The 66857-nt window shown below is 44.6% G+C and overlaps 3 protein-coding genes across 9 annotated transcripts; 2 read left to right on the forward strand and 1 right to left on the reverse strand.

Moving 5' to 3' along the window:
* Nucleotides 1-35771: 35771 nt before the first annotated feature.
* LOC105190838 (elongation of very long chain fatty acids protein 1-like) lies at nt 35772-43991 on the forward strand. Of its 4 annotated transcripts, none has more exons than XM_011153798.3 (6): nt 35772-36197; nt 36813-36951; nt 39272-39331; nt 39475-39746; nt 40148-40450; nt 43669-43991. In XM_011153798.3, exons 3-6 carry the CDS (start codon nt 39286-39288, stop codon nt 43837-43839), a joined length of 792 nt encoding a protein of 263 aa, XP_011152100.1. In that variant the 5' UTR covers nt 35772-36197; nt 36813-36951; nt 39272-39285; the 3' UTR covers nt 43840-43991. The 4 variants fall into 4 exon arrangements, with proteins under 4 accessions (XP_011152100.1, XP_011152097.1, XP_011152099.1 ...); XM_011153795.3 differs by having other exon boundaries at nt 35774-36197; nt 39113-39331; XM_011153797.3 differs by having other exon boundaries at nt 35774-36197; nt 39231-39331.
* A 4374-nt stretch (nt 43992-48365) lies between these two features.
* On the forward strand, nt 48366-50486 carry LOC105190837 (elongation of very long chain fatty acids protein AAEL008004-like). The gene is made up of 4 exons (XM_011153794.3): nt 48366-48787; nt 48985-49256; nt 49701-50003; nt 50154-50486. The coding sequence occupies exons 1-4, from the start codon at nt 48742-48744 to the stop codon at nt 50310-50312; spliced, it is 780 nt and encodes a 259-aa protein (XP_011152096.1). The 5' UTR covers nt 48366-48741; the 3' UTR covers nt 50313-50486.
* Nucleotides 50487-55202: 4716 nt separating this feature from the next.
* On the reverse strand, nt 55203-58940 carry LOC105190836 (elongation of very long chain fatty acids protein AAEL008004). Of its 4 annotated transcripts, XM_019844936.2 has the most exons (6): nt 58682-58940; nt 58422-58615; nt 58245-58304; nt 56635-56900; nt 56218-56520; nt 55203-56078 (listed from the first exon to the last, which is right to left on the reverse strand). In XM_019844936.2, exons 3-6 carry the CDS (start codon nt 58288-58290, stop codon nt 55905-55907), a joined length of 789 nt encoding a protein of 262 aa, XP_019700495.1. In that variant the 5' UTR covers nt 58291-58304; nt 58422-58615; nt 58682-58940; the 3' UTR covers nt 55203-55904. The 4 variants fall into 4 exon arrangements, with proteins under 4 accessions (XP_019700495.1, XP_025153760.1, XP_011152095.1 ...); XM_025297975.1 differs by having other exon boundaries at nt 58422-58940; XM_011153793.3 differs by lacking the exon at nt 58245-58304 and having other exon boundaries at nt 55204-56078; nt 58422-58940.
* Nucleotides 58941-66857: the final 7917 nt, after the last annotated feature.

Genomic DNA, 66857 nt, shown 5'->3' on the forward strand with positions numbered 1-66857 from the left:
AAAGTGGACCTCGAAAGACGACAGCGCGCCGCTATTACGAGAGAGAAGCGTGGCGTTCGTTCCGCAGTCTCGCAGCGAGACAGCACGCGCGCAAAGAGAAAGAGACATTTCTTGCGCGGCGCGCAAGAAAGAAATGTCAAGACGACTATAACGACGTGGCGACGCGACGATACATACTTTCCTTTGCCTCAAAGTTAGCAAAACGTTGCGTCGCGCGTCACATATTCGCATTACATTCGGATTTAATCGACGAGACCGCGCTCGCTCGATAAAATGCAGCCGTCTGCGCGAAATCGCGGGTGGCGGGAGGCGCGCGCACACACAAAGCCGGAAAAGAAAATCTCGTGCGAGGCACGACGATATTCCCTCGTTCGCCCTCTTTCTCCGTCACCTTTCCCCCCCCCTCCTCCTGCTCCACCTCCTTCCTCTCCGATACGGAGAACGTAGAAATATCCGGATCACGGTCTTACCGGCTCGCGCCGGTGGAATATTTTATTCGGCGGAATTCTCCCCGGTGTACGCGCAGCGACGTGAAAACAGCGAGCGCGCGGAAAAGAGGCCGCACGAGGACAACCCCCCGCGCAGAGGTGTGGGCTTCCTCGCGCACGCTCTTGTCGTCGCACGATTTCGCGCGATCGAGTGACTCTCCGTCGCCGTGCGGACAATCGCTTGCTCTCGTTAATTCTCTCCGTCGGATTAACGAGAAAATTAACGAGAAAGCAATAAGGGGTCGACCTGGACTCGCGTCGTTCCCCAGGATGTAACGTCGCCGCTCGAGACCCCCTTTTTGCGCGCGCAAACTCGCCTGAAAAGATTCAATTTGCATCATTGACAATATCCTATCACGGCGGACGAGGCTCCCTACATCCGAGGGAATCCCAGCGGCGCGCTCGCGAGTACATCGTTCGCCGCGAGTCGTTTATCCCTCGAAATCCCGCGGGAATCCGCATAAAAGCAGCCGCCACCGTCGACGCGCCGCCGCCGTCGTCGGCAAAAGAGCGCGGAGTAAGATTCGCGGACGCGGCGTTCACTCCTTTGATGCGGATAGTGTATCGTTGGCGATGCTCCAAGCGGAGGCAACGACCGCCCGCGGCCTGATAATCGGGTCGTTGCGGAATTGATATACACGCGCTCGCGGATCGTAAATCACGAATTTGATTCACGGCCAAGATTCCAGCGGATAAAGGAGCGCGCGGCCGTTCGAGTGCGGCGATAAATTCGACGGTTACATCGCGTACGAATGTCCTGTGCCTCTTTTTTCCTCCCTTTTTCCATCCCCTCTTTCACTCTCTCTCTCTCTCTCTCTCTCTCTCTCTCTCTCTCTCTCTCTCTCTCTCTCTCTCTCTCTCTCTCTCTCTCTCTCGCGCCTCCTGGCCCTTTCTCTCTATATATCTCCTCGCCTGCAACTACGCGGGTTTTCTCAGGATGCTTTCTCGCTTTCTTTCCGCTACGCCGGAGACGCTTGCCTTTTATGGCCGATCGAGTTACATTCCACCCCCGCGGCTCTTATATTAATCTCCGGAGAGGCAAGCTCGCGGGTTAATTTGGCGGTTTGATGTACGTACCGCGCGGCACGGAGGCATCGCGCGTCCTCGGCAGCGATGTGTTTTCTGACGAGGGTGCTGCGCGACGAGAGAGAGAGAGAGAGAGAGAGAGAGAAAGAGAGACGAGTTGTACGTTTAAATTGCTGCCAGTATTACGGACAATAAGCTTAATTTCGCCTCGGTAAATTAACATCGTGCTTGAACTCGTCTCGAATTTTACTCGCCGCATTTGCCGCGAGGGCATTATCATATCTATATTATCATTACCATATCTAGATACCCCGATAATTTTGCAACGAAAATGCAATTGAATGTTATTTATTTTAATGCAATTGAATGTTATTTATTTTGTCGGGTACGTAAAAAATTAGAAATATTATTTTCAAGTATATATATATATATATATATATATATATATACATACATACATACATATATATATATATGTACATATATGCATAACATAAAAAATGCAGAGTGAAAATGAAATAGAGAATATTCCTGCCGCGCATTTTATTTATCTCCGTGAGTTTATCGCGATATACGAGCGGCAGCAGCAAATATTAATCATGAGCCAGTGACAAAATAAAATATTTCATAAAGCTGATCATATATTACCGCAGTTTATCGTTGATCATATGTCACCCATATATATATCGCGTATTATTTGGCCGCTATCATCTCGGCGATACGTTGCGGCGAATCTCGAATCGTCCGGGCAAGGTAACAACTGCGGGCGAAAAATCGCAGCGACAGCCAAGATGCGTCGGAAGACGCGGATTTTCGAGGGGTCGTGCGACCGACTTTTCGAACAACGACAAATGTTCGCGTTAATGACGAAGGGATTACCGCCTTACGGCGCCCTTAGACTTCGCGAAAACCTCGAGCTCCACGAGAGGCGAGAGCTTGCTGAAAGAGTAATCGAGTAGCGCTTCTCGGCTCTCGTTTCCCGCGAATCTTTCGCGAACTCCTCGCAAGCGCGACCACCGCGGCGGTATGGAATCTGAGAGCAAAGTTCTCGCGCGAGCTCTGGATCGTTTAATCATGCATCGTGCAGTTCTACGTTAAAATGTATTATTTATACCGAATAATATGTATCGACAGGTCCGCATTGTGCGCGACGCATTTTGATTTATCGATGACGCCTTCTCGCGAACGCTACTTCCGCGCGGTTGCAAGTTTTCATTTGCGCAATTCGTCGCATTGAGCATTCATTTCTCCGCGAAGAAGGAAAGAGAGAGAGAGAGAGGAGAGAGAGAGAGAGAGAGAGCGGAAAGGAAGGGGGAGAAGAAAAAGAAAGAGAAACGGCGTCGATAAATTTATTTGTTGTACCGGCACAATATTTTGCGACGGCAAGACCGTAACAACGGTCGCGCGGGGCACGCTGTAACACCGTTAATGAGTGCACCGAATTTTACCATTCGTCCCAACGCAGCCACGGCAATTTCGTTAGCCCCGCATTGCACGCCGTTGCTTCGCGTTCTGCTCCGCACGTTCTCCGACCGTAACGAGAATAAATAATACAGCGAACGCGCAGCGCGAGCAGGAGTGACGGCGCCATTATGTTCGTCGTAACGTGTTCATATTTCCAACGTGAAATATTATGAATGATAAGGCTACGCGTTCCGCGGCGCGGAAGGAGAGAACTCGAGATTTATGGGCCCGAGATACGCGTTCACCTTTCATTTAAATAATATTTTTACGTTTCTCGCCCTTCTCGTGGCGTGCCCGGCGCGCGCAGCACCTGAGATTGTTCTTTACCCACTTTACTCGTCGCGCGGCTACGTGATATTGCGGATACGTGTAATATCCTCTCGCTACGCACATTCGACAACGCGACGCGAATTGTCGACCCGACGGAGGAAGCGCGACAAATCTGCGAATTTCGATGCGCTGAGAGCGGGAATGTCAGGCGAATGCACAAGTTTGGTGGATTTCGTCACAGAGGAATGGACTAAGTGATTTTTATTAAAAACGGTTTACTGAAAGCAATTTACTCACTCCACTGAATAATTGACATTTATTGTTCAACGGTAAATCATACATCTACATATTTGCAAGTGTTGCCATCAAACTAGATCGGTTATATCCTTGAGAAATCCATCGTAATTTTTGCACCCATCCGATAATTTTCATCTCCCTCTCCCCTTCTGCCCCCTTTTCTCTCTCATTGAGAGAACGAGTGCGTCGGCTGCGGTAGTCGTATGCACGCCGCTTAATAAACCGATACGAGCCGCATCCACTACCCTAAATACACGGGTAGACAGCGGTAAAGGTAAATGGGTCGACCAACGGCGCGCGGCACCATTCTCTCTCTCTCTCTCTCTCTCTCTCCATACTTTCCCTGGTTCGCACGCAGTTTACCGGCACGAGAGGTGGTGGGCGGGGAGTCGAGTAAACGCGCGTCGACTTCGGAATTTCTCAGAGGCCAAGTGACCGAGAAGTGCGCGGCCTAAATGGAGAAAAAAGAACGCTTCCGAGGACGGGCCGGACAATGCGGGGAGAATGAAGGGGAGAAGAGGAAGGGGGCGGGAGAAAAGTGGAAAAGAGAGGAAAAAAGACGCGCGCCGCGGCCGCTATGTAACGCCGGTTAATTTGAATTCCAACCCGGTGGTAGCTATCAACTTCGCCGTGCGCGCTTGTGCCTGAAGAGGAGACCCGGGCTGCAATTAATTAGAAGCTCGGTCGCGCCAATGGTCGTCGGGATGACAAAGTGCAGCCGAGCGCGACATACGCGACGTTGCATTTTCAATGCGGATCGAAGACCTGTGCGTGTTCCTCGATGGGATAGGATAGGGGGGGGGGGAGACGAAGGGACACACGGGAGGGAGCAAAGGCCGCTCGCAAATTCGTGTCTTCGCGATTTCTCTCGAAGGCAATTCCGATATCCGATAACATCCTCCATCATCTCGCGCCGGTGATCGCTCAAGAGTTCCCAGCCTGTTCGATGATATCAATTTCTCCCTCCCCCTCCCCCCTTCCCCGGACGTTCTCTAGTTTCATTCCGACGGTGAGCGTCATCTTCTCGCGTGCGCGCGCGCGCGCGCGCGCACACCTCTCCCGCATATTTCGCAAAAAATTAACCGTCGGATTGCCGGGCGATCGAGAATCGCATCGGCGTGAGCGTGTATAATTTTGTCAAAGCGCGTCCGACAAAGCGGCACGGTGTGTTTACCGTTGATCGAGCTCCGGCTCTGCTCTGCGCGAGACACACAGCAATCGTCGTTAAATCAGACGGTCGGTCGATATTACGTCTGACGGATAGTCGGTTTGATCAGCAGCGTTCCCGCAGCGTGGCCCTTACGCACGATGCATAAGGCGCATTTAGAACGGCAGTCAAAGCACAGAGGGGAATCATGCGCCAGCGAGGCTGATTGGAGTGGTGGGTGGACAAGACGGTGGTGCGGGTGTCGCATTGAACACATTGAACGTCGTGCTTACCAGCGCGATATCGGCTGCACTCCGTTGGATTAACTCTTATATCATCCCGGGGCACGACACGCCGACCATTATTGCGACAATTAATAATGCCGACGGTCTCATTACACGACTCCTGCCGTGTCTCGGGTTTTTTTTTTTTTCTTTTTTTTTGAGGGTCTCGGGGCGTCTGCCGCGCCGTGGGACGCGATCCTTTATTCGCGGATACTTCCGGCTACGAGGTTTCGCCTCAGCGGGAATTTCGCGCTGGATCGTTGCTTACTTTAGAATGTCTTAATCTCCTCTTTCACGTGACGTATTGAATATCTTAAGTGTTTCTCGTGTGTACAGTTTCGTTGAAAAGCTTCCATCGATCTCTCGCTGCTGCGTCATTTTTCCTCCACTTTACCTCGAGGGCTCTACAACCTCCGAAGAAAACGAATAACCTGTCCGATACACATTGTACGTAATTTAGATGCCGCCCTTCTTCCTCTCTCTCTCTCTCTCTCTCTCTCCTCTCTCTCTCTCTCTCTCTCTCTCTTGTTATCTCTATGTTGCTCCACTCTCTGTCTCTCTCTCTCTCTCTCTCTCTTTCTCTCTCTCTCTCTCTCTCTCTCTCTCTCTCTCTCTCTCTCCTCCCCTCCTCCCGTTCTCTCTATATTTCTCCATTTCTCGTCCCGCGTCTTTTCATCTTCAAGTCACCGCATTTTTTTCGACAAAGTACCGTGTTTACGGCGTTGCTCCAAAACAACTTTGCACGATCTCCCCGGAGATTGTGTACGCGCCTTAGGTGGCGATACATCATCCTGGCGGATATCCTGAGCTTCGTCCGCGTCCTTGCTGTGCCTTCCCGTCTTCTTCGGCTTCCTTTTTCCATGGAGAAAACCGGTAGGAAGACACTATTCGACTCAACCTCTCTCCTCCCGCATGTAATTCTCCGTTCTTCTCCCATGCGCGTCTCTCTCTCCCTCCCTCTCTCTCTCTCTCTCTCTCTCTCTCTCTCTATCTGTAGCAGAAGTTAGGCAAATAAAGTAAGCTTTATGGCGGTCGGGCGATATTTACGACCTGTCTGCAGCGTGTCCCCCGTGCGCCGCGGCTTCGCGCCGGATACGCATTGTTGCGTTCCGCTATCTCTGGAAGGCAACGCGTGCGGGAGACATGCACACGCGCCTCGTGCGCCTCCTCGATCTTCGAAAGCGCGCGCGTGTCGCCACGAAATTTCGGGAAATTTCAGGAATCATTCGTAATCGTTGCGCTCGCGCAGTTGAGTTTTCGAGTAAGCGCTCGAACGCTGGCGCGCAACTAACCGGCGACTCTCGAATCGCGCCTGCTCCGGCCGAATGTTTTTGGAATGTTTTACGGTATCGATTCGGGTCGTTTTTGATGAACTTCTCAAACATCCTCGTCGTTCAACTTCAACGTTCGAGTTACTAACTCTTGCACGCTCGGCAGCGTTAGAAATTCTAAGCAAACATGCGGGAATCTGGCCACATTTCGATACCAAATATCGTGGCTCGAAGGTACGCTGGATGCCCTCCATCGATTTAGACCGGCTCGAAGAGATCGTCATTGAAACATTCGTGTATATCGTCGCTCATGGAGATTCAGGTCTCCCTCCTCTATTCGCGCTAAATCCTAATCGTTCTCGTCGAATCAGCTGGAAGGAACACCATCGCAAGTGAAAATATCGTTTCGCGCGCTATTCTCAAACCGACGAGATTACGTAATAATAATAAATAAATAAAGAGATGTTACGGAGACAGAGAAAAATCAAGAGAAACGCGAGTTTCTCCGCGGAGATCTTCCCGCAAGCGGAAAATGTCGTCCTGCTCGCTCGCTTGCGAATGTTGCGCGAAATGTATGCGCTTCTTATAAAAATTACGCAGAATCCTTGCGCGAAAGGTTCGAAAGCTCACAAAGCGGGTAGAATATCTCCTTGAAATTTTGTACCGGGGAATTCAGGCGAGGTTTGATAAAATTTTTGGCCCTCGTCTGTACGGTATCGAATCGATGCGGGTCGGACGTGAATAAGGCTCCGTTTAAAGAGCTTCTCGGCGGAGAGTAAATCGCCTCTGATCGGGAGAGCGGGATGTCGGGAGATCGCATGTAGTCTACCTTGCTAAGGAAGTGGAGCGCGTATATCTTGCGGGAGGAAAATATTTTCATCCTGAGAGCGCGAGAAAGGATCAGGCATCGGCGGAAGCGCCTTTTCGGCTTACCGATTAATGACCCGACCCCGATTCCGCCTCGCAAACGAGACGAGAAGCGCGAGGGAGAGAAGGAGAGCGAAAGAGCGCGAGCGCGCGCGCGCGAGAGAGAGAGAGAGAGAGAGAGAGAGAGTCGGTGAGATGAGGAGGGCTGGAGAGTAGGAGGGTAGGAAGGAAATTGAAATAATCGACATCTCGTATCGCGACCGGTCGCGTCACGGTAGCTTAATACAACTCCTCTCGCTCGGTCTCCATAACTTCCCGCAATAGAATAAATATGGTGGATATCTCGTCGTCCGTAAAACAACGAGACGAGTTTCATCGAGTTACGCAAATTTAATAGGGGATATATCCGACTTGCTGGAACGAAAACTTTTGCGCCGTATTAATCGAGTCTAATTGAAATGTAACAGAAGGCTTGGTGACTTGGGGTCCGAGTAACGCGCGCGCGCCGCGCGACTAACTACCACAATATATTTATTTATTTCCGACATTATATCGCTCTATACGGTATGAAATGAAGCCGAGGATTCCATCGACTCGACGGAGAAACGGAAATACGCGGGATTAATTAATTCCCTCTTAGGCGTTCTCTTTCACCCTATCCGAGACATCGAACTTTGACCCTGGCCGCGGTATCGGATGACGAAGCGATAAGGGCGGACGATAATGACGCTAATGGTATTCGTTGCAACGTCGGATCGTTACCAGAGATGCGGGAAGGTAAAGATGGGAGAGAAGGAGAGAGAGAGAGAAAGAGAGAAAAGAGGGAAATGGTTAATAACTGTTGTAATTAATAGCCGCAACGATTGTACTTTCCTGTTCTGCGATACAAGTCGTTTCGCGAGGTGAGTAAGATTACGACGCGAAATAGACGCGAGTTTACGGAGCAGAAAAGAGGTAGGTTCTCTTCGCGCGCAGGGCGATCTCGCACTCAATTTCGCGTTTATGCGCGCTCCAACGTGGCGTTTCTATCTCGGAAACGGCGCCGGCATGTTTTCGTCACACGAACGCGACGATCCGCGAACTTCGCGCGCGGCCCAGCCCCGATATACATTTATGTATTTACTTGCGGCTAAAGTCGCGAACGGAGAAACGAATAAGGCCGCGGGTAACGTCGTTCGACGTCGCTGGAAGAACGCACGACAAACTTCGCGACGGCGATATTTCTTCTCTCGTCGGATTCGACTCTTCCCCTCTTCTTCTCTCTCTCTCTCTCTCTCTCTCTCCGCAATATCCATTTCGGCCGGGGAAACTTTCCGCGAGCGCTTTTTCGGGATTCCGAGACGAGGTCGGGGCACGTCTGACTGTACGCGTCTGTTGTACTACTGGGCGCGCCGCAGGAGCATCCGTATTGTGGTGGGTGGACTCGCTGGAACGACGGGATACGACCGCGCGCGCGGCTATTGCAGGTGGCTCCGTGACAAAAGGAGCATTAAGAATGACTGAATCCGGGCAGCGTAACAGTCGCGGATTTCATTACGCTAAGAACGTTGTCTCGCCGCGGAATATGAAAGTTTCTGTAACGAGACGGCGGTGGGCGGAGGGGATGTGCGTGGTCGCGGCCCGTAATAATAACCGAATCTAAATCCCGAGCTCCGACCGGAGCTCACTCTTGCGCATTAATCAAGAAAATCTCATTCGGGCGACCGGAAGCGCCGCGCCGCGCCATCGGGGGTGAGCTCGGGGAAAACAAAGTAGGGGCAACGTAGCCGCGACTCGAAAACTCTCGAAAACTCTCGAAAACATCGGTCCCTCGGCTTTCGGCCCCTCGGATTCTTGCATCCGCGTAATTTCAAGCGCGCTCGTGTCGCCCCATACCTCGTTACGCTGAACGTCGCTGCGGTCGAACGGCGAACTTTGACCCCCTTCGAATTTGGCCGCCGACATTAACGCGGTTAGTGCGACTTTTGCGCGTGAACGGGCTCGTAGCGGTGGACCGCGAGGGAGGGGACTGAGCGAGGCGGGGCAGGGCGGTGGGTAATGGCAAAATATAATAGGGTCGCACCGGCAAGATAACCGCGGTCACTTTAGCCTGCAAACTTCAAAGTACATTACACCGCCATTATCGTTCCTCTCCGTTTCCTCCCGTCGCGTCGCGCCGAGAACGGCGGAAGGCGCGCGCGCGCGCGCGCGCTCGGGAGAGGGCTAATATGATTTACGTTTTGACTTCTCCGGTAACCGGGTCTAAACGTGATCCTTGTCGGGGGACGAGCGCACGAGTACGCGCGCAAGACGAAATTGGCTTGCCGGGATTCCCGGCGATATTTCTTCGCTCGGGGTGGCTCGAAGCGTCGCCTATCTTAGCGACCCTCCTCGAGACGCGGCAAGCGGCATACGTCGGCCATGATGACGGTGAGGCGCGCTCGGTGAGTCCTCGTGGACGGAGAAATGATTTTTCTGCCGGGAGCGCACTATTTGACATTCGTCGCGCGCCTGCCACGCGCGGCGGATTAAGTTACAGGAGCAACGTCGCTCGCGCGAAGGGCTCAAGGGGGAAGGGAAACAAAATGTGGTCCCGCGATGCGATAAGCCGCTACGGCGGAATATATAACTCGGCCGTGGGTCGCGGGAATCAGGAAGCGCGTTTTCGACCGAAGAATCGCGCGCATCGTCTCTCGACAATGACGGACTAGCGAACTCCCACGGAGATTCCGCCAGCTGAAATTAACCGGGGTCTGTTATTCCTCGCGGCGTTTTACCACGCGGTAAGTCGATATCGCCTGATGGTGAGAGACGCGCGTTTAGCGAGCTTCCCGGTAGTAGTCCGCGGTCCGATCGAACAATACCGCGATTCTCGCGGAGAAGCTGCGTCCGACCACCCCGCGCGCAGAGCCGTCGGGATACAAAGGCGACGTTTGTTCTCGCACGAATCGGATATTGCCGGCCGATGTCATCGGCGGCCAGAACGGACGTCCGGTTTCGGGACCGCGGCATGACCGACCGATGAAGCTTCCCCGTCGACAGCTCGAGGTTACCAATTAGAATATTTACAGCGGCAATTAACGACGCGAACGACAGACGCGGCGCGAGCCGCAGACGAACGCGGACGACGCGGCGGTGATGGATAGAATTGCGCGGCGAAGCCAACAATCGATCCTCGCGCGATTTCGCCGTGCGTTTGAGAGTCCATGGATCAACAAAGGGTCGTGATTGACGGCGGACATGCAGCCCGTTGTTCCCCTCCTATCGCTCATTCTCTCTCTCTCTCTCTCTCCTTCTCTCCCTCTCTCTCTCTCTCTCTCTCCCTCTCTCTCTCTCTCTCTCTCTCTCTGTTTTTGTTCTTTTTCCGACCTCTTCCCAAGAGCCGTGCGATCCCCTCGTGGATTCCGCGGGCGAGCTACCAATGTGAAAAAAGAAAGCGCGCTCGTTTTTGCTAACAACTCTCGAAGTCGCGAATGCGCAGAATTAATTTCACGCATTTTGACAGCTGCATCGCTTGGATGTTTGATGAAAATAAGAAGTGTGCATGTGCGATCTTTGTCTTTCTTCCTCTCCCCCCCCCTCTCTCTCTTTCTCTAGAAAGCACTCCTCCGCGGTATATAATTTTAATTTAAACTTTGGCACTATTCTAGCGTAAAGTTTCGTGCCGTCCGATATACTTTCATCAAGAATCTGTATTAGTTAATTGTGCTAGAAATTCTCGCCAACTTTCTCTCTCTTCATTCTAAAACTTAAGGGATGAAAACTTTTGCGGATATCCTGAATAATAGATCCGATTACGAGCGGGTTGAATTAAATTATGCACGAAACGTTAACAGCACTTTTCAGTGGTGTCTCGCGGAAATATCGCCGCATTTCTTTCCCGCTCGCGACTCACCGACTGCTCGCGGAAAATTGCCGCGAATGGACCGCGCTTGTCGCGAGAGCGCGTATGAATATGTAGCGAGACAATGTTTGTCATCGCCGAGGAGCAAGAAGCCCTCGAAGGGATCGAGGGATGCTTAAAGACTCATTGGATATTCGACACGGGGGTAACTTTCCACGCGGACTTCGAATTACAATGAGGCGCCGGTCGTCGTCGTTGTGCCTGTTCAACCTAAAGCCGTAGGTGCAGCCCTCTTCGTGTCGGTGGCTCTTACGAGAGGTCAGCTTACGGCCGGCGGTATTGTGCCGGCGCGCGAGCAACGGTACGTAATTAATTTACTCGCCGATTTATCGAGATACACCCTCCATACTGCGCAGCGCATGTCCCTCGTGCGCCGTAATGTGTGTAAGTATATAAGTACACATTACGCGAGCAACTCGCGGAGATCTCTAAAACAAACGCTCCAACTGCCAAGCGTCCATTCATCCACGGGGGGCCCACGCTCTCGGGCCCACTTAATGTCCGTTCCTTGTAAATCCGCGATACACGCTGCGATATTTTCCCAAATAAATTTACGGCTATGGACACAAGCGAGCGGCTCGGCGAGCTCGGCGAGCTCGCCGAGAGCTGTGTCAACGCGTATAACTTTGGTGACCTTTTTTCCGCCCTTTCTCCGTCCCTTTCTCACCCACGCTCTCCCTCTCTTTTTTATTTTTCTTTTTTTTTTTTTTTTTTTCATTAAGATTTACGCTGCCAACGCGCGGTATCCAATCAAGATAAAGTGCCGCGATACAAGAGATACGCAAAAACATGTTACCCGAGCGAGCCGGGAAGGATCGTCGAACGCTGCGTCGTTGTCTTCGGCACGTAAATTCGAGGCTCTCACGCCTCACGCTCGCGCGAGCTGAGCCGCGATATTTCCAGGCCGCCGGTGCGGGTGCGCGTCCGCGGCAGATAGGCGGTGCTTTTAACGACATCATAAAGCATCTCGCTAAAGCACGGCCGCGGCGTATAGTCGTGATAGTAAAAAAAATGATAGAAGCGGTTCCACGCAGGAGCGATATTTTCGCGTTGCCGTAAACGTTCCGGTTTTGTCGCGGTGATTCGTGCGAACCGCCGCCGCCGCCGCCGCCGCCGCAACGCTTCGTAACGTCGTCTGCGAGGCAGAATGCAAAAAGCTTGAAAAGAATGACTCGATATTCGATACAAGTGCCACTCTGACTCTGATATTTACATGCGTACGAGTCGTGTGCCCGAGATATTCAAAAGCACAGGAAGCACAGCACTTTATCGGCAGCTCTGTCTTCTCCTAGAGCACGCAGGGATAGAGCAGGGAATGTCCTGATTGTGTCAGATATTGACACCGATGTGAATTCTTCATTACAAGCAAACAGCATCGATGTGAGATAAGCATATCAGCGGATCGAAAATCGGAAAAATTCTCCACTGAAAGAATTGTTTTTCACACGAAAACCGAACGAAAAAGAATCGACTTGAAAACTCGATTTTTGGGAGAAAAAAATGGATTTTCTGAAAAAACAATGGAGAGAGTGGCCATCACTAAGTCCCCCGGCATGTATCGCTACTTTTACCTGACGCGATGTATTTTTTTTTCCGCACGATATACACGACGGGACGACAGGATGTCGCAGTCGACGAGAGTGTCAGTTTCTCGGCAGTGTCACCTGTGTGAATTTTGCCGGGCTGTAAAAAGCGCGACAGTCCGCCAACGTTAGCGCCGTCGCGTGTAACGTGATCGCTCGCTACCCTGTAACTTACAAGGCGGTAATGCGAAACGATTCGCGAACTTGCAGTCGCGCGCGGTAACACGCTATTCTGGCAGAGATTAGACCCGGCTGTTGTCGAACACGATTCAACACTGCGCGATCGTCGCCCGCGGCTGATATCCGCCGCGGAAGCACCGGAAACCGGCGCTGCTTGGCCATCAGGCAGGCAGGCGTGCTGAACCCTCTGCCGCCTGCCTGCCCCGCGACGAACCCCAGCGGATGTCGTTCCGGCTGCATCGCGACGCCGGCGCTCGATATAGATTTCGTTCAATAAAGCCGGCATGTTTCCGACACGGTACACGTTTCGGCCTGGAACAACGTGCGCGACGATAAAACCCTCGTCGGGTCCTGCGGTTAGCCGTGAAAAAGGAAACAAACAACAAAAAAGCGAACGCCCGCGATTGTCACCAATCGCAATTGAATCTGATCGTTTGTCCGTCCGTTCGTCCGTTCGATCGTCCTTCCGTCCGTCCGTCCCTCCGTCCGTCCGTCTGTCTATTGACTTCGCTACATTCCAGCAAAAAACCATCTATGACAGGCTGTAACATCTGTGATAATGAAAATTGGAAGCACGTGCACCGCAAACCCGAGTTACGCGTATCTTGTCGTCTTAAGTCACGTCGTTTAAAGCGTTTAGACGCGTTAAGTGATATCGAAATGCAATGACGTGATTTCAGACGACAAGAAAGACGCGCGAAGAAAGCTCCAGCTTATGTGCGTGTCAAAATAACACACTCGGGTTTGCACAGTGTAACCACGCTGACGTTCGGCTGTGATCAAAGTACGTATTAAAGAACGCTTGTGCATTAGGGTGTGCGTTTTAATTTCTAATGAGACTCGATCAGGGCGATGAAAGTTTTTAATGAAGCGAGATGACAAAACGGCACGAGTGGCCGACGCCACCCTGGCCACGCGACATAAATTGAGCTACAACGGGTAAATATTCCTACGAACTTTCCGACGTAGGGGCTAAGCATGTTTTATAGAAATGTTATTAAACTTCCACTTGGCGCTTTGCAAGCCACCACCATACCATGGTGGTCGCGGGTGATCCCCGACGTGGCCCCGACGTGAAACAAGACGCGCGCGGGAATGAACTTTCAAGAACTCGTGGCGGAGCATTAAAGAGGGGAGAAGTTCCTGTGTGTGAAGGAAAAGAAATGAGAAAAAGGCAAAAAAGGGAGGACGTTTAGAGGGAAGCGCGAGTTGCCGTGATTACGTAGGGAAGTCTCGTCGTCGCGTGTATCTTTGGACGTGCGGAGTGCGATCTTACGAACGATGCAAGGTTCCCGGGCCGAACTTACTCGAGTATCACTCCGACGAAATTTATCGTACGCGCGATCGGATCGCGAATAATACTCGGCTGGTGTCTCGGCTGCAAAACAGATCGAATACGCGTGCACGCGAAGAAGCGCGACGATTTCACACGCGCTCGTGCAAAACTGGCGAAAATCTCGCGCATTGCGCACGAGATAAATCCGGACAGCCGGGCGGAGCTGAATACACGCGAATAAATTAGACGACTAGAGCTTGTACACGACTGCAGCCGCACGCGGATTTGTCTACCTCTCGTCTGCTGCTCTCCTTCGTTTGTCTCTCAAGGAAAGTGGCGAAATTGCGCAGCTCCTTGCACCTTATCAATTCGGCTCTACCGTTGCCTCCCGCCTTCATTCATATTTATCCTCGCGCTGCTGGATTCGCACGGGGATTTATCTACGATGAGCTGCGACACGCGAGACAGCCACTCTCTCTCTCTCTCTCTCTCTCTCGCTCGTTCGCCTGGCCCGCCTATTTATTCGTCTCGGCATGCAAATACGAACGAACGGCTGTCCCAGGAATATCGACGTCGGGGCCATAAATATCTGCCGCGATCTAAATCACAAATTAAATCCGCTAACAAATCCGCCGGCGCATTCTTTCGTTTCCAAAGTGTCCCGATTCGCCGTGAATCCTCTCTCTCTCTCTCTCTCTCTCTCTCTCTCTCTCTCTCTCTCTCTCTCTCTCTCTCTCTCTTTCTCTCCCCCTCTCTCTCTCTCTCACTCTCTCTCTCTCTCTCTCTCTCTTCCTCCATGCGGCGAATGCGGTTACCATGCATTTCCGGTAACATCACCGGGATTTCTGACGGCCCCCGGTGGAACGAAACGCGGCTCTCCCTCTCGGCCAAGCGGAAGAAACGCCGACCGCGTTTGCGTCGGCCGCGTTCGTCTGAGAAGAATGCGAAACGCCGGAAATGCGATCACCGGTGCGCCGCATGCGGGCAACGCGCGATGCCCTTTCACCGAGATTCTGATCGAGAAAGCCATCGAAGGACCTTCGACGACCAGTCTACTTCGAGAGATACGGACACCTGGTGTGTACCCGAGATGCTTTGTAACACGCAACGGCGAGAGGGTAAAGTCTCTTCGCGTCCTTCTTTTATCTCGGAGACGTCACAGAATGACGTTGGCTGTCTTCCGTGCTGAAGTATTGACACGACGCCGATAGTGCCATTATTTTCCAAACAGCGACACGACGCGACGGTGTTGCGCAGAGCGCAGCGGCCGAAAATTCTTCTCGCCTCTTGCGAGACTTTCGAGAGAGGGTGGGAAGGGACGAGCGATCTCCTAGGGGATGATGACGCATACGCGCATCCTTGAAAGCGCCGTATATTTGGCTGTTAAATATCAGCGCGGGGGAAAACGCGTCCGTTCCACGTGTTCGTCGTGACGGGAGCGCCGTCGCTCACGGCAATTCTTGCGACAGCGCGACACGCGAAGGGTAAACATTTAATTAAAGCGACTTCCTCGAAGTGCGAGGGCAAAAATGAGCGAGCGAGTGAGTTCGCGCTCGCGAGGATTCGCCGCTGCGCACCCTCGCCTCGCTGCGGTCGGTGCAATTCCGCGGAAGCGCGCGGAATTTAGAAGTCCCGGCCTCGCCGCTCCGGAGCATGCCGGAGACATCTTTCTTCCTTGGTTGTCTCTGGAGTGCACGAGACACTCTTTTTCATTCGGCCCTTTCATCTCCATTCCCCGTTTCCTCGCTCCTCGTTATTCTCCCCTGGTCCTCTCCTCTCCTCTCTTCTCGTCACCCCTTTCCTCTTACCCCGGCAACCTCTCGTCTCCGCCACCGTCGCCGCCGCCGCCTCGTCGTCTCTCTCATCTCCCCCACGGATTTTTCCGGCCCACCTCCCGTCCGTCCGTCCGTCGTAAGTCGTAGCTCGGCAGGATATGACGAAAGTTCCGATCTCGCTAGTCGGGTAACGTTGAATATTCCGTTAGCACGGCGCATATATTATTCGGCAGAAATTTACAGCGAGAGAGGGATCGCTCCGTGTCGAGAAAGTATTCGGGCCCGAAAATTCGATCGAAATGATTTCCGCGCCGGATCTCCGACGGAGTCAACGACGTTCGCGCGATCGTCACGCGTCAAGCTACATATCTTGCCTGCGACTTTCGTCCGCGTGCGTTGGGAACACTCCCGCTCACGCTCTCACGGTTAAGAACAGCCTTTAACAGCCAGCTGAGCGCAACACTATAGCGCAGCGCATGATAACGGGAAAGACGTCACGGTCCAGATTGAACGATGTAATGAAGAGAAGTCACGAAATTAACAGCGGCCCCGGGACGACTCGTCGGCGGCGGAGTGGCTCCCTTAAAGGAGATCCAGCTGAATTAGAGCCGCACCGGGGCTATTGTAATCAGTCTCGACGCTCCGGTTGGAATAATTACAGTCCTCGGGAAACCAGGCGGTTCAGATTTGCAAATCCCGGCCTCGTTGCTCGTAAAATTTGTCGGATTAACTTTACAAATTCATCCCCTCGCCTCGCCTCGCCTCGCCTCGCCTTGACTCGGCGAGGCCGGGCCTCAGCTCTTGTTCGACTCCGCGGGAATCTTCGGCGACAAAGTCGATTATGAGCGATCCTCGGCCCTGGCCGTTTCCATCCGACTGGCTTAGAACAGATTTGCCGCGTCTGAGGAGCACGCGAATGGACGCCGTGTCGCGCTAGTCCGCGAGAGAGTCCACTATTGATTCGCACCTAACGAATTTACCGAGATCAGGGAGACGTGTTTTTTTTTACGATGGACGACGATAATCGCGCCTTTCAAATGAATGTCCCAATTAACGACCGAGCAATCTTTTAGCCAAAATAAATTGATTAATCGATAATATACATGTTTCTCAAGCTAATCACACAAAGTTGATTCGGCCAGAAAAGCTGAATATTTAGGATCCTCTAATCGCAGTATATCTTTGCATTTAGGAAAACATTCGAATGTATTTCTAATATTTCTCCTGAGAAATATCTAAAGTGTGAATTGTACAATAAATTGCAAATTGTACAATCGCGACGAGCTGTCGCTAATCAGGAGATTCGTCTTACGTAATTTGCAGCCTCGGGGCAAGCAACGTTTCCATCGTTTACTTAACTTTTACGTTTATCTTCCTCTTTGTTTCGTGCGCGAACCGTGACTGGCGTCGATCTTGCGGCTTGATTTGCGACGAATTCGCGACGACGCGACACGAACGTGAAACGTTTTCGTCTGTCAGCGCGGAGAGGCGAATGCGCGAGCGCTAGAACACGTGCCCACCGTTGCGTAGTCAATCCAATTTTAGAGAGCGCCGCATTTAAATAACGCGTTTTACGTCCGTCACGTTGATAAATATTTAACTTTTTCTAGCGCGCGCGTGTGCGGCGCTGAATCGATTGAAAATTTACGGATAGAGACCGGCAGGAGCACGCTGCGCCCGCGCCGCGTCGCGTCGCGTGACGGGAACAGAGAGGCGGAATTGCTTTTGACGGATTAACTTTTTAAACCGGTTCGCAGGAGGGAGGCATTCTGATTGGTTGTTTGTTGAGTAAACCTCGTCGTCGCGGGTTTCATTCGGTCGCGGTTCAATCTCCGCGCAGTACTTGCAGCCTCGACAGATCCGGCCCCGTGCATTGCCGATTATCCCGTTATATCGCTGTGCGCAGCAACCCTAAATAACAGATACGGGGACGAGTGGACGAACGACGAGATAAGAGATTTTCCGAAAAATACCCGGAAATTCCAAATTTCTCCCGCGACATATTGGGAAAATTCTGCTTTGACCATTGTATTATCTTTGTCGGTTCTCCGGCTGTACGTACGTACACACGCGTGTACGTGATCATAAGACGTACGTGTATGCGACTCAGTTTAATTTACATATGTATTTTCCGCTTACGGAGAGCGGAACGCGAAAGGAGAGAGCCTGCACCGAAGAGAAAGAGGTATAGACTAACGAAAGAAAGAGAGGGACGGGAGGGAAGAGGGGGAGAGAAAGAGACAGAGTAGGACGCGCCGCGAATTGTGAGACGAACAAAGAGGCGGGGGGAGGGAGGGGGGGGACGCTGCTAGTCCTTTTTGTAATTCATCGCGTTTCACGGCCGGCCGCATTTGAACCACTTAACGATGCTCTTGCGCCGGCGAAAGGTTTGCTCTGTGCTCGTGCGCAAATAGCGTCGACGGGGAATATTCCAAGGTACAAAGCGCGCCGGGCGAGTGCTGTTTGCCGATTTTCCAACGAGAATCGGCCGATCAGCGATTTGCATATCCGCCGAATATCGGCTCCTCCGGATTGCGCGCGCGCGCTTGTGGCGTACCGACCAACGGAATTAGTTCCAGCCCGCAGCCGCACGTACCGTACGTACGTATGTACACACGTACCGTACGTACGTGTGTATTTGTATTAGCCGACCGCGAGATATTGAAACGCGGGTAACGCGAGACGCGGCCCGAAGGATGTCGCCGTGATAGCAGCGACGGAGGAGGTATAATCACGGTTTGTTGGAACAACGCGACGCGTTTTGCGCCAACACCTCTTTAATCCGACTCGATGATTAGATGGAATTGAATGAATATTCAAGCGACCGTCTTTCCCTCTCGCCGAGCTGGCCGCGAGAGGGAAGGACGAGGCGACACGCGAGGCAACGATCGCCGCCAGCCTAATCAACGGATTAACGTCAAACAAGACACGGTCGTGAGAGCGACGGGAACGTAGCGTATCGGTAGCGCGCGCCAATAGCTCGGCTGTATATCGATTTCGTCAGTGATTAAATGTTGACGCTATTGCGACGGGTAATCGGGAATTAAAAATCGTCGCATCTGAATCTCTCTTGACGACCGACACCGCGGCTACGTCAGCTGAAAGCGCGACAAACGCCGCACAATCCGCGACGATCCTGTCGAGATCCATTTCCCGAGGCGCTGTGATGATACGTTAATTGGACGATCGCATACTTAACGCTTGCTTCCGCACGTACACACGCATACATACAGCTCCCGGCTAGATACAAAATAATATACATTTGTTAAAAAGCGGCGATGGGAAGGAGCACAGGATGTCGCGTTGTATGAACGCCGGTGATTTGCGAAGAGCGGAATCAGCGCGACAAACGTCATGGGGTGGGAGGAGGGGAAGGGAGAGGGGGGGGGCAATATTCGATTAAGCCCCGGACGTGTAGGAATCATCCGACGCTGTAACGAAGCAAGACTCTCCACTCTCGCGCCGCGCCGCGAGCAATTAGTCCAATTTACATAAATACACCGCTCGCAGCGCCGGCAATTCTTCCGTAGCGCGCGCGAGAGACGGAGTAACACGACGCCCCGGATACGATATTGCGGATACGCGACGAGACACGCGGCGGGAAACACAGCTAAACAAGAAGAGAGGGAGAAAGGGAGGAGAGGGGGGGGGGGTGAGAAAAAGGAAAAGAAACGAGGCGTCTTTCGCGCTGACGTGCTTGCGATGGAGAAAATACCTCCGTCGCGAATTGCCACTCACCGCGAATCGCTCTCGGCACGGCCGCCGGTCGTGCCGTGATTATGCGTAGCCGATATATCGCCCGTTCTTCTCGTAGCCTCGTCAGTCGTTCGCCGTTATCGCGGCGATCCGTCAAGACCCGTAATTAGAACGACGAACACATAAGGGAGCGCGCTTCGCCCACGACGGCGACAGCGGCGGGCGAATATTCCTCTCTTCCCTCGCTTTTATCAAGTGGTTGACCCGCCGACCTCGATCGCGGGGGCGGACAAAAGGGACCGAGGGTGATATTTTTTTATGTCCCGCTCGTTTTTCACGCCCGCCGTAATATCGCCCGTCAACTTTACCAAACTCGCCCCGACTGCGATATCTCTCCGCGCGTCCCCTCGCGCTCTTTCGCCGCCCACCTTTTGTTGCCTCTCTCTCTCTCTCTCTCTCTCTCCCCCCCCCCTCTCTCTCTCTCTCTCTCTCTTACGTGTGTATGTGTGTATTTTTTCCGTTTCCGTGTCCCACGCCGCGCGCGCACGCCAGACGTTTTTTTATCGCCTGCGCCGGCAATTTATTTGGCTGATCGTTCTTCCGAGAGTTGGCCATAAAGGTCGTTACACCGGCCAATCGTGTCCGCCGAATCGTTTTGTTCGTTCGATCGTACGCGTGACGAGACTGCCGGATAATGTCCAGCGAGGAAGTGACGGCAAGTAAGAGAAATCGTCCTACGCTTTTTTCTCCTCCCGCTGAGTCTTGGCCCCCTCGCGCTCTTCGTTTTTGCTCTATTTGGCAGCGGGAAATACCGACGAAGGCGTTTTTCATAAATGCCACCGACTTTCCCGGACGGCCTGCTTTATTGCGACTGAGAAAAGGCGGGGATTATCGGGCGCTGATAGCCGAACGTTGTTTTACCTCGGCCGGAACGACGGCCGGAGCGACGGGACGTTTCGAGAAACTCCTTCGTCGTTCTTCCATGGATGTAGACCCGTCACGTCGACGAGTAGTACTCCGGACGTTATTCTGCCGCGAGAGAGGCACATCTCTCATCTAACTTTAATATCCAGAAATACCCCTCGCGTAAAATACGGTATAACGTCACGGTAAAACCGCGAGTGACGCGCCTTGATTCGCGCAAATGAGATCGTCGCGGCGCCGATAATAAACCGATAAACTCTACAGTAACGTGAGATGAGTATTACTCCCTTCCCCCTCCCCCCTTCCTCCTGCGCTGAGACGTTAACTGACAGGGTGAGAGACGGGGAGAAAAAAAGAGAGACACTTCGTGCAGTTTATCTCGTAATCATAGCGAACTTTACAGTTACCACTCGCAAGTCCCACAAGGAGAGGACTTGTTCTTTCCCGCCGAGGGAATAGATGTTTCAACGAATGCGTTCTCGATGTTGTCCCATGAAAATACCACCAACGTCGTCGTCGTCGTCGTCGTCGTCTAGCGGCTCCTTTCCGCGCCGCGCCGGAACAATGGCGCGACGGCCGCTCGCGAAACAATGGGAGACGGTTTCTTAGATGCGCTCCGTCTGTTTTCTCGTTACATTGTCCCGGGAAGCACGCTCAACTTTGGACGCGGGCCGCTCGTGGCCGCGCCGCGCCGCGCCGCCGGTGCGACGCGGCGGCGCGCAGCCGCGGCTCCATTACGGCCGGTGCAACAGTTTTACGTGCGGAGGCGACGGTTTCTTCCGGCCTTGCGGCTCTACGCGCGGCGGACAAGCGCGCCGTAAATATGAAGTCGGGCAACGGGGAAGAACGCGCGTCTAAATGATTGACGCGAGGTCGGAAGCCTCGCCTCGCGGCGAGTCATGATTGTCGCGGACGAGTTCTTCCCGGCGAGGGCAGCTGCGAGAGCTCTCTCGCGGTGCGATTATTTGAATCGCGGTTGAGATAAGAAGTGGCGATCGAGAGCGGAGTGCGCGCGCGCGCGCGCGCGCGCTGGTCGGCGGGCTGAGACGAGCCGCGCTAAAGAGCCTGGAACGAATTCGAGACATCGCGCGGATGCGACCTCGACGTCGAGGTTGCAGCCTCGAAGTCGCGCGGCGCTCGTGACGAAGCGTTGTGTCGTTAATCTCCCCATTCTTGCGCCTCATTGATTTCACGCACTTTAGCGAGCGCGCAGAGTCATTGCGTCAATATTAAACTATCAAATTCCCCCCCATGCATAATGGACGATCGTTCGTACAAACTCTCTCCCGGCTTTGCCTCCTCGCGTCGCGATCAGGAGTGAATTAATCTCCGAGGTGGAAATTACCGGATGGAACGGAAAGAACGTCGTTTTAATTTCACGTTGTCACCGCGCTCGTCCCATCCGCCACGCTCATGGTCGTCGTCCCTAGTTTGCGCTTAATTGTTCGTTTGATCGTGCGCGAGTGTTGGGAAAGCCGATGCTCACACATAACGTCGTTTCACAATGCTCTAGTGGGGGGGGGGGGGCTCTCTCGTCTTCTCGTAGCGCGATAAAGGGAGAGACAGTTGTCGGCAGGATCGTTGTTCCTCGAGACGTTAAATGAGGGAAAAATTTGTTCGATATAGAAAGCGCGACGACGGTTTCTCCGCGATCGTAGTCGCGGGATTTTCGCGGCACGATAAGCCTCGGTTTCGGAACGATCGCCAGCAGCTTCGGTGGTCCCGACGAGAACGCCGTCGCGACGAAGGAAAAATTCTCCTCTCACGCGCCTGTACACGCTCGTCTACGTTACCTCCTTTCGGTGTTCTTGTTACACGCCGATTATCGATGTAACAACGCACTATGACGCTTCTTATCCTGTCATTGGGCGTCGCGCGACGCACCTCCTCGCACATACAGAAATCCGTCTCCGGGTGATCCTCGGATGCTGTCACCACTCCGTTTCCTCAGCCGTTCGGCCGTCGACACGATCGAGTCGAGCTCGACGAAAAATCGCTCTCGACGGAGCCGCCGCCTCCTCCGCGCGTACAAAATCACTCGCGACGTCGAGCTGGCTGAGATATTTTTTTGCGTGCCAACTTCCGTCGCGGGATCGAAAAGCGGAGAGCGAGCCGGAGGAGTGACAGTAACGACGCGCGATTTACTCGCCGTTACGAAAACATCCACGTCAAGTAGTCGAGCTCCATGACGAGGCCGACTGCCGAGCCCACGGCAGCTGGGCGAATTTCGCTCCCGGCGACGCAAGATCACGCAAAAAGAGTATCCTCGCCGTTTGAGTCGTGTGTCCTCGCTCGTCGACACGCACCAGCACAGAATTCACACACGACGACGACGAAGACGACGACGACGACGACGACGACGAGAAACCTCGCTCTCACTGATCACGAGGCGCACCGAGCAGCCCTCTCCAACACACTCCTGAGTACTGAGATCGCAGCGACGGAATGGCGATCGAGCGGGACGCTTCATCAAGGCCGAGAGGTCCTTGCCTTGGGGATCGGTGCTCGGCGGAGCACACGCCACGTCCGATCAGCGCATCCGAGCTCGTCGTTCCGCCAGTTTATCGCTCCAGTTTCGCTCCAGGAAATCCTCGTTCCCAGCGTGAGCGCGACGCGAGTCGCGCTCGTACGGCACGCGCAGATCAAGCCGAAGGAAAGGAAGATTGAAACAGAGGGAGGCCGATACACAGGGTACTCCGAGTCGACAGATGAGAGAGAGAGAGAGAGAGAGAGAGAGAGAGAGAGAGAGAGAGAGACAGAGAGGGAAAGAGGACAATCGACACGGAAAATCGCGATCGAGCGCGATCCTCGCTCTTCGCCGCGAGAAGCGGTCGTTCCGCGCGCGCGGCAATGAGATCACCGGATGGAATAAGTGAAAAAGCCCCCGAGCCGGGCGGACACCGCGAGTAAGCAAGTAGAAAAAGTCGACGCTAATGTCCGGCCGTCGTTGTGGCGCGCGGCGAGCCACTGACTGCCTCCGCCAATTCCACGCCTTTCCCTGTCTACCCACTACCGTGCACCGCCACCTACACATCCATCCCCACCTTCGGCCGTCGTCTCACCCTCACCCCTGCGCACCCTTTCCTCGACGACCGCCGGCGCAAACGCCACCGCCAACCCTCCTCGCCCCCGCGCGCGCGATTCGACGCCGCTGTTTCGGTCGTTCTCCTGGCACACTACCCGATGCAGTCTCGCTCCTCCTTTCGCGCGAGGGCCGTGCCCGCAGGCCCTTTTTCTACTTCTGATGGCTCTCGCTCGCTAAAACTCTCGGCTACGTCCTCTCTTCCCCTTCCCCCCTCCCCCCGCCCCACCGCTAACGCCTGCGTTATAATTTAGACCTTAATCTCGAAAGAGCCTTCCCTCGAGATTGCGCGTGTTTTATTAATCGGTTATCAAGAAGCTGTGCAGCCCAATCGGCTAACTGACAATTTTCCGGGCGGTCGGTAGGGCGGGGGGAGGGGGCGAGGAGAGGAGAGAGCGGAAGGTGGGATCGCGCGGGATCGACGTCCGTGGCACCTGGTGTGTAACGTGATGGGCGATGCAGCGGGCGCGCGGATCCATCGATCCGCGCGTTCTGCTAATCGGACGGATTAAGTACTAAACTGAATAATGCATCGTTTGCCTCGATTCGTGCCCGATCGACGATACAATCCCGTGTCGGGGAGATTCGGTAAAAGTGACAGGAGCGCGCGCGCTCGTCCTCACGGGGAGCGCGTGGATCCATAGGCAGCGTTCGGAGAACGCGACGACTGAGTGATCGGTTTTTCGACTGGTTTGTTCGGTATCATGGTTGTCGGGTGGATCCGCTAAAAAGAAACACGTCGGGTCGGGCGGATAATTTTTACCCGACCCGGTTGTGAGCCTCAAAAAACGAGACTAGACACTCTGCATTTCGGATGCGACTCGCAACACGGCAGATGATGGCTCGCGATGAGAGGAGAATTTGTTTGCGGCAGATCCGCAGAAGTTAAGCTCGTCGGACGCTCTATCGGACGTCCGCAGCGTTCCGCTGAGAGCTCCAAAGAGAGTCGAAAACTTTTTCAGACTTGGTGTTGCGTTTTTCGAAGGCGGTCGTAGCGCGACGATCCGTCACTCGCTCCTTCGAACCGGCCGTGTTTCCTTCCAAACGAAAAAGTGGAAGAGAGAGAGAGAGAGAGAGAGAGAGAGAGAGAGAGAGGCAGAGAGACAGAGAGGGGGGAAGCAAAAAGAGAGAAGGGGGAAGAGAGACAGAGAGAAATGGTGAAGAGAAACGTGCTCAGAAGCAAATAGCCGCGACTATTTCCGAGTGTAACGTGGAGTTACGGCGCTTTGCACAGCTCGACGGGGCGCATTTCGCACTCGGACGCTTAACAAAAACATATTAAAAGTGTTATCACGCGCGGAGATCGTGCCGGTTCTGCCGCGACGGTATTATCACTTCTCCTCCTCCCTTCCCCCGCCGCCGTCGCCGCGACCCACCCGATGCATCGTCGTGCGACGCAGCAGCGCGCGCGGCGCGGTCGGATTTATTTCATATTAAACGCACACTATTATTTCATGCGCCGCCGGACGGGGCGCGGTAATCCCGCGACAAATTACCGCCGGGCCCGCGCCGGAATTCCGCCTTTTCTTCCGTGTTTCTGCCGTTCTGTCACGCGCACGCCGCCCTCGCTTCCGCGACAGGAAGACTGCCACTAATGTCACCGGTAATTGTTTCGCGAGGGGGAAACTTGCTCGCAGCGGCGATGGCGACGACGCCGCGCATCGACGAAATTGCTCCGAAAATGAAAGCCGCCCCCCCCCCTCCCTCGTGACTCCGCGATCGGCTGTTCGGCCCTTTCCCAATTTAATAGATACGACGGATCGATGGTAGAAAAACTGGCAGATCGTAGGAAATTGATTTCTCTGTGACTTCCGTTTAATTTTTCGAGCGCACTCTCCATTAGTGGGATGTTAACGCCGGGTGGTTGCGGAGAGCGGGCGGGGGAGGGTCAGCCGACACGATATTTTCACGTCGGCACTTGGAGTGCTTGCCGGAAAGACGTGACGTACGTTTGAATTCCGATAGACGGGCGGGAGGGGAACTTATTTCGAGGTGTTCTCGTGCGCCATGCCGCTCGCCGAACGCTATTACCCAACACCCCTTTCGTGATAACCCATGTACACGATTCACGCCAACTCAGCGCGAAGGACGCAGACGACGGGCCACGAAAGAGGCACGAAGAATATGGATGTTCACATTGAAGCGAATAAGCTCAATTTACCGGATGACCCCTTTTCGCTACGTAGCGATTCGTGAGAAAAAACAAAAAAAAAAGGGAGAAATCGGGAAACCACCTTGAACGAGGAGGGACAAGAAGGACAGCGCGTCGCGATGTGTGTACCAAGGGGAGGGTGAAATGCGAACGAGGGGAAATCCAACTGGCACAATCTTGACGACGTATACGGGCTTGTCGGCGATAGTCCTCGAAACCACCCTTCTTCGTCGACACACACACACACACACACACACACATACACTCGTGCTCCACCCCCGAGCCCTTCGCCGCCGCCGCCGCCGCCGCAGCGGTTTAAATGACGTTTCGAAGGTATTTTTCGCTGTGGGTCGAGAGATTTCCGTAAGCGGACCGTGGATGATAATAAAGAGCATATTGTCGCACTCGAGGCGAGATATCTCCGGAAGGAGCGGACAATGAGATGGCCGCTTTGCCACGGGGAACTTCCGGACTCCTAATCTCGCAGTCGATTATGAGGGAGCTCGATTAGCCATGCTTAAGCACGTCTTTTCCGCCGACGACGTCGAGTACACCCGGGCGCGCGCGCGCACACGCACACACATGCACGCACACGCACGCGCGCGCGCACACACACGCACACACACACACACACACACACACACACACACACACACACACACACACACACACACACACACACACACACACACCGACTCACCTTCCGCTCGCAGTCCGCATTGCTCCTTAGTGGCAAAAAGTTTTCGCTTTCGCCGCGGTACTTATCTCGAAAGTATACGGAGCGAAGTTCCGGGGAGAGTCACTTTTTCCTCGACTAAATTCGACGCGATCGTCGGGGATTAAGAGAGATAGCTTAATAAATAACCTTGGGGTCGCGAACACATACGTCGGCAATAACAAGATAAATCGGGAGTTTTATCTCGATTCGCTCGTCGATATGAAAAGGGCGTAACACGCGCCTTAAACTCGAATCGCTCGACATTAAAGGGGCGTAACTTCGCGGGCGAGCAGTCCCGTTACCGTATTTTGCTGAAAATTCTGTCCAGGTGAGAGCTCCCCCTATTAATTCGCGTCTGCGATGCTTCCGGTTCCCGTGTAAAAAAAAAAAAAAAAACGGAAAAAAGGAAAGAAAAGAAAACGTTTCCCCATCACCGGATAAAAGCAGACTTTTCAACAATCCGCGAGTTTTACGGTCCCTCGTGAAATTACGCTCCTCTGATACTGTGGGATTTAACCGATTAAGTCTCATTGGTTTTTATTAATGGTTGATTTTATCTGTATCGATCTTATCGATTTAGGCGCAGTCGCATTCGCTACGGGCCCAGCCTTTTTCGTGTTTAGCACGTATCTCTTGAGAAATGTCTCGCTGGAGATTTTCCACGCAGTTTTATACTTCAACTTCGATTGTCCCCTCGTGACAAAAAGAGCGGCACTTACGCCTCGTTGACCGTCTACTTTAGCGATGGTCCTTGCTTATAATAGAGAAGAGAAAGAGAAAAGGGTCGGAAAGTCTCTTGAGATATTATCTCAGAAGGGTTTCGACGAGCTTTTGATATATAAGAAAGGATCCATTGGTTTTTTACTATGACAATAGTGCTGCTGACGAAAAGAGAAATATATACTATATATATGTGTGTGTGTGTGTGTGTGTGTGTGTGTGTGTGGATAGAATAGATAAATGAAGAATAGCGAAGGAAAGAGGACAATATATACGCGACATACTCGATCTAAATAGTCAATTTTGCTCGCAGCGTTGTGTAATCCAGATCGGTAACCGCCGTCGTTACATCGCCTACGCGCGCCGCCGCGATTGTTTCGCGCGATTAAAATGGAACTTTTGCTCTCGAGAGGCGGGAAAACTGTCCGATTTACCAGCGACGGTGGCGGCCGACGTTTCGCGCAGCGACGCGCGCAAGAAAACTCGAGCGCGTCCTCGCTTGCCGCTCTCGTATTTCACCGAGGAAAAACGGCGCTGGCGACGCGCAGGAGGTCGACAGCGGGATAGCAATACGACGGACAATATAGATAGCGGAATCGCAATGCCGAAATAACGGTGAATCCGACCGTTTGTTATCTCTCACTTATATGCGCATAAAGTAGAGGAATGCACGACCGGCTGGCGGAGAGCACGCAAAGTGCATACGCGCACCAGGTATAAACTCAGCTTCCGCCGAGCGGATTATTACAAAGCCCGCATAACGATGTCGTCATGCCAGAGAGAGAGAGAGAGAGGAGCAGGAGGAGGAGGAAGAAGAGGGAGGAAGAAAGATAAAGGAGAGACAGAGGGAGGGAAAAAGAAGAAAATAAAGTGAGAGAAGGAGAGAGAGAGAGAGAGAGAGAGAGAGAGAGAGAGAGAGAGAGAGAGACAGGGCTAAGTGAAGGAAGGAGAAAGAGAGATAGGCCAAGAGATAAGCTTTTCTACGTATGACCCTTTATTGTTAACGTAATTAGCGTAACTCGCGACGTTCAACAGCGCGCGTATCATGAAAGCTGCAACGGAACCCGCGCCATTCAGGTGTCGGCACGATCCGCGGCTCAGCGATGTCTCTGTTGCGAAGAAATGCACCGCACCGACTTAGCGTCGGCTAGCTCCGCCGGGAAATTACGATCATTACATATTCCCGTGCATTTCTTTGTCAATTAAAACGCGGCACAAAGGTGACGTTGACGACGCGCGGAGTGCCTGCTCCGTGGTACACACGTGGCCGAAACGGAACTATTACCGTCGCGGCCGCAACTCGTCCCGCACGAAGTGACATAGTAACGAAGTAACATAATGGCTATTCGAGCTTGCGCCGCGCGGCTCGTATTATCGTCACGCGCATTATCATACAATGTGCACTTCCGAACGCTGCATGCAACCGCGAATTCATTACACGAATCGCGGTACGGCGACGGCATGTTACACGAACGAATTAACAAATGGTTAATAAATAGTTTCTTATATTACGGGAGAATAGTTGAAGAGAGGCAGAAGAAGAAGAAGAAGAAGAAGAAGAAGAAGAAGAAAAAGAAGAGAGAGAGAGAGAGAGAGAGAGAGAGAGAGAGAGAAAGAGTTAAGAAGAGAAACGCGTCCAATGCGATCCTAAAGCAACGTTCAAAGAAGACCCGCGAGAAAATAGAGGTAAACTGAGTAAAGCGACTGAGGACAATCGCGAGATTGGAAAATGGAGCACACGTGCTGTGACTCTACATGCGACTCGAGAAAACGATAGGAAAATTTCTGTCAAAATCGCGAAGTTTTTTCTTCATATAAGTTAAACGGCTCGGATTTTCGGCGATGTCACTTGAATTGCGGAAGAAAAGCAACAATGAGAGACGAAGGAATAGCGATACGCGTAAACAATACGTAAATCGATCAGTCGAACAGAATATACTGATGCTCATTAATCCGTCGATAAAAGCGATAAAACGTATAACATACGATAATTGACATCATTAGCATAAGCGTGCCATTTGCGGTTTACACGCGAGGTTATTATAAGTGCGAGAATATAATGCAAGATCGAGTAGCTCGGAGAAGCACGCTGAGAAAAAAATGTCATCACTTCGTTGAGTCAGTTAATATTTTTTCGTTGTTCTGACAAAGCACAGTAGTAGTGTGGTAATGTTTGTACGCGGTTATATTATTGCGTTAACAGTGTAGTAAAATATTTACTACGAACAAACATGATTTTCCGGGCTAATATTATTTCACTATGTTACCTCCAAGCTACACCAATTCGAATAGCAGATGAACTTTTTTTTGTCATCACAACGACGATTTAATTCGCCCCTTAGGTTACCATTAGCTTATCTTTTTATCGTTCAACTTTGTAATTAGAACTTTTCATTAAATAGATTCTCTCATTAAAAACGCCAATGCTATGCGCAGCGCATATTGATGTTAGCGCGTGAATTGACACGTGAAATGCAATTAGAAAATTAACCTTGCTTTCCGCGACTTTGCACATTCCGCGATTGCAAAAAGTCGATTTCACATTACGTTGGCAAAAATGCACATCTCTGCGGGACGTGCCAGGCTGTGTTTGATTTAGAAATTAATGTCGATTACGCGCGGACCAATTGTTATAAAACGGTCCAATTGTAAAGCGGTGTCAGCGTTATTTCAAGCTGGCCTCGATATCGCAATCCAATCCAATGAACCGTAAATCATATATTCCATATATTCGCTAGCAGAAGAGTTGGTCCCATTAGAAACTGTAATTCCCCAAAATTTTCTCACCGTGTAATCGCGCAAACTTAACCCGGTCAGACTTACGTTCTTGGCGCTCGTAATGTAAGCAAGTTGTAAGCATACCGAGAGATAAATTGTTCAGTTCGTGTTACGGAACCTTACAAGTACACGATCGTATATTTTAACGCGGCTCTCACTCCTGCATACATGCCGCGAAATTCGGGAGAACTCCCCAAATCGGCTTTCTCCTTCTTCGCGACCGTCATGTCGAGACGTGCGATCGATCATCGATTGCTGAACGTACGTTCCCTATCGATTATGGATAATTTCATTAGCGAGTATGCACGGTGAATTTCGCGAAATAATCATATATTTCACATTATGTTATTATTATCGGTCGGAAATAACCAGTGAGTAATATCAACAGATCATCTCATAATATCGACGTTAATTATCGTTACAAAAATCAACATGCGATAAATCTGATGAAAGGTGTATGGATATATTCGCTTATAAATGACAGAACGGGTCGATTTAGGGTCAGATACGCACGCGCTATCAAAAGAGACAGGCCTGCGACACTGTATGAATGAATTATAAATGGAATTTAGAGTGAATTTAGAATAAATGGAAGAATTTGACCGTATCTTGTCATTCACTGACTTTGCTCTGTATTGGTTAGCGCAATTCCCGTCCGACCGTCGTTCGTTTTGATCTGCGCGTTCGAAAAGGCTTCAATATGAGTATTCGAATTCTGCTAACCTTTTGTTAAGATAATCTGATCATATTTTGATGACATAATTTGAGAATCCGATGTCTATCGAGGACACGGTGTATATCAAATGTTTCGATCCACTCTTCGGCCTGCGCGATGACCCTCGTATTGATCGTACGACTGATAAACATTGTACGGAGGTTTGCCTTATTGCTTGGAGAAAGTAGAGCGGAAGGAAGCAGATAGTTTTCTTGCATTCGTATCATGGTGTGTGCGCGTCTCAATTGTCCGCTGCTGCACGAAGTACGTCAATGTCACGACATTTATCATTCCGCTGTACTGTATGCTATTTATAATATAACGTATAATGCAACGCGTTGGAATATATTATATTATGTAAAAGGTCAACCTGTTTGCAAGGTCGTTGATTCTGTATAACTTTTTGCAAGTAATGTATTGTTCAATCAATGTTTCTTTTTTTTTCTTTATCCCCAGAGTTAATGATGATACATGATGCAAATTTTATTGTTTATTTACATAATGTCGTTTCGTCTCTCACGCATATAGATTTCCATCTCGTTGTAAATTTATTAATGTAAATTGACATCAACTTGATCTGCACGGAATTCGTCATTTTAAGTTAATGCCGTTTAATAGTAATTCCGCAGTACTTTCATATTTTTATCCTTGCGACAAGAGATGCACACGCACGTAAACAGGCTGATGGTTGCGTAAGATTGAACGTTTAAGTGGTCGATTATTCAATATCGATCGGCTTGCGTATTTCCATAATAATAAATATGCGCGTGTACGTGTAAGTAGTTTCGAAATTTCAACAAACAGCCCGGTGCAACATTACGCTTCAGGGAATTTCAATAATTTAATCATAAATAGATTTATTATTTTTCACGTAATTTATATGAGATTGAAAATATATTAAAACGTTGCATTGTATAAATGTTGCAATTCAATAGGGGGTGGGGTTTCAATTTGCCATGAAGCGATTATGCATAACGCAAAATCGATTTCAAATTTCAATCTTTTTGCACTTACCGCCCGTACAACTTACAATAATACCGACTGTGCTACTTTCACGATTCGTGCTAAATCGCCAACTACATTTTGTTGCAACAAGTGCGTCGTCGAGTGTAGCGAATTCGTTACTAACGAAAAAGAATTACTGCTAGCGATAAATCGATATTTTTCCCATTGACATTCGAAAGAGGGAAAGGAAGAGGTAAAGAAAGAAGCATAAAAAAAACGAACGATGTAACGATGATAATTTCATAACACTCACATGGCATAACACATAACACATGAAAAGAAATACCCATATTTTTGTCCTCAACTACTCAACGAATTTATATCGGGCGATCTTAATAATAACTGACGAATTTTTCTTTTAATGCGTTATGACACCGCAAAAATATATTCTTAAAGCATAGCGGATGTGTCGAGACGTTTCCTTCTTTCCTCATTATTAAACGGCATTGAAGAATATCAGCAGCATGCATAACCAACTTTCAAGTATCGTTTTCGTTTATCGTCACTTCCTGCTAATGGAGTCAAGAGGTCTGAATCAATAAAATGTACATTAATTAAAGGCAGGTTAGAAAGTCACGGTGTGCAATATCGAATGATGACAGTCGAGTATCGCTTTTACGATCAAATAGGTTCGTTAGATACAAAGATAGAGAAACACACCCAACGAACAATATGTTCGAAAGCTACATGACACAGCGTGAAATCGCAAGGGACTCAAATGAGAATCTTGCAGTTGGCACTGCGCGACCATGTGCGGTAGCTATTGCTCCCGAAATTAGCTAATCTCGTCGAAGCAACCGTAAATGCGCTCTGGAAGGAACACATCAGATTTTCTTCCCGCGCTTGCCTCCGCCACGACCACCACATGTCCGGTGAAGTGTTTGTCCGGATTTACAGGAAGTACGTCGCTGGCGGGATGTCGACGTTCATCACTCCGCTCAATTGCTCTGTACACGTCATAATGTACACTTACTACTTGCTCGCCACATTCGGACCAGCCGTACAGAAAGTCATTAACCCGATTAAGCTGTTCATAACCATCCTGCAAGTGGCAAGTTGTGCGTACGAAATGTTTGCCGGCGTCCACTGGCGGGGCGGAATGATCGTGCGTTTACACTTCTGTCGCGTGTCAAGATACGCAAGTTTTCTCCACAATCTTATATTTATAATTGCACGAGCTTGCACGTAATTCCATCGTTCCACTGATGACGAGACGTGGGTTTATGAATATGATAACGGAACCAGTCAACAATCTTCGGAGTGGCGCTGCGAAAATGAGGCAAAAACCAAAGAACTACGTCAAAGTCCGTTGAAAATTAAGGCAATGCTGACCGTTTTCTTTGATTGTCGCACATAATCATTTTATAATATCATGTATAAATGTGTGTGTGTGTGTGTGTGTGTGTAAATATGTATATATGTAGGGTAAGGTTGCCATCGATGGGCCACTTAAACAAAACGCTCCATAAAATCGTTAAATTTGTCAATTTTACAGTTTTGTGCACGTTAATGTAAATATTACTTTTCATACTACACATATCTAGAAATAGCCGTTACAATTATGAAATGTATTATAAATGTTAAGTAAATATTGAAAAAATAAAAATAAGTGTCGTTGGCCCAATGAAGGAAACCGGTTGCCTTCATTGGGCCGAGGAGTTTCTATGCCGGTTGCTATTTTATTTTTTTAATACAATATCAACTTAATACAATATCACCTTAATACAAGCCAATAAATTATTTAAAACTATTTTGAGCATGATTCGTAAATATAAAAAGCTGATTAGAACCCAACACAGACCATAGTAAAAACACATTGAAACATGTTAATGATAGCTAGGCATTATTCACACGGAATCATTAAATGCTACTTTAAAATCAGGAGTAGAATTTTTGTTCACTGTTTTGTAACTATAAAATAATGCGAAAATCTACGAAATAACATTGAATTTTGTTTATTATAAATAATTTAAATGGAAATGAGAATTTGAGGATAATTTATAAATTGTATAAAAAGAACAATAACCATATCTTGAAAACTTTAAAATCGCACAAAATAATTAAATTATTACTAATATTATTAATCTTACACAAATTACTGCATCAAACAAATACAATAGTTGTCACAAAACGAAAAAATTGTTGTACAGTCTTAAAAAAGAGACAAGACAAAATTTTTAAGTATTCATTCTCGCTGAGTTCAGTTGCACTTTCGCAGTAATACACTTTGATCCCCCTTTCTAACACCAGCACACTTCTCGTGAACCCACTGTTTACATGACAGACATCGAATCATGTCTTCCTTGAAGACATCACAACAGATAGCATGAATCCTCGTTGGAATTGTTATTTGCTGACGGCGGCGACGAAAGTTTAGCATTGACTGTCTTCTATCATTATGATAATTTCGATAGAATATTCATTTTACACACGAATGAGGGATATTCCGATTTAGATTAAAATTAGATTAATATAATTATTTTTATAATAAAGAAAATGAGATCATTATCTAATTATCGATTTAATTACTCGTGATAGGCTTTTACTAAATCAGATACAACGACATTTTATTGTACAACTCGAAGAAGTCGAAGAAATATTAGGCTCGATATGGTTTCCATGGTTGGGCCCCACCAGCTCATTCATAGCAACTCGGGCTGGCTCATTGAAGGCAATTAGTAGACGATAGTTGTAATACGTCCGTGACTTCGGTTATAACAAAGTGAACTTTCAATCTTAATATGGCTAAATAACGCTGATTGAATACAGTTTTAAATATTATCAAGAATAACTAAAACACTATTAACATCTCACTGATATCCATATTTTGTTGACACTGATATTGAGTGAGTGCAAAAGTTCGTGCGGAGTTTCAATAGATGGAGTTATAAGCGTCGTAAAGTGTTGTCATTAATACTTCCATCTACATATTATATAACGTTGGAAAGGTGACGTCTTCAGCTATTATTAAAAAAAAAATCATTTGTTTTCATACAAACTGCTTCGAGAAATATCACTTCAAAAATGAGTATCGATAAGGTGCATTTACGGCATGTTATGCTTTACGAGTTTCGGAAGGGAATAAACGTTGCCGCAGCCGTAAAAAACATTCAGGATGTTTATCAGGATGAAGCACCAGCTAAACGAACTGTGGAAAAATGGTTTGCTAAATTTCGGCGCGGAGAATTTAACCTTGAAGACGAGCCACGCTCTGGTCGACCTTCTGACATTGATGACGATGTTTTGCGTACTTTAGTGCTCAATAATCCGCGAATTTCAACAGAAGAAGTTGCTACAGCACTAAACGTTGACCGATCAACCGCTTTTCGGCGTTTAAAAAAGATGGGATTCGATTTGAAGCTCGATATATGGGTGCCCCATTTGCTGACCGAGAAGAACAAAATCAAGCGAATTTCTGCTGCCGTTTCTTTACTCGGGCGGCTCAATAACGAGTCGTTTTTGGATCGACTAGTGACGGGCGATGAGAAATGGGTCCTCTACAACAATGTTCAGCGCAAACGGACATGGAAACAATCAGTGAGCATGGTGACGCAATGCCAAAGGCCAGTTTGCACCCGATGAAGGTGATGCTCTCTGTTTGGTGGGATTGCAAGGGCATAATCTATTTCGAGCTTCTCCCCGCTGGCGAAACGATTGATTCGGACAAGTACTGTCGCCAATTAACCAATCTGAATCGAGAAATAAAAGAGAAACGTCCGATTTTGTCAAATCGCAAGGGAGTCGTCTTTCATCACAACGCCAGACCACACGTTTCGAAAAAGACGCTGCGCAAACTGAAGAGCCTGAAATGGGATGTCTTAACGCATCCACCGTATTCTCCTGATATCGCACCATCTGACTATCACTTGTTCCGGTCATTGCAAAATTATTTAAATGGAAAAAACTTTGACTCTTTGGAGGCCTTAAAAAACGGCGTCTCTTCGTTCTTCGAATCTAAACCGCGCAGTTTTTATGATCGAGGCATCCGTATGCTGCCAGAACGTTGGGAAAAGATTATAGAAAACGATGGAGAATATATCATTGATTGAATAAAGATTTTTGTTTGCCTAATCACTGTGTGACTTTTACTCACAAACTCCGCACGAACTTTTGCACTCACCCAATAAATTAGAAGAAAAGTACAAAAATTTTCTTGTATAGGAGCCTTGTTTGTGCGTGAATCAACTCACAGTCAAGTGACGATTTTCAAGCTTCATGTAGTACACTAAACAGTCAATAGATAGCGCTCAATTACAAAATAATGGAGGTGGGTCATCGGAGGAGCCGGTCCAATGATAGCAAGTCTCCCCTACATATGCATATGTGTTACCGCTTTATTAGCTGGTCTCCCTACTCATGTGTCCATGGATGGACGAATAAAACGCGCTACATTCACAATAACGGTAGTAGGGTATTACTGCGCCGGCGCTACCGTTACTGTGACCGTTACTGTGACAAAAACTACCGTTATTGTGAACGCCGTCGCTGAATATTCGCGGCAACTACCGGGAACATTACCGTTGCTCCTGGCACTCTGTCCATTTCCAAATACCTGCATGGAAGGTTATATGAGAAGGTAACTCGCCAGATCTGACGGTAAGTTGGCATATAGCAAATATGAATATAAATTATGTCTCACATAGTTTTAGCATATTTTGGAAATAGAACGTACAATTAGTTTTACGCATACGCATACACGTTGACACGCATAGATACGCGCAACACATTCGTGCGTCCACTTTGGTTTGATTACATATGAGTTACTTAAGATTACTGCAAAAAGAAAAATCCGGCGGAAGGTTCTCGCGCACTAGAGCCTCGAAATTAGCGATAGAGTTTCGATACCTCACGATTCAAAGTTTAGATTATTCGTATGAGCAATAGTGTGATTATCCACATTGAACATCGTAGACATCGGTTTCTTCTAATTCTGCAAATAGGACGACGCAATTTTTCCTTTTTTTCTTCCTTTTTTTACTTTTGAGATGTAATCGTATACTTTGATGTGAAACTATCGTTGGACGAACAAGTTTGTATAGAGTCCGCAATACACGGCAGCTGCAACGAAAAGTAAGTAGTTATTCCGCAACAAATAGTTGCGTTTAACGTCGACAAATTTTCCCTTGATGACAATCTGACAGTTGCCATGTCTGATGTCTAAAAGTGCACTTTATATTCAAATCCAGTGAATAATATCGTTAATTTCCACAGGAGCATAATTCAATGTAAACGTGCGCAACAACATATTATGGTTAATTTATATGCCATAAATAAAAGCGGATGAGGAATATTTTATACGTACCACAAGAAACGGTACTCTAATAAATAAATACTAACAGAGGAGAGACAAGTAAGTTACACGATGCTAATACATACATAAATAAATTTTTAAATTTACCGCGGCACGTATATAACATCGGGGAATCCAGAGATTTAATATACATCTTACCGAAAAATGACGGAAACATCGCTACGGTTTTGTAACTGGAAAGTTGCAAAAGATGGAAGATTAAAATAGCTTTCTTGTTTGCAAACAGAATAATTTTTATTACCGTCTGCTAATAATCATTCCCTGAAAGGTCGCACTTACAAACTGCTACGTTAGTAAAAGAAAGATGTGTTAGAAGTCAGTTATTGTCACTGTCATATTTACAAAGCCAACGATAAAACGCGATAAAACTATGACATTATATTGCATGTGTATGTTACGTCCTGGAGGAGGAGCGCAACGTGTACTCGCGCTTACGAGTCTCGCACGTACTTGCGTATGCGCCATACAGGTCAGGGACCAGAGGGATCCGTTTATTCCGATCGCGACGTACGGCGGGTGATCCACTTTTAGGTCAGAGAACTAAATCTCTTTACCTGACTGAACCGCGAGTTGATAGTTGGAGTCGGGGGTATGAATTAGAAAGGAAGGGAACCTGATTTAAATCATAGAATAAAATTAATATAAATTAAATAAAAAATTTACAGTTCATTTTATTGGAATTGATTCGAGAGCAAATTTAAAACGATGTTAACAGAGTATCGCTGGAACGAGGTTCCATACAGTAGGTTCGCATAATCGGTATAAAATTATACATGTTTATAACAAACGGTCGGTAGCGCATATGTTGTGTAACGGAGTGTGTACCACATTGTGGAAGGAGAAAAGGATCCTCACATGGTGAGGAAGGAGAAAAGGATCCAGAGAAGAAACAAAGAGAAGAATGAGATTTCCCTCCCGACGGCAATTGTAATTAAGTAAGATCGAAATTATAATTAAGTAAGAAAAAAAAAGAGATAATTCACTGATTTGGAGGGTTAATATAATGCCTTGATAGAGGTGAAAAAACGGCAAAAAGGCCCTGAATAGAAGAATTGGTCGTCCAAACAGGCCTCTATGTAGGAAGTTGACTTCTTACGCTGCTGCGTTTTGCTGAGTTGTTCACGGTTTGTTCAAGCGTAAATTGCGCACAAGTTATGTTGCGCGGAATAGTTACTCAATGACGAAAAAAGTAAAGGATCGTAGAAAAAAACTGAAAAAAAGCTGCTGAGGAAAAACTGTGGAAAAGATGTGTCCGGAGGCGAATCGTCGAAATTCTTATACAGATGATCGGAGGCAGGACCCACCAAGATGGACCTGTCAAAGAAAGAGATGGGCCTTGGAGATAGGGTGAAATCCTGAGAAGAGCCTAATGGTGTCGACGATCTGATTAGTATTTCTAATTATTGGTCCTGGTCGACCTTAATGGGAAAAAGTCTTAGCGATTAGAAATTAAGGGTGAAGTTAAGAAGATCTAGTGGAAGGAGATGGTTAGTTCTTGAAGACATGAATCTTTAGGTGATAGATGGAATAAGGGGTGAAGAGTGGATGTGTCTCATAGTTTTGGGCGGATGTCGTGATTGGCCGAATAAATTAGGCATGAAAAGTGCAGTGATGGTAGGTTCTTGTGAGGTAAAACGCAAGAAGATTTTAAAAGGTGGGGAGGTACATACAAGTGCGAACCATATGTTTTGATCAGCCGGAAGAGTCAGGATGTAGTAAAGCTTAGGTTGAGATAAAATTTTATAACGACCGGTGAAGAGATGATGACGGGTTATTTAGCAACCAACTCGAAACCCTCTTGAGTTTCAAGAAGGATGTAGGTTTCAAGGTTTCAAGGTTTTAGAGCAGGAATTCTTCGTGTTGCTTCGTTTTACCGGAGATTTGTTAGCGCAGAGTTTCAAATTTTATAACTAAAGCGTCGGACACATTTGGCGAACATTCCCAGATATAATTCTAGCCTAGATTTTTGCAGAACAGAACACTGTTTCCTGTTATTAAATTTTTCCGGATCGCTTTTGATTTGACGCGGGCGGCTGTTCACCAGATGCGTCTGTTTCTTATGTCCATTATATTAAGAGAATAGAAGTTCGAGAGGAAAAAAAAGTTTTTTAAATTGCCCGGAGTCCACAGGACGTAACAATATGAATGTGCAATTTAAAGTAGAACGAAAGTTAAAGTAGATGTTAATATCCTATTCTAGAAACGATTCGAAGCAGACGATTGCATAACGGTTGATATAAACGCAGTATAATTTTTTTCTTGTCATTCTGTTATCGATCGTACTAGACGTTGTTGGCATTTTGTTTATATATATTCAGTATACAAGCTGATATTATAGTACAAAGAAGATTACCAACAGCGCAGTTGTTCACCATGGAGTTCTTGCAGAATATTTTCTATTATTGGACGGACAGTCTCGGTGAGTGTTACTTGTATTATAGCGTGGCGAAAATTCGCAAGACATGCGACTGTGACGTATATGAATTCGGAATGTGATTAATGAAGGTCCGCGGGACTTTCGGGCGCAACCTGTTTGTAGAATATTATCGATACGCTTTGCAGATCCACGACTGCTCTACATGCCGATAATAAATTCCACGTATCAGTTGCCACTCATAATATTCGCATACATGTACTTTGTGCTCGTCTGTGGGCCTCGGTACATGAAGAACAGACCGCCATACTCGTTGAAGACATTCATAAAGCTGTATAATATCGTGCAGTTTGTGGCGAACATGTGGTTGGTGTACAGCTTTGTAAACGCAGGCATTGTCATAAGAAAACTCTTTTGTCCCGTAGAAATGGACTATACCAGGAATCCCGTTACAACGAAGGTAACGATGCACATATTAAACGTCTCTCGGAAAAATGTGTGCCATCAGCTTTTCGTAGCTGTTGCTCGCAGTATGACGCGGTGTACGCGCTTCTCTTCGAAAGGACACGTCTGTGTCGTATTTTTGCATTGAGATAACAATCACTGACAAAACGTTTCAAAAGCTTACCGATAGAACAAAGCGCAAGTCGCGCAAGAGGAAAGGGAAGATATCTCGCCAATAGTACGCACATTTTCCATCAGTACGTTCTCACTAGTTTGCGATCGAACGCGCATTGCGGTAAACTCCAACGAAATGTCTCGCGGTCACGCGGCTCTTACGACTCGCATGTGTCCCTACTTTTCGAGGATGAAAACACTGTTAATACATCACGAGATAACGTCTGAATAATCTCATTGCAGCTTATTAGATGCGCGTGGGGCTATTTCTTGTTGAAGCTACTGGATTACGTCGAGACGGTCATATTCGTGCTGAGGAAGAAGAATAATCAAGTGTCCGTCTTGCATGTGTACCATCACGTGTCCACCGCAATCATTGCATGGCTCGGCATAAGATATTACTGCACTGCTCCTATGATACTTATCTGCATAATTAACAGCTTCGTACATTCGGTCATGTATATCTACTACTTCCTAGCGTCGTGTGGACCGGACACTCAAAAAATGATTGCGCCTATGAAACCATGGATAACTATAATGCAAATGGTACGTTTGTCCCATCCGTCAATATCTCTCCACAACGCGTATGATTTCTTTTGCGTTGACAGTTTTGTGATGCGTTCGTCAATTCTCAAAGACGTGAATTCGACGCGATTCAAGCGCATATACCACCAGCGAACATCTATTAAATTCGGAGATAATGGCACATTATGAATTATGCAAGTTCTCGTCCGGATGGATATATGTAGTCGCGCTCCGTCGCGCTTCCCCAACAGAATATTTAAAACAAAGAATAAACGCGTCTTGTCGACCAACACGCGCACATCTCGTTGCCTTGACGACTCCGTCAACAACGCCGCTGCTCGCGCCAGCGCCGTCATTGTGTTTCTGTTGCTCCTTCCCTCAACAGGCTCTGGACCGTTTCGAGTGGTGTCGTGTAGTTCGTCTTTTTGAATGTGGGTGAATCTTCTCATAAATCTAAGAGGCATAAGAGTTCTCCTTCCCGGGATCGTTTAGCGAGCCTTGAGGACAAGCTAGTGTGCCTAATCGACGTACTAGAGAGCGCAAAGAGGACAAGACGTCCCGGCGTTCCCTTGTTCCGTCGTCTCTGTCCTCATCGCCGAGTCGTCCGACGTCTCCAGAATTACCCGCTGAACCACGGTCGGATAATTTTTTGGTGCCGGAGACTGAGTTCATCCCGGTAGACCCTGTCCCGGATGTCTCTTGCGTGGCAGCGCCTGCAAGTCAGGAAGGCACCCTGCCAGTCCAGCGAGACACCCAGGTGTGTACGTGCTTTCTGGACCTATATTTGGAGAATATAGGCGGAAAAATCGACACAACCTTTCGCAGCCGTCGAATAACTCCGTCGGTGTGCAGATTCGCCAAAGAGAGGTAATGTCATCTTCTTATCCCGGAGGTTACGCCTTCCGATGCCGCGAGTTGATAGTTGGAGTCGGGGGTATGAATTAGAAAGGAAGGGAACCTGATTTAAATCATAGAATAAAATTAATATAAATTAAATAAAAAATTTACAGTTCATTTTATTGGAATTGATTCGAGAGCAAATTTAAAACGATGTTAACAGAGTATCGCTGGAACGAGGTTCCATACAGTAGGTTCGCATAATCGGTATAAAATTATACATGTTTATAACAAACGGTCGGTAGCGCATATGTTGTGTAATGGAGTGTGTACCACATTGTGGAAGGAGAAAAGGATCCTCACATGAGGAAGGAGAAAAGGATCCAGAGAAGAAACAAAGAGAAGAATGAGATTTCCCTCCCGACGGCAATTGTAATTAAGTAAGATCGAAATTATAATTAAGTAAGAAAAAAAAAGAGATAATTCACTGATTTGGAGGGTTAATATAATGCCTTGATAGAGGTGAAAAAACGGCAAAAAGGCTCTGAATAGAATCGCAATCGCTTGTTTTTTCTATCCGACGATGCTCTCACTAGAGAGTTGTTTCGCTGCGGAGCTTGATAAAGTAGAGGTGCCGCAATAGAATAATCATGTTCTTGATTCATGGCGCGACCTTATAAGCAAGGGCCTCCCCGCTGAGCAGCGTGACCTCCTGCTCAAAAAATATTCCCCCTCGGAACCCTTCAGTTTTCTCTCTGCTCCGAAGCTGAATCCGGAGCTTCGATCAGGATTGCGGAGCAATTCTTTTATCAAGAGAGATGAATATTTCAGCAGAGACCAGAATCAGGTTGGTATGACCTTGTATGCTCTCGGAGCAGCAATTTCGGACCTACTCCAACCTGAGTTGCAGGGTTCGCTGGTCCCTGCTGCACGCGCTGCAGTACTGAAGATCACGGAGGGAGCAAAGATCTTAGCCGATCCTTTTTATCATCTTTCGCTGTCCCGGCATGCCCAAATTTTACCTACTTTTAATCTGCTCGTCAAGAACACAGCGGACTCTCTCCTTCCAGACGATCTCCTTTCCGGTACGGCTTTTAGCGAGGAACCGAAGAAAGCTTCTTCCTTGGAGCGTTCGAGCAAGGACTTCGTCCGCACGCCACTAGTCCTCGCTAATCGAGTACAACAGTCATGAAGCAGCCACTACGCTCGGCTTCTATCTACAAGTCGGGAAACTTCCGAGCCTGCGCATCTACAAGCCTCGACGACGCGGGAAGCAGGGGCATCGAATTACATTCGTCGGACAGCAGTGCGCTCCCGATCTCGATCGAGGAGACGTTAGCGGATACTCAGGTACTTGGAGCCGATAGGCTGACAATTTTTCTCTCCAGGTGGCATGATATTACCTCTGACCCGGAGATCTTACAAGCACCCTCCAGGTATCGACTACCTTTCATCCTTGTTATCGCGGATTCTGTAATCATTCGCATCCCTGCGCGTCTTAAAACTTCAGGGACTGGACGCCCTCAGCCTATGCTCGTTTTTAAACCTTTCTTAGAGAAACCGGAACTCTGTCTTTTTTCTCTTATACATCTTTATCTGGAGCTTACCGCGGACCTTCGTCGCCTTAATGATGACGCGTTTTTTATTTCATATTGTAAACCTTATTCCTCGGTCTCTTCTCAGACATTAGGTCGGTGGGTGAAGTCCGTACTGGAAGCGTCAGGTATAGACGTTTCAATTTTTCGGCGCATTTTACTCGCCATGCCTCTACTTCGCTTGCCGCCAGCAGAGGCATTAATATAGACGAGATTCGTCGTACGGCCGGTTGGAGTAAATCCTCCGATGTTTTTGCTCGTTTTTATAATAGACCGAGTGTTTCGGATTATCTTTTCTAATCCACCATTCTTACTACGTAAAGTTTCAATTGCATAACTCTCACTTTTTTCTACATAATTTGTCTGCTAACGGTCCCAGCACAGTCTTCTTGTCTATCTTTACTGTGCTCTTCTTCCAAATCTACGGGTTAAACATCTACATATATTCATCCGGACGAGAACTTGCATAATTAGGAAATTGAACGAACTTACGGTGAAGTTCGATTTTAATTATGCTTTCTCGTCCGGATGGACACTCCCACCCTCCCGTTCCCTTCATCAGATTTGGCAATGTTTAAATAATGATGGCGCTGGCGCGAGCTACGGCGTTGTTGACGGAGTCGTCAAGGCAACGAGATGTGCGCGTGTTGGTCGACAAGACACGTTTATTCTTTGTTTTAAATATTCTGTTGGGGAAGCGCGACGGAGCGCGACTACATATATCCATCCGGACAAGAAAGCATAATTAAAATCGAACTTCACCGTAAGTTCGTTCAGTTTCATAATTATTTTCTTTCTATGTTACAGGTACAATTCTGTTTCATTGTTTTGTACGTATCGCAGAACTTTATCTCTTATTGCAATGTTGTGCCTCATATAACCGCCATAATATTTATCCAAAACATATTGGTAAATTTTTTTTTGTTCTATAATTTTTATAAAAAATCATACACAAAGTCAATCAAGAAAATTCAGTAGATTGTGAAATGTAAAGCACAAGACAGACTCTGTGTATTGTCTTAATATTAATATTATTAATAATCTTAATGAAAAACTACCATGTATACGCATAAAATGTATAGTTGCAGATATAAAAATATATATGGTTGAGAAATTGACCAGAGAAACAAGTTGGAAATATAATATTCCAAACAAGAGCGATTTTATATGAGAAACTCAAACGGATCCCATTTGACATTTCCCGTTTTCCCAAATATTTTTTCTGCTTTTGATATTACTTTAGAATTAATAAGAACATAAGGAACACGTTACAGATATATCCATTTTACAAAATTAAATATTTAAAATGTATACATATACTCGATATTTAACAAATTTTTGAGTTTTCCTTCTTATTCTATAAAGTAAATATTTTTCTTTTTATAAAGTAAATATTTTATTCTATAAAGTAAATATTTTTATTTCGTTTTATTAAAAAGTTTTGCTTTTCAACTCTATTTAGAGCTAACAAGGAGATGACGCAACCTGTTTCATCGATTTCAACACGAGTTATAGCACACTCGATAGCTACGATGCCGTGTATAAACACCCTAACATAATATGCGTGAATGCGTTTTTATTTACGAGTAATTTGCAGTTTGGCTCGCGAAGCCGTGCCAAACGTGTTATTGGCCTTGTATACAATATCAATTATATTGAATTCATATTTGCAGATGTCCTGATACAATTTCCGTCCAGTCTTGTTGACAGTCGCGAGGTATTTTACAACGTCAATCAAATATGTTTTCCACCAACTATACATAGTCAAAAGTGTATTTGTGCAAAAAATTATGCGTTCATTACGTGCAGTTGGTGCAAAAAACTATTATATTTTACATGCTTTTATACGGCATTCCATCCGCAGAGTTGCGACAGCATGACCACATTTTATAATACGTAACTTTGATTTGTGTGCCTTATATTTGTCTTATGTGTGTGTGTGTATGTGTTTTGATACGGACAAAAACATTTTATTGTAATTAATAAAAAAGTTGTGTTCATATTTGAAAGACCTGACTCTCCTAATTAGCCTTCATTAATAGCGTAGAAACAAAAAAAGGAATTATACATAAGAACAATATAAAAATATTTATTACATGTCTTTACATACGAAAAAAAAACGAACCAGTCGTCGGCGGGACTCGAACGCCGTCGTCGGCGCAAAAGTGTTCACGGCGCAGGAGCCTCTGTCTGCTCAGCCACGCCGGCTTCGTGAAAGAGTGTCGTAACTTGCGCCCTATGTGTGACACGGCTCCGCGAGCCAAACTTTAACTGCAAATTACTCGTAAACAAAGACGCATTCACGCATATTATGTTAGGGCGTTTATAGCTATCGAGTGTGCTATGATTCGTGTTGAAATCGATGAAACAGGTTGCGTCATCTCCTTGTAAGATCAAGCGGTTCTGGCGCGATGATCGGAATGAATAATTCAAATTTCAATGACGACATCGCGGTGTCGTTGTCGGTTAGACTCTTCTTTTAAAGCAATGTCGACTTCTAAATAAAAGGAAGGGTCTATCAAAGGCAAAAACTTAATCTCATAGAAGCCCTCGTCCCTATTGGTAAAAAATTGAGACAGTCGATTTTCACAAGCCTCTCTTGAAGCGAACTTTTCACCAGCAAAATTGTTCGCCATGGACAGGAACAGATGGTAATCACTTGGTGCCAGGTCCGGACTATAAGGTGGATGCACAAGAACCTCCCAACCAAGCTCCCGGAGCTTCTGGCGAGTCACTATCGACGTGTGTGGCCTGGCGTTGTCCTGATGGAACACAATTCCTCTCCTATTGGCCAAAGCTGGCCGCTTCTGGGCGATTGCTTCCTTCAGACGGTCCAATTGTTGACAGTACAGTTCCGAGCTAAGAGTTTTGCCGTAGGGGAGCAGCTCATAGTAGATAATTCTCTGCCAATCCCACCAAACACACAGCAAAATCTTCCTGGCCGTCAATCCTGGCTTGGCCACCGTTTCCGCCGGCTCACCGCGATTCGACCACGACCGTTTTCGCTTGACGTTGTCGTAAGTGATCCACTTTTCATCACCAGTGACCAACCGCTTCAGAAATGGGTCGATTTTGTTGCGATTCAGCAGCGATTCGCAGATGGAAATTCGGTCCATGAGGTTTTTTTTCGTTAACTCGTGTGGCACCCATACATCGAGCTTCTTTTTGTATCCAGCCTTATTCAAATGGTTCCAAACGGTTTTTTGTGCAATCTTTAGCTCTTGGGCAATCGAAACAGTGCTTACATGACGGTCGGACTCGACAATGTCCATGATTTTATCGATATTTTCGACAATTGGCCTTCCAGTGCGTGGTGCATCTTTGACATCGAAATTACCGGAACGGAATCGACGAAACCAAAATTGCGTGTGATTGGCTGTTACAGTATCAGGACCATAAACACTATTCACATTTTCAGCCGCCTGGCTTGCGTTTTCGCCTTTATCGAAGAAAAACTGTAAAATATAGCGTATTTTCTCTTTGCTAGTGTCCATCTTTGACGCGCGCTCAAACAAAACTGAGTCAACTAATCATAAAACTGTCAGAAAAGTTTTTTTAGTACGAAATCTCATCTTTCTAACGCCATCTAGTAGAACCCGATCGGATTTATACAACGCGAGATACAGATAACTAAAGCCATCTATTGGAAAAATAATGGATTTCTTTTTATTACACCTGATATGATTCTTCTTATTCAATTTCATAAAAGTGTACCAATTTTATTTACTAAGAAAGACGCGAAAACTCGAGGAAAGATGAATTAAAATTCCGAATACTCTCTAAGATCCAGTTTCCCTTAGTTTCAGGATTAGACTAGATCAGCGAATCCTTTGATAGCTGTGACGTGCGTCGGTTATATATAATTGACAGGTAACGTCAAACTCGGCACGGAAGTCGAGGTAGTGGTGGGAGCGGTATTTTAGACTTACTTGCGAAATTTTCGTCGATAACGCTTCGCTAATAGTGTATATGTATACCGACAGGTCACGAGAGAGAAAATCTCAATTTACCTTAACTTGATTTCGCATAGTGGAAAAAAATTCGAGAAAATTGAATATTCAACTTATAGGTGTTAAATCGTACGATGAACGTACGATTTGACACTCATCTTGTCTTTCTTTTCATAAAAGAAACAGAATAAACCATGAAGATTGATGAGGAACCGCAAAAATGTGGAAAATCTTACATTAACGGAAAACACGATTAAATGATAAATATCGACTGGTAGCGATAGAGTGATATTGCAAACATTATACGCGTGATCCTGATCCGCACGCTTATATAAAATTTATTTTTATTGTATTTTATTTTTATAACGTACTATATATTTTACAGAAGACTATATATTTTACTTCTTATTTTTTGTAAATATTCATTATATTTATATTTTATTATATTATATATAATCGCTTGCGTGCATACATCATGTATTTCAATATTATCGTAAGCAATTTAGGGGAAGCAATTAAATATTAACGTCAGGCCCCAAACATCACCAGCCTGCTATATCAACCATTCTTGCCTTAAATATCTGTAAAAAGCGCAATATCATTTCAACCGGATAAAATCCGAAGGTTAACTTCTTGTTAGGTGATTTAAGTACAACATTAAATCGATTCGATGCATAAACTAACAGAATAGTTTTTACTTCCTCGTGTCATATTGAAGCACGGCAGTACGGTAGCAAGAGTAGAAGCAATTAAGTAACGTCTATTAAGCTGGCACAGCTCTTTCAGCACAATCGCATGGGACTAGCATAGAAATTTAGTCCTCTTTTGTTACTAATTTGTTGCTCTATTCTCGATTTTGTTGCTCCAGCCATTTCGAGAAAAAACAGGGGCTGTGCTAGCTTAACATTAAAGTTAGCACAGCCCCTCGAAAAAAAAAAAATAAAAAACGAAAAACGAACACATATTTTTAAACTACGATTTTGTTGCTAATTTGTTGCTCTATTCCCGATTTTGTTGCTCCAGCCATTTCGAGAAAAAAACAGTGTCGGGGACCTATAGACGTGTACTAGCTACAAGAGTAAACTACCCGAAAAAATTTTGTTGCTCATCCAATTTCGATCTTAATATGTTGTCTGATTTTGTTGCTCTTAAGATATCCCAGTTTTAAATTTGTTGCTCGCGGTATGTGTTTAAACAATACCCAAGAACCCATAAGTGTGTGCTGGCTACAAGAGTAAACTACTCGAAAAAAAAAAAAAAAAAAAAAAAAAAAAAAAAAAAAAAAAAAAAAAAAAAAAAAAAAAAAAAAAAAAAAAAAAAAAAAAAAAATTTTGGGTATTACTTTGTAGCTATACACTCTATAATCCGCACTGTTTTTTCTCGAATGCTGGAGCAACAAATCGGAATAGAGCAACAATAGCAACAAAATCGTAGTTTAAAAATATGTTTCGTTTTTTTTTTTTATTTTTTTTTTCGAGGGCTGTGCTAATTTAATGTGTAAGCTAGCAGCCCTGTTTTTTTTCGAAATGCTGGAGCAACAAAATCGGGAATAGAGCAACAAATTAGCAACAAAAGGGCAATAAATTTCTGTGCTAGTCCCATGCGATTGTGCTGAAAGGGCTGTGCCAGCTTAATAGACGTAATTAAGTATTAACGTCAGGCCCCAAAAAGCACCAGCCATTCCTGTTATAAATATGTATTTGTAAAAAGCGCAAAATCACTTCAACCGGATAAGATCCAAAGGTTAACTTCTTGGTAGGTGATTTAAGTATGGCAGTAGATCGATTCGATGCATAAACTAATAGTTCACATTTCCTCGTTACGTTGTCATATTGAAACACGGCAGCACGGTAGCAAGAATCAAAACTGAGGCGAAATCGCAGTGTATCTGTCACTTGCGAGACTATCAGTAGGAACGCACTCTAACGCAATGGGCTTATTCGAGACATTCTATTATTACTGGACTGAAAAAGCTGGTAAATAAGTATTAATATTATTAAGTAAAATTTAAAGTAAAGTAGTATTAATACCGCTAACGGTAACGCTCAGCATTTCTTTCACGATGCGCCGCGAATTGAGCGCGATAGGAAATGCTGTTCACTTTCTGAACGCTATAAAAGTGAGACATATTATTACGATTATATAAGAGATTAAGGCATCTCTTGGCTTTCAGATCCACGATCAAGAGATTGGTTGCTAATCGGCTCGTCATATCAAATTCCGCTTATAATGTTTGTTTACTTATACACCGTTTTTTATTGGGGCCCTCGATATATGAAAGACAAGCCGCCCTATGACCTGAGAACATTTATCAAATTCTACAATTTGTTACAAATCGTAGCAAATGCTTGGTTAGTGCGAGAATATATAACTGTAGAATGGCTGATCACAATACCGCTAACATGCTCGGCTTTACGTTATTCCTATGAGCCGCATAAGTACAAGGTACGTAGAATACATTTTTACATATTTACATCGTTATATAAAACATGTGTAAACATCATGTGATAAAATACGATTGGTAGCACATACGATACCGACAAAATATAAACGGTATAATCGCAGCATTACGGCATATACATAGCGGATCTCGATATTTCGTATTAAACGAGGCTTATTTGTTGTACCGTTAAAAAAGAAATATCTACATACACGACATATTAATTTTTGGACTTCGGATCAGTCCACCGGAAGTGAGATGAACGCTGTAAGCCGCGAAGCTAAAGTTACGGCCGTCGCAATGTCGTACTTTCGTGTGTACTTATGACGTCAATGAATGTCAATGAATGACGTCAATCAATGAAAGTCTAAAGACGCACTGTGCTCCCATACAGCCCGACATGGAACATCGTTTCCGAGCGTTTTAACATTCATCGTCTCTGATTGCAGATAACTGTGATTCTATGGTGGACTCTACTGCTGAAAATATTGGATCTCACAGAGACGGTGTTATTTGTACTGAGAAAGAAGAACGAGCAAATCTCGGTGTTACACATATACCATCATGTGTCGACTGTAATAATCATATGCATATTCATGAAGTACACAGCCAATGAAATAATCACGCTCGTACCATTGCTCAATTGCAGCGTGCACTTCATCATGTATAATTATTACTTATTTTCGTCCTTCGGGCCGCGCATTCGGATGATCATCGCGCCATGCAAACGTTACATAACAATAATTCAGATGGTAAGTAGAGAGGTGTTTTAGTTTACGTTTTAAATTACGTTTGATTTGCGCAATTGTCTAAAAATCTAACGTTACCGTCCTCCGATCGAGATTCCATCTCAGTTCTTTCTTTGATCCATAAATACCTAACCTAGGTCCATAAACTCGTAGGTGCAGTTCTGCATTCTGATAGCGTACGCAGCGCAGTCGAGTTTGTCGGACTGTAAGTCCGTGAGGAACTTAGGATATATATTCATTCTAAATGTAACAATAAATTTGTGTCTGTTCTATAAGTTTTATCAAAGAACATACATTACAAAAGCGAAGTAACAAAATAAGAAAGAAATACAAGGCGTCTACCACAGAATAAAAGTGCGACATGAATCTCCTTCATTTTTTAGGTATGGATGAAAGATTTGGTTGTATAACAATTTGGTTAAACATACAGGGTGTCTTAAAAATACCGGAACCCCCGGATAACTTTGCAAGATCAAGTTTTCATGAAAAACTTTAAATACAAAAGTTGTAGAAAATCGAATAATGGACTTGGTGGTAACCTTGAATTTGACCTTGGCCATGACCTTTAAGGTCATTTGGAGGTCAACTTACGTTTTTAAATGGGAATCCTTAATTTTTATTGCACTGTTTTTTTTCTACCAATTAATTTGAACAACTTTTGTCTAAAACATTTTTTTATTTGCCTAATATTTTTTTAGATAATATTTTTAGATAATATTTTTTTAGATTTGAGGAAAACTAGACAACTTTCTCAATATTTAACTTACGATATCTCGCTAACTATTTGTCGGAAGAAAAAGTGATACTAGACTTTTCTGCTTCATTTAGTCTCAAGTCTTAATATATTGTTACAATAGTGCCTTGATTTTTGTTAACTTGATGATTTTGAAATTTCCAAAAGTCAAGACGCTATTGTAACAATATATTCTTGAGATTACATAAAGCAAGAAAGTCTATTACCACTTTTTCTTCCGACAAATAGTTAGCGAGATATCGAAGTTAAATATTGAAAAAGTTATCAGGTTTTCCTCAAATATCTAAAAGAATATCAGGCAAATAAAAAAACGTTTTAGACAAAAGTTGTTCAAATTAATTGATAGAAAAAAAACAGTGCAATAAAAATTAAGGATTCCCATTTAAAAACGTAAGTTGACCTCCAAATGACCTTGAAGGTCATGGCCAAGGTCAAATTCAAGGTTACCATCAAGTCCGTTACTCGATTTTCTACAACTTTTGTATTTAAAGTTTTTCATGAAAACTTGATCCTGCAAAGTTATCCGGGGGTTCCGGTATTTTTAAGACACCTGTATAATAATGTGTAACAGAGCAATACAGGTAGATGCGAAGAGAAGTTACATTTTTGTAAAAATAATATGGTATATGGTGTATACATTCATATATATTACATTATTACAATTCCAGCATAATTACAATATTGTAATACTGCGCTAATTCTCGATAAAATGTTACTTTAATACAAAGGAAAAAAAACAATAGATATATAAATAATTTATTTGTGTATACATTATAAGTAATTCGAAATAGGCGTAAAGATATAATTTATTGTTGGAAAATTTGATCTCGCACTGTTCTATTTAGAGATGAAATTGACGAACGTACCGTACGAAAATCAACTATTTATGAAATATTTGTGTGCGACTAATGTCAAATATAAATAATTTGATAATATAAATAACGGATGCTAGATACATTGTTATGTGCACGTAAATAGAGCAAACGATCGTATACGCGCTCAAATAACAAAGCATTAATTATCTCGGATATAAAATCGATTTGCAATTTTTACCACGTTTTAGCCACGTTATCGAGCATTCTTAATGAAACGAAAACTACGATAAGACTTTATCAATATTACTTGTGTAAACAGTTAACGGATAAAACTCCGTCTAGACCGCGGAATATTAGGTAGGACCGGTAGATTCAAGGAACATAAACAGAATCTCGAACAAAGAGGCTTGGCGACCGAAGCTATTATTTTAATATGTTAGCTATTGTTCGCGAGTCTAGGATTAGCATGTATTTTGACAACATATCGATATTTATGTCGCGAATAATATGACGACTCATTGCCTTTAACTGGAGGCTCATCAGCATCGACGTGAACCAATGAGAAGTCTGCGAGGACTATTCGAAAAGGGAGATTTAAGAGCAGCCACGAGGATTGAAGGACACATTTTTCTCGGACATCAAGAGAGACCCTGCTTTGCTCGCGCCTGTGCCTTTTGCTTTACGGCTTTGTTCGCTTACGCTTTACTTTGTTACGATTATTACACGAGAATAAATATCATTGTCATTGTTATCGTTGAATTGCTTCGAGTATGTGTCAATTTCTACTGAGTGGTCACCTTTATCGCATTCCTTTCCCCGAATCGCGGTAGCTTCTGTTCTCGGCGATTTTTGCGACCAATTCTCCGTTTCGCTTACGGTTTAGCTTATCGTGAGGAGGCGGAAATCTAAAGTTTCGACTAAACTTGAATGATTTATACTGATTGTATAACGATTAATACCTTCAAAGCATTGTATAAAATAAATTTATATGGCGTAATATGTATTAAAAAAAAGTATGTTTATCTCGTATAATATTTAGGGAATATACTACATAATAATATTATTACATAATATTATATTAACATAAATATAATGAAGAAGGGACAACAGGTAGGTTGAATTAAATTAAACAGTTAAATGTCTTCCTGAACATTGTTATACGTATCGTTAGACACACTAACGCGCGCACACATACGCACACATGTTCATTTACTTATGTAATCTATTTAATTTGCTTAGCCAGTGAAATATGCAAACAAAATTTCCTTCCGACTTAATATCACATTTATTTCTTACTTGATTAATCCGATCTCAACAATTACGCTTCCAAGCATGATATTCTTGCTTACAAAAAGCACTCCAGCAATTATAAGGTCAAGTCTCAATCGCATACACTTCTTTACACAACTTCGTAATCAATATCGTGATTAAGATGTCAGACAAGTGACATTGCATTGGATTTGACGGTGGAAAAAGTGGAACGGTAAAGAATCAAATGAATTAAACTTTAAACAACGAGTGGCTATTTTACAATGTATGGCATTGCGTTTAACTTCGATGATAACAAAACGGAATAAAAAGAAATCGAATTGTGATTTTTTTTATAAATATAAAGAGATAGCAACGAGAAAAAAGTCCTTTACCATTTTGCAAATAGTACGCAAATTTTCAAATTATCAATTAAAAGAGCCTTTAAATGTGGTCATTTTCAATCTTTTTCAATCAAATTTAATAATTTGATAACTATTGCAATTTTTACAAAATGACACATGACTCTTCTTCTCAGTTTGATCTGATTAATCTTCACAACTTTTCGTTCCCAAAAGATCCCAAACATCCCATATAATTATATCAAGACAAAAAAAAGCTATAATTATATATTGTTAATACATCGGTTCATTTACAAGAAAACACACAGTAGCGTTTCCTCTCGATATGGATGCGCTCTGAATATGTTGTAGTCTAGATCCAAAGAAAAACGCGTATTTGTTATGAGTGCTCAGTCCTTGATATATTGTCGAAGGATAAAAATAAAATCACACATCAAGAAATTACTCCCACAACAACGCGGTGTACTTACGTTTACACATTTTCACGTTGTAGACAAAATTATCGCACTAACGATTATCGCACGATTCACCAAAATCGTTATTCGTTGAAGCAGATACTCATTGTACTTACCTGAAACAGAAAAAAGAGAAAGACGTTTATAAAACGCGGTAGAAATTGAATGTAATGACATAATTACATAATAATGATATGATTAAGTATGATGTAGTCATATATGTTATAATAATTATATTATAATAACAACAGCTTCGTAACAACAAGTAGTACGATAATGCGAGACTGTCGTGAAATTAAATTTACATACGGAAGGAATTAAATCATTCGATAATGTGTGCGTTCTCTAAAATTTCCACTCCTACCGTTACAACAATCCATAAATATCAAAGTCAATATTGTTGATTATGACACGAACACGACAGATCGTGAAATCTGCCACGATCATCTTCGCTTCTTCGCTACAAAACGTCGCGTGTGATGTCAAATGATGATGAGAGATACGAGATTATACGGTAAGAGATCATGGTGGATGAAATGGTGCAAAGTCAGACATATGTTAGCGCTCATTTTCAAGTGGAATTGTCATAACGCACGAATGTAAAATACAGATACGCGAATGTTGAAGTATATTTTATCGGCTGATGGTACGCTCTGTGCGCGAGTCTCCGCAGAACGATGCTGAGATATTCAGCGGGCAGCAGCAAGGAAGAATAATGCAGAAGTATAATGACGATTTGTACGATATATTTGACTTGGAGCTTTTACAATGTTTATAAACATTATTCATTGTAAATCAATTTTATCCCAGTAACATAATCATGTGTGTTCAAATTTTATTATGTGAGCAATTGTGAAAAACCTCTGAAATAATATGCAATATTAGCATCTCAGATCATCGTCAATGTTAGCATTATTAACATGTGATACGCAACGTATCACACAATACGATATGCGATCGCATGCATGTTATATGTATATATATCGTATTATATATATATACAGGGTGGGGGGTTATAAGTTTACAACCCGAAATGTGAAGGTAGATTGGATTAAGATAAACATAAAAGTCCCATACCGTTTTGCGAGATTCGCAATAATTATCGAGTTATTAATGACAGAAATCTGAGGAATGGGAGCGTACCGACATAGATGATTGGAGAAGTGTTGGAGCTACTCGGACCACAGCGCGGCCCACTCGACCTAGCAACTGTTGGCGGCGTGCAGCGAGACGTAGGTCCGGCGAGATAAAACAACGAATAGCAGCACATTGTCTTTCCCCTCGTATATATATATACAAATAACTTGCATTCTTATCTATACAATATTTTAGATACAAAAGAAAGAAATCGCGTTTACTATCTCTTTCGATTATGATACATCGGATCTAACATATGTAAGGCCCTACGGTTATCAGCAACGGCCGATGTTCGGCTATTGCTCTATATGCCTCTCGGTTGCCGGGCGACAAAAAGCCGAATAAAATAAAAAAACAATATGGAATAAACAAAAGATCGGTGTGGACGTGTGAACAAAAAGGAAATTGTGTGTATTAAAAGAGAATAAGAACAACTTGTACACGTGTGTTTCATTCCTTGGATTATTATTACTTTTTACGGGTCCTATACATAATACTGATTAAGAAATATTATCCCAATTGTTGTATCTGCACATGTAGGAACGATTATGAATAATCATTCCTACATGTAATTTTGTAAAACTAAATTGACATAATCTTTTTTCCGCTATTAATTCGACAATATATCTGGGTCTGTGCTAGGTTGACTTTCTCAGTTTATTTCAAAAATATTAATTATTTTCAACACATAATTGGTTTACTTTTATTTGATATAATTTTCCAATATTACTATTTTTACAAGAATTATTTTTACTTAATTTATCTCCCTGATATCAGTTTTGTACAAAATACGGCACTACTCGTGTAGGAGAGCATGTGAGTCAATATCACTAAAACAATTTTTTGGTTACTTAAATATAAACAAACTAAACAGAGCAACGTGCAAACTGCATTTGTACAGTATACATCACATGTGTGCACAAAAATAACATTTATATTGTATAATATACAGATAATAATTTTGTTTCTTTTTTACTACTTATCGTTGCACACATGTATTAATATATTAGTAAGTATTATAAGACGGAAAATGTGTAAAATTTTGTCACTTATACACACCGACACGCACGCACGCACACATTTATTTAAAATGCGCTTAAATATTTAAATTGATAAACAAAATTGCTTAGCAATTAATTTTTTTGCTTAGTCGTTTTAGTATAAGTTTTCCTATAGAAATCATAAAATAAAAATATATATATTAATAAATTAATCGTAAAGTACGGTAATATTTCGATTCCCTTTGGCACTTCACAAAAAGGAAATAAAGCTTGCGACATGTACACCAATATCACAAAAAACTGCACCTAATACCAAAAACAAAGAAAATGTAAATAAATAAAATAATATAATATACGTCGAGCAGACTAAAATATATCTTCGATTGAATGATTAATTAATGTCAAGGACAAAATTCATTCTTACATGTAACATAATATAACATACCATTTGTATAGTAGTTAAGTATTGTTTGAAGGGGTTGACTATTCGCTGAATCTTCGGGCCGCATGCAGCGCAGAAGTAGTACGTGTACATTACGACATGCACGAAACAGTTTATCAAAGAAATAAACGAAGCTCTTGAATCCGGAACATATCTCATGAATATCGTAGCAAACATAACAACTGATATATGATGGTATACGTGTAAAACGGAGATCTGCTTTTGTTTTTTTCTCAACACGAACACACAGGTTTCAACGTAGTCAAATATTTTTAATAGTAACAACCACCAGGAAATGTTAAATATCTAAAAAGTATAAACGTCATATTACAGTTAGCATACCCAATGCTCTTATTTGTTCTCGCAGGGAATACAATTGATCAATATCAACAATATGTATTATACAATATGAAAACATACCATTTGTGCATTGGGACTATCGAAATCTGGTTTCCAGCATTTGAAACCATATTTCGTGAACCAACCGGCACGTATGTATTCCTTTATAGCCCAAGCATTTGCTAGAATTTGTATTATATTATAAAACATTATAAAGCCTTTTAGTTTATACGGTGGCCTATTTTTCATGAAGCGAGGACCAGCGATATAAATAAAGTACAAATATCCAAGACTAATGAAAAATGAATACCACATGGATACCATCGGCCATTCTTTAGTTATTGGATCTGCAAAAAATAATATAATTTAGAGCATAATTTTTTAAATAAAGAGAGAATAAGTAATCTATACTAGGAAAATACTTGTTTAACGTAATTGTTCTGAACAGTCGAGTAACTTTTTATTAAGGTATATCATATTGTATTATTTTAGCAGTATTTTTAATAATCATTTGCATAAAGAATGGCAACCGAGAAGATTAATAAATTCGGCACGTTGAACTATTTGTATTTTTAACGAATGTTGCATTCACTTTGCTGAATAATGACTTGAAAAGTAAATTCGTGTTATTTAAACATTCTAGAAATGTACTCGATCTTTCAGTTTCTGCTTTGAATCTAACTACATTATTAAAAATTTCGAATCATATTTTCGTATTACAAGAAGTTGATACAACATCTATATTTTTAGATCTTGCAGATATACGACGCAAAATATGCTGTTATGCCAAATAATTTTACGCTATATATATTGCTATATTATACTTTTAATAGAGATTTTTCACTGTATTTTACAACACGTAAAATTCACGAATTTTACAAGATTTTTCACTATATACGAATCACGTCATGTCACATACAAAAATAGAAAGAGAAAAGAAAGATATATATAGTCACTAAAATATTGTTATTATGTAAACTTTTTCGAAAGCGAAAACGAGAACAGGAGCTACGAAGCATCGTATATGAAAAATTTCACAAAATTAAATAAAACAAAAAAATAATAACATAAAATATAATGTAATATAATATAATATAATATAAAATATAATATAATATAAAATAATAAATAAAATAAAAAATTAAATAAAATACATAATTTTACTGTACTCACCTGGTTCTAACACAAATCTATTGTAAAATCTAACCAAACTCATGGTGCAAAAACTAAATTCAATGTCACAGTGCCTGTTTCTTACTTAACAAACACAACGTCAATGGTTACGATCTTAAATACGACTAATCTATCCAGCAGAACCTCGGCGATATTTATAAGCCAAATCAATTGCATACATTTGGTTACGCAATTTCATTGTGAAACTTTAGGAACGATAAATTCGATAACCTTTATTCCCGTGACTGTATAGTGAAAATATACAGTATAGAAAGTATAGAAAATATAAAGCGGAAAAATCAAATAAGTTAATAATGATTTCATTTCATGAAACATTTCTCGAAACAGTTTTTTCTTTTTAATAAATATAAAAGAATGGAAAGAACAAAAAAATAATAAAATTATGTAAAACGAAAATATATTTAAATTAATATAACACACGCGCGCGCGCACATGTACACACACACAAAATATTTGTGACATAATACATATAATAATTATAAATACATATCAATCACCATAAACCAAAATTATCCATCGTTGAACGAACGTGTGAACCCTCATGGTGTATGAACCCTCTATCATAATTATAAATATTATATTATATTTATATAAGTACTACTTGTACGTTGACAAATTCTCATGTCTACTGTACGCGGTATCTTGATATTCATTAATATCGCACGAGCACTTACCTACTTCATCGTAGCTGGAAACATCGTCTTCCGCTCAAGTACGCGCAAAAGAGAGATTTCCAAAGCCCGTTTATCCATCCTCGACCGTTGTGATGGGTGGGAGCGTGGAGCGAGACCTCGTCTTTCGGGAAGAATGGAAACTATGCCATCTATTTAAGCCGAGTACTTCCGAGAGGTCGACGAAGTCCTGCGGGCTTCATCAAATTTTTAGCCCGCTCACGGCCCTTACCTTCCATCACGACCCGCGTGTCTATGCTTACCCTCATCAAAATTATGGCCTCCCTAAGATCCACTCGAGTAGGTCGCGTCGCTAATACTCCCCTCAGAATATTCTTAGTAAAAACGAGAATCGTAGTTGCCAAGTAACTATTAACTTCCAAGGATGTCGCGCGTAATAACGCCATGAGACGACGTGGAACAATAAACGGCGAGTGTCGACTTCGTTATATTCGAGTCGAGCTCTGGTTTCATTAGCGTCTCTTGATTTTCGTTACGATTACTTCCAGTACAAATGTTCTGTATCAATGAATTCGTAAACAGTAATTATCGAACAAAATCCTCAAATAAAAATACTTTCCTGTTAATCAATTAACTAGACTATCAGTTAATAAAACTAACAGCTGTCAAATTATTGAACATGTTTTTAACGTACGTTTCTACATCCCGGAACGAGATGCTCAGCACAAAAATTCTAAGTTTTACCTTATAACGAAACGATCTCACTCTAATCTTATTACTAAGCTGGCACTCGCCTTTTGTAAAATTAGTTTTTGAATGCGGAAAATGATAGATTCTCGGTTGCGATCGTTGGTAGTGACAACAATTTCGTTTGTAGTATCAACCGTAAGAAATACAGAGATTTGGAAAAATGGCCAGCACCTTGTTTTAAAAAGATTTCGATAGTACATTTCGATTCAAAATTGTTTGTAGTTGTTGGTTGGTCTGTTCATTTCATTTGTAGTCGCATCGTTTAAAAGTTACAACAATTTAAACACGGCCGAAAATTAAACGTATGACTGCGTGCGGAACGAGAAGCACTACGAACAACTACAGATGATTCTATCTCGATATGTATTATTGGAAAATCTTTTTTACCTCAAGAGAGAAATACAGATTATTTTTTCAAATTTCCAAATTTTTTTATAATCGAAGCTACGAATGATATTATTGTTACTAATATGCAAACTACAAACGAAATCCTATTATTTTCGTTACTTAAAAGTTAATTTTGCGATAATAGAGTGCCATGGTCATTCATATTCGTTGCATTGCGCGCGTATGGATGCTGCAAGATCGAAGAAAATTTTTCTAATGCTCGAGGAAACAGAATGACATCAGCGATAATTTTTAATTGATATTCATATCAAGAAGATTAAAATATTAAAGTATCTTATGTAATTCTCATCATTATACATATACGCAGTCGAGTTACTTTATTCATATTTTGTTATTACAGATGCCTCAAGCCAGACGAAAGTTCTAGTGCTCGAAGTATAAGATTAGAATAAATACCGTTGACGTTAATTGATATTCGTGCCAAAAAGGTTAAGACGTCCGTTTCTCACGTAACGCTCATTATCCATATGCAATATTCATTTATGCATTATTAGTTATGTGCTTCTTCTGGATTAAGTGCTTCAAGATTCATATGCAAGGTGTTAAAAGGTTATGATCGTGAGCTAGTAAACGAAGTAATAATATCGTGAGTAAATGAGTGAGGTAGCAAGGAATAATATCAGGTGTAGTAAAAAGAAATCCATTATTTTTGCATGAAATTGAAGGCTTTAATTACCATAGTTAGAATGATCCGATTTAGGTCAAATATGCGCCGTTTTGTTCGATAGCTTGTTGCCATTTTGAAGGTAATTTCATTATGCCTTTCTCATAGAAACCCTCGTCCCTATTGGCAAAAAATTGAGACAGTCGATTTTCACAAGCCTCTCTTGAAGCGAATTTTTCACCAGCAAAATTGTTCGCCATGGACAGGAACAGATGGTAATCACTTGGTGCCAGGTCCGGACTATAAGGTGGATGCATAAGAACCTCCCAACCAAGCTCCCGGAGCTTCTGGCGAGTCACTATCGATGTGTGTGGCCTGGCGTTGTCCTGATGGAACACAATTCCTCTCCTATTGGCCAAAGCTGGCCGCTTCTGGGCGATTGCTTCCTTCAGACGGTCCAATTGTTGACAGTACAGTTCCGAGTTAAGAGTTTTGCCGTAGGGGAGCAGCTCATAGTAGATAATTCCCTGCCAATCCCACCAAACACACAGCAAAACCTTCCTGGCCGTCAATCCTGGCTTGGCCATCGTTTCCGCCGGCTCACCGCGATTCGACCACGACCGTTTTCGCTTGACGTTGTCGTAAGTGATCCACTTTTCATCACCAGTGACCAACCGCTTCAGAAATGGGTCGATTTTGTTGCGATTCAGCAGCGATTCGCAGATGGAAATTCGGTCCATGAGGTTTTTTTTCGTTAACTCGTGTGGCACCCATACATCGAGCTTCTTTTTGTATCCAGCCTTATTCAAATGGTTCCAAACGGTTTTTTGTGTAATCTTTAGCTCTTGGGCAATCGAAACAGTGCTTACATGACGGTCGGACTCGACAATGTCCATGATTTTATCGATATTTTTGACAATTGGCCTTCCAGTGCGTGGTGCATCTTTGACATCGAAATTACCGGAACGGAATCGACGAAACCAAAATTGCGTGTGATTGGCTGTTACAGTATCAGGACCATAAACACTATTCACATTTTCAGCCGCCTGGCTTGCGTTTTCGCCTTTATCGAAGAAAAACTGTAAAATATAGCGTATTTTCTCTTTGCTAGTGTCCATCTTTGACGCGCGCTCAAACAAAACTGAGTCAACTAATCATAAAACTGTCACAAAAGTTTTTTTAGTACGAAATCTCATCTTTCTAACGCCATCTAGTAGAACCCGATCGGACTTATACAACGCGAGATACAGATAACTAAAGCCATCTATTGGAAAAATAATGGATTTCTTTTTACTACACCTGATATAAAAAGTTCCACTCTACGCATGCGCGACGTCTCGCTTGTCTTTGAACGCGACTTTGCATCATAAATATCTCTCGTATCGGAACTACATACAAAAACTTCGAGAGGAGAAGATCGATTGATGATACCAATCTTCGCATACTTATGCATCAATGCATTTGCAAAATTGAATTCTTTTTATGTAGTATATCTATCCTTTTCTTGCACTTATGCGCAAAACTATTGTAAAAATTTGTAAAATGTGGACATCGGATATAGTAAGCGCTTGAGATATATTTCATATTTTTGCGTTTCTAAGTAACAGGATAAAATGCGAAATATACCGGGAAATCCCGTTCATTTTTCCACTATTCATTTGCCGATTTCCTGTAATTAACATCTCAAAAATGATGACCAAGAAAGTTCGTGGCCGTTTCTGGGTTCTGTCATTGTCAAACTGCGCATGTGCGCACGCTATCAATTAAAAGTGTGATTATGTATGCTCGAGCAAAAGCTTATTTAACAGAGAATTTACCGGTGTAAAACGCTTATTACGGAAACTCATTATGTATCTCTGTTGATTAAAACGGCGCGAGTTTCCTCGGTTACGTAACACAAGTTGCATACCGGACACCCTGTGCATACCGAAGCGTCTGGGGCGTCTAGGGAGCCGAGCCTCTCGATCTAGCACAGTATAGATGTCTGTGATAGGGAATAGTGTACCACGTCGCAGGGGTGGATGCAAGTCGCGTTCCGAAAGGGAGTGAGAACGGGGCTGCAGCAGGAGCGGCAGCGAAGTAGGGAATCGGGCGTGGAGATCGACGTAAGCGTTTTAAACGAGTACAGGTTCGCCTGGCTTTTGTGCGTCTCGCAAGCTCTATTCTGTATCGTCGCCATACATTGTACCTCGCCGCGCTATTGTCTTCACGGCGACGGACAGCAGTCGGTACAGTAACTGCTGGCGATGGTGACAATGACGCTCCGCCAGGACATAACGCGTGTCACATAGTTTAGTTTACAGCGTGTCACAAACAGCGAGACCAAGGAGAGTGCCCCGGCCGATTAATAAAACTCGGCTGATGCTCACGATGAGCCGCAGGATCGAGACGCGTGCGCGCTCGACTGTAATCCCGTCGGAGAATGACACGTCGACTTCGTCGCGTAGCGGCCTAAGCGTAGAAGCCTAAGCGATCGCGCGCGAACGAGCCCTTCGCAGATATATATCCTGGCATTTCCGAACGAAGAACAATGTGAAATTCTCGCGAATCGGAATATCCTCGTTTCATTGCTCTATCGATCGCACGCGGGCGCGCGCGCGCGCGCGCGCGCGCGAGGCGAGGAAGTCGTGTAAAAGTAAACCGAGCGAAATTCGCCCGCGTTACCCGGAACGAAACGTACCGTCAGTTTCCGCTATCAATTATCCGTTAATCCGATGTTCCTCGCAAAGAAATCATCTGTGCTGCAGCGTATGATAAATATTCACCTTTACACAGTCCGCGTGAAATGACCTCCGGTTGACCTTGATGTTAACCTTGACCCTTAAGGATGTCAAAGTCATAAACTTTTCCCGTCGCTCGTTCCTCATTAAAAAATTATTAACAAAAATTAAAAATTAACATTTTTATCAATTATTTTATCAAATACTGGAAATTTAAAAAAAATGTTTCAAGTAAAAGTTGTAAGTCTCTTCAAAATATAGATTTTATGTTTTATGCATTTTTACTATAGAAGTAATAGCTTCTGAGAAAAACAGTGATAAAGACTTTAAACTTTATACATATTTATTTAACTTATTATACATATACATATCTTGTATCATACATACATACATACACACATGCAGTGTGTGTATGTATGTAAGATAATGTATAATAGAAGATATGTGTTTATAGAGTATGAACCTTGACATTTTTATAACTCCAATTTTTATAACTCCATTGGACGTGAGAAGTAACAGCGGTAGCAAGTTTTATAATGATGATCTGGAATCAGAAAAGACCAGTCTTTGGCACGCTTATATGTTTCGCGCGCTTCGTTGTGCTCGATATTCATTATTAATTTTCTTACTATTGTTATATTATATATTAGCCGTTGCTCATTGTTTATCAAAAAGTTATGCAAAGAAGTTACATAAGTGCAACAGATTTGTTGGATATAGAAGTAATTATGTGAAAAGTTCGTAAAAGAAAAAAGTATACGTATATGCACGGGGGGAGGGGCGGAGCCTCTCCCCCCGCACCTCCTCCCCTAAAAGACTAACCTAACCCTAACCTAACCTAAAGGAAAAACAACATAAGAATGTATAATTTAGCATATTTCAATAGATAGGTTAAGTTAGGTTAGGTTAGGGTTAGTTTTTTTGGGGAGGGGGTGCGGAGCGGAGCCCCTCCCCCGCGCACATATGTGTACTGCAAGGATTACAAGGAGTTTCTTTGACGTTTATAACAAATTTACTCAAAATTCTTTCATTAAGTACATAGAATATTGTCAAAAGATTACGTTCAATTTATAAAACTTCTTTTGTTAATAATTTTTTGATAAAGAACGAGCGACGGGAAAAGTTTATGACTTTGACATTCTTTAGGGTCAAGGTTAACATCAAGGTCAATCACGAAATGACCGGAGGTCATTTCACGCGGGCTGTGTAAAGGTGAATATTTACCATTACATCCTTCTCTCCATCAGTCTCTTTTTCCTCTGTTTACTCCAATCCGGATTTAACTATAAGCTTGACTGTCGGTTATATTTACTTTGTTGTGTCGACACATTCACCCAGATAAGAGTTAAATATTTCTTACAGTAAAAAAAAGTGCGCATAGCGAGTTGACGAACGAGCGTCATCATCGTTGCGACGTTGTGTCGCGCAAAGAAACTGCGCGGTTAGTATCGCCGTTCATCTGAGCGAGATATTAATACGCTAGGTTAATGCGCACTTTTTTTTTACTGTAAGAAATATTTAACTCTTATCCGGATAAATGTGTCGACACAACAAAGTAAATATAACCGACAGTCAAGCTTATAGTTAAATCCGGATTGGAGTAAGCAGAGGAAAAAGAGGCTGGAAAGAGAGAGGATGAAGAGAAGGACGTAATAAAAGAAGCGTAGACAAAAGGATTTGCTCTTTTTGATTTCGACTCGTTGACGTGCATAAACTAATTAGCTTTTATTCCGCATGTTTAAGCAATTCGTTAGCATAATTCATATAAGCTACACGTTTGCTTCGCAGGCAATTAGAAATCTCCGCGATTAGGCTGAGTCGCTTGTATCTTCCTATACACGTATCCTACTATATAATTAATTTTTGTGGAGCAATAATAATTTTACATATTTTTGGGTGTCTTTAGTATTCTTTGCCCTCCTTGAGCAGAAATCTTACACTACGATGGGAAGACGCGTGCTTCTTCTTCTTCTTCTTCTTCTTCTTCTTCTCTCTCTCTCTTTCTCCCTCTCCCTCTCTCTCTCTCTCTCTCTCTCTCTCTCTCCCTCTCTCTCTCTCTCCCTCTCCCTCTCTCTCTCTCTCTCTCTCTCTATCTCTCTCTCTATCTCCCGCTCTTTCTCTTTATAATCACTCTCTTTAGTCGAAAGAAATTGCACGCGACACTGTACCGTCGTCGTCGTCAATTGCGGAATACGAGGTGTGGCTATAAAATAACGAGACTATTGCTCCAAAACATTTTATTTTGAATTTATACATTTTTAGTTATTATCACCTTCAATATACACCCCTGCTCTATCCCTACACGCTCCATGCGAATTTTCCATTGTTCGAAACAGTGCTGGAAGTCTTCTTCTGTGAGCTCCTTCATGACGCGTACCGCTTTTTCTTTCACAGCTTCAACGGACTGAAATCTTGTTCCTTTTAATGCAAATTTGACCTTGGGAAACAGACAAAAGTCGCATGGTGCAAGGTCTGGCGAATAAGGCGGACCGTCTAACACTAGTATGTTGTACTTGGCTAGAAACGTCTTGACAGACAATGCAGAATGAGCCGGCGCGTTGTCTTGATGGAGAGCCCATGACTTGTTCTTTATGTAAAATTTGCCTTACGCATTCTTTGTTAATTCCTACAGTTTCAGCAATCGCACGAATTATTAACCGACGGTCAGATCGAATCAGATTACCGACTTTTTCAATATTTTCATCCGTTTTTGACGTGGAAGGGCGACCCGGGCGTGAATCATCTTCAACGTCTTCTCGGCCATCTTGGAAACGCTTAAACCACTCAAAAACTCGCGCACGTGATAAACATTCATTGGCATACACTTCTTTTAATAAAAGATAAGTTTCAGTAGCGCTTTTTCCAAGTTTCATGTGAAATTTCACGACGATTCGTTGCTCTATTTTTACACTTATCACTTTTCCGGCAAAACAAAACAACAGCTCTTATACAAACGAAGGCCACGGCCAGACTAATTTGTTTACAGACACGGGAGGCGCCGCATTCGAAAGAGAAGGCTTCACGCTACGCAGCTGTCGGTCGTTCGCGTTTGGCGCATGCGTGGAACTTCTTCTGTGGAAGAATCAGTCTCATTATTTTATAGTCACACCTCGTATTTCGTTAGGAAGATCGATATCCCGGGAGTTACGCAACAGCGACAAAGCGACTACCGAGTAAATATTGCCGCTATGCTCGCTCTCGCGCTAGCATTATTACCATCCTCGCGGCGCAAGACAAATGAATATCAGTAAAAGGAGGAACGAATGCAGACACCATCGTTGTAAAATTCCGCGTCGTTGTAAAACTCCGGGCTCGCACGAAGTGCGTCCTTAGAGGAGAAGATCAAGGCCGTTGTTGAAACATCAAGTACGGGCGCAACAATCAGCGACGAGACGCCATAGAAGTCGGTGAGACAGGGAGGAAACAGGGAGGAAAGGGTGAAATACTAGGATTTGTAAGCGAGATTGCAACTAAAATTTTAAGCGCAAACAGCTGCGAGCGAGCGAGAATTGTTCCAGAAGAGAGACGCTGGAATACGGATAATCACGTGCCGCCGCATCTTGATGCCCTACTTTGTCCCATGGTGCAGTCTGCATGCGCAAACTTGAATGTATCACGGAGATCCATCGATAGATCACGTCTGCGAGACAAGAAACGATCGGCGAGCACGCGCCGAGGACAGAGAGAGAGAGAGAGAGAGAGAGAGAGAGAGAGAGAGAGAGAGAGAGAGAGAAGAGAGAGAGAGAGAGAGAGAGAGAGAGAGAGAAGAGAGAGAGAGAGAGAGAGAGAGAGAGAGAAGAAGAGAGAGAGAGAGAGAGAGAAGAGAGAGAGAGAAGAGAGAGAGAGAGAGAGAGAGAAGAGAGAGAGAGAGAGAGAGAGAGAGAGAGAGAGAGAGAGAGAGGAGAGAGAGAGAGAGAGAGAGGTCAGAAGAAGGAAATATCGGGGTCCGAATCGGAAAGATTTATTCCTCATAACGCGAAAGGATTCGGCTAGTCA

The sequence above is a fragment of the Harpegnathos saltator genome, unplaced genomic scaffold, assembly GCF_003227715.2.
Source record: "Harpegnathos saltator strain DR-91 unplaced genomic scaffold, Hsal_v8.6 scaffold20, whole genome shotgun sequence".
Lineage (NCBI taxonomy): Eukaryota > Metazoa > Arthropoda > Insecta > Hymenoptera > Formicidae > Harpegnathos > Harpegnathos saltator.

Bases quoted from the DNA above. Each gene is read 5' to 3' on its own strand.
- LOC105190838 (XM_011153798.3), top strand. From the start codon at position 39,286: ATGGAGTTCTTGCAGAATATTTTCTATTATTGGACGGACAGTCTCG. The intron at 39,332-39,474 runs GTGAGTGTTACT...TACGCTTTGCAG, and splicing joins TTATTGGACGGACAGTCTCG to ATCCACGACTGCTCTACATG. The intron at 39,747-40,147 runs GTAACGATGCAC...ATCTCATTGCAG, and splicing joins GGAATCCCGTTACAACGAAG to CTTATTAGATGCGCGTGGGG.
- LOC105190837 (XM_011153794.3), top strand. From the start codon at position 48,742: ATGGGCTTATTCGAGACATTCTATTATTACTGGACTGAAAAAGCTG. The intron at 48,788-48,984 runs GTAAATAAGTAT...CTTGGCTTTCAG, and splicing joins TTACTGGACTGAAAAAGCTG to ATCCACGATCAAGAGATTGG. The intron at 49,257-49,700 runs GTACGTAGAATA...CTCTGATTGCAG, and splicing joins ATGAGCCGCATAAGTACAAG to ATAACTGTGATTCTATGGTG.
- LOC105190836 (XM_019844936.2), bottom strand. From the start codon at position 58,290: ATGAGGGTTCACACGTTCGTTCAACGATGGATAATTTTGGTTTATG. The intron at 56,901-58,244 runs GTGATTGATATG...TATTTTTTGCAG, and splicing joins ATGGATAATTTTGGTTTATG to ATCCAATAACTAAAGAATGG. The intron at 56,079-56,217 runs GTATGTTATATT...TTTTGGTATTAG, and splicing joins ACTTAACTACTATACAAATG to GTGCAGTTTTTTGTGATATT.